Source organism: Cherax quadricarinatus, chromosome 1 (genome assembly GCF_038502225.1).
Source record: "Cherax quadricarinatus isolate ZL_2023a chromosome 1, ASM3850222v1, whole genome shotgun sequence".
NCBI classification, from domain to species: domain Eukaryota; kingdom Metazoa; phylum Arthropoda; class Malacostraca; order Decapoda; family Parastacidae; genus Cherax; species Cherax quadricarinatus.
In genome coordinates, this window is record NC_091292.1 from 45,779,402 (window position 1) to 45,851,490 (window position 72,089).

The 72,089-nt window shown below is 41.0% G+C and overlaps 1 protein-coding gene across 3 annotated transcripts; it reads right to left on the reverse strand.

The window, feature by feature from the left end:
• Positions 1–5,569: 5,569 nt before the first annotated feature.
• On the reverse strand, positions 5,570–55,644 carry LOC128687803 (zinc finger protein 271-like). 3 transcript variants are annotated; one of them, XM_070082108.1, is made up of 2 exons: positions 55,427–55,644; positions 5,570–8,739 (listed from the first exon to the last, which is right to left on the reverse strand). In XM_070082108.1, the coding sequence occupies exon 2, from the start codon at positions 6,900–6,902 to the stop codon at positions 5,715–5,717; it is 1,188 nt and encodes a 395-aa protein (XP_069938209.1). In that variant the 5' UTR covers positions 6,903–8,739; positions 55,427–55,644; the 3' UTR covers positions 5,570–5,714. The 3 variants fall into 3 exon arrangements, with proteins under 3 accessions (XP_069938209.1, XP_069938203.1, XP_053631347.1); XM_070082102.1 differs by having other exon boundaries at positions 55,126–55,644; XM_053775372.2 differs by lacking the exon at positions 55,427–55,644 and adding an exon at positions 37,958–39,044.
• Between the last annotated feature and the right edge of the window lie 16,445 nt (positions 55,645–72,089).

Genomic DNA, 72,089 nt, shown 5'->3' on the forward strand with positions numbered 1-72,089 from the left:
TATAAAACTCTGTTATGTGTGATTGTGAGACTGGTCTTGTGTTGGATGTCATTATCTACACAGGGAAAAACAGGAAAAACACACTCGACAATACCAGGTGCATGTTGGGCATTTCTGGGGATGTTGTTCACAAGATGATGCAGCCATACCTTGACAAGGGTATACAAGCCCTATGCTCGCTGATTTCCTATGTGTGAACAATACTGATATATGTGGAACAGTGAGAAGAAATAGAATACACATGCCAAGGTTCACTGGAGGAAGTGTAGTGCAAGTGTTTCATGCCAACGACATCATGGCACTGATGTGGCATGACAAACAGGACGTGACGTTGCTGTCAACCATCCACAGAATTGAGATGGTAAAAACAGACAGACTGAGCAAGCACAACAATGAGCCTATTGTTAAGCCAGCTGCTGTCATCAACTATACGAACAATATGCGACTAGTCGACAAGTGTGACATGATGATAGGGTTTGTTGAATGTGTGCATAGGAGTTGCAAATAGTATATAAAAGTGTTTTTCCACCTTGTGGGCATTGCAATGCTCAATGCCTTCAACATGCACGAAATAAAGACAGGGAAGCGACAACGATATGCAGAATTCACCCTCAATGTCATCAAGCAGATAGCGAAAAAGTACTGTGCCACACCTATACCTGTCACTCCACAGCGACCTGTCACCCCACAAGAAGAGAGGGAAGTGTCGTGTGGGGTTCAGTAAGGAGATAAGAGGGTTGAAGGTAGACACACTTGTTGGATGGTAACGATATATATTGTCAGACTGTGGTAATGGGAGATGGAGCCCAACCTGTTGTGTCCTGCCTTCTACTATGCCTATGCATCGACTGAGGCCGAGGTAGCTCGTCTCACTCGCTCGCTGCATCCCGTGATGTCATACAGTCACAGGCCTAAGGGATCTTCTACATAAACACATGGATGGTACTATAATGCTCATCTAATCTATGCATACAACACATGTAAAGGAGGATCAGCAACTATGCTGACAGCTCGGTCATGTTACGTATGTCGTCTCGACATACACTACTATGCAATAGGCTGAACAGGCAGGTGGTTCTGGACTGATTCTATACAATAACAAATTCATATATAACTTAGAACTAATGGATGGTATCATAATGGATGTTAACAAAATGAGTTTTACGTAATGCATTACAAACTATAAGAACAAATCATGGTACAATATGGATGGAATTGATCGATCGATCTGTATTCATGCACTCTACGGATTCTGAGGAAATAAATATATATATATACAAGGTGAAATTAACAGCAAAGGCATCTGGTGTGCACTCAGATCAATACTGTCAGATTCTCAGAATACGGAGGGAATGTGAACAAGAAAAAAAAAAATCTGAAAAACTAATCAGTTAATAACAAACAGTTGACAATTTCCTTCATCTTGGATAACTAGTTATACAGACTCTTTACATTTAAACCCAATTCTGCGAGGGTGAGGTTTACATATGCAGAATGGTTATCATCTCTGGGAGGATCGAGTTCCTCTGCAATGGCTAACACATGCCTTGACTGAGGGAGATCTGAACGAGTATCTACAAAAGATACTTGTGGGTTTCTCATTACTTGTCGAGTACGCAAGGAGTAACGACATTCAGGTTGAATATCTGACTGAGTATTTGAGGTAGAGGGTACAGATTCAAGAGGATTTTCAGCATCTGTCACATTAGTCTGGGTAGCAATATCATCAACATCACATACTAATTTCATATGATCTAAATGCGATTCTTTGTACTTACCAGTACTAATTTCTCTAACCTTATACTTATTGCCAGAGATATGTTCTACAACTCGATAAGGGCCAACAAACTTTTGATCGGGGTAATATTTAGTGAAGGGATTCAGGGAAACCGGTTATTTTCACATAATCGGACTTGAGTCCTGGAAATGGGAAGTACAATGCCTGCACTTTAAAGGAGGGGTTTGGGATATTGGCAGTTTGGAGGGATATGTTGTGTATCTTTATATATGTATGCTTCTAGACTGTTGTATTCTGAGCACCTCTGCAAAAACAGTGATAATGTGCGAGTGTGGTGAAAGTGTTGAATGATGATGAAAGTATTTTCTTTTTGGGGATTTTCTTTCTTTTTTGGGTCACCCTGCCTCGGTGGGAGACGGCCGACTTGTTGAAAAAAAAAAAAAAAATGAATAACAGTAAATATTCTATTTTTTGAATAAAAATTCAAAATGAAAATTATTATTATAATCAAAAAGAAGCGCTAAGCCACAAGGGCTATACAGCGCTGATTCAAAATGAAAAGCAAGCATAATATAAGAGTGGCCTGCAGACATGACTAATGAATAGAGAAAATGTTATTTTAGTGCCAGGAATGTCTGCAGTGTTTATTCTGGCCCTTATTTTGAAATTGGCCTTTCTTGAATTTTGTGTGAAATTGGCCAAATTAGTAATTTCTGATCACTTTTTGGGGAAGTTGAAATAAGTAAATTGGCAATTTCTTGTATGCAATCGATATAGTAAAAGGAGTTCTAGCAAAACAGCTATGAGTTTGGTTGAATATAACAAAGGAATTGGCACAAAATAGGGCTCAAAGTGAGCGAAATTGCTGATGAGTAAATATCACTGAGACCGCTAACTTTGTGAGAGTGTAATTCTGTATGTTTTCAATGAAATTTTAAACTTTTGGTGTAATTACCTTTTGGAAAAAGATTCTCTATCATTTCATTAGAAATTTTTTTTTTTTTTTTAAATTCTTTGACCCTATTAGCAAGTTTGCGAGCAGGGGTCTCGGCACTCTACCTTTGATATATACCTTTGAAGTTTCGAAAGTTTATCTACTCTCTAAGCCCAGCCATGGGCCAGGCTCGTCTGGTGCTTGCCTGGTCAACCAAGCTGTTGCTGCTGGAGGCCTGCTGCCCAACATATCCATCACAGCCTGGTTGATCTGGAACCTGGTGAAGATACTTGTCTAGTTTCCTCTTGAAGAATTCTACATTTGTTCCAGCCGTGTTTCTGAATCTTCTGGTAAGATGTTGAATAGTCTGGGACCCCGGATGACAATACAGTGTTCCCTTATTGTCCCCACCGCACCCCTGCTCCTCACTGGGATTATTTTACACTTCTTCCTATATCTCTCACTCCAGTATGTTGTTATGGCAGTGTACAGATTTAGGACCAGGCCCTCGAGTACTTTCTAAGTATTATCACATATCTCTCTCTCCTCTGCTCCAGTGAGTACATGTCCAAGACTTTTAGGCATTCCCAGTAGTTTATGTGCTTTACTGGCTCAATGTGAGCCATAAACACGCTCTGGTTTTGTTTCAGATCCGATATTTCTCCTGCTTTGAATAGAGCCATCAGCACTGAGCAATATTCTAAGTGAGGGAGCACTTATTTCCCTTGTTTTGAAAGGTTTCAATACCCACCCCATCATCTTCCTGGCTGTCATGATCTTTGTCTTGTTATGGTCTTAAAAAGTCAGCTGACATAATTATTCCCAGGTCTTTTACAAGTTCCTTACATTCTATTTGGTGACCCTCTTGAGTTTTGTATATAGTCTTCCTTTTGAATTCTTCATTCTTTCCATATCTAAGCAGCTGGAGCTTATCATCATTGAGCATCACGTTGCTCTCCACTGCCCACTGGAAAACCCTGTTTATGTCTTCCTGTACTCTTTCATTGTCCTCTACCATAGTGACTTTTATGCTTATTTTAGTGTCATCTGCAAATGATGATAAAAAAGTGTGCCGGGTGTTTTTATTTATGTCTGCTATGAGAATGAGAAACAGCAGAGGTGCCAGGACAGTGCCTTGGGGCACTGAGCTTATGACCTCGCTGATGCTGGATCTTGCCCTGTTTACTATTACTTTTTGTGTTGTGTGTGCTAGGAATCTGACAATCTATCTGCCTACCTTCCCCATAATGCCCATGGCCTTCAGGGTTAATATTAACCATTTCATGGTCCAGACGCCCAATTTGAAACTTGTCCACAGAGTCCACGATGTTTCAAGAAAAATTTTGTTATTTTTTCATGAAATGAACGCATATCAGACCCACGAGTTGTGTATTGGATGTGTGTCGTGATTTGTTTACTCTTGAACATAGGCAAAAATCGAACATTTTTGCTATTTTGAGCTCAATTTTAAGCTATTTAGGGTCCTCAGAACATCTCTATTTTTGTAACGCATCTTCCATTCTATCAAATTAGACCAAGAAACCGATAATACAACTATAAAAACCATACCAAAATACACCACAAATTTGCTATTTTAAATAAAAAACACTGTCGCAGTTATTTTTTCCTCATTATGCACTGTGTGCTGCAAGATTAATTTTATATGGTGCACACTTACTGCATCGACCCATTCTATCAAACAGCCTCTCCTCACTTAGTGACGTACTTGCTTGTTTACAGATGCCTCGGATTTACGACGGGTTCTGTGACCAGTATTTATATCCAAATAATGTATATTAGAGCTGATTTCCTCTATTCTGTTTATTTCAATATACAGTACATTACTGTATAAACATTTAAAAATATACCAGAAATGTTATATATGGTGCAAAGGTGACATTAAAACAATATCAAAGATGGTTGACATAAACCCACTACCATTACAGTATGCTCCTCACTTAGCAATGAATTCGTTTAACGGCATGGTCTTAGGAACAGAACTCCATCGTTAAGTGAGGAGAGGCTGTATTTAGTCCCAAATTCACCACTCACAGCTTATCTGAGTGAGCTGAGCTCATTGCATAGTACTATGTCATGGACCCCTGGCTTCAATGAAGTAGAACTACAGCACGGACCCTGAAAAGCTTAAAAGAAGGTGACTCCTTCCATGCAATAACATCCCCCATTCTCTCCTCCACCCCTTGCATCCAGTATGCCATTAGCTCTCCTCTGACAGGTAAGAGGCAGTTAAATTTTCATTTATTGTACAGTATTTCAGTTAGTTTCATTTAGTATTCAATTTTAGAGTTTTATGGAGAAGTTAGAACATTTTTTAATAAGTTACAGTAGTACCTCAGTACTCAAACAGCTCCCAAGTTGAACAATTCGGTATTCACACACTTTGTTCAGTAAAAAATCGCTCAGTAGTCAACCGTTTGCTTGGCACTAGACAAAACATACACGACCTGCCAGAACTTTGTTGTAAACCATTTCGTGTTTCTTCGCATTTTTTGGTGATTTTTTAATATTATTTATATAAACAAGTCACCATGGGGCCTAAGAAGAATGGTGATAACAGCCAACCATTACATTATTCCTTATAGGAAAAATTCATTTGGAACTTGAACAGATCGGCGCTCGAACAGCCTTCTGGAATGAATTAACTTTGAGGACCGAGGTACTACTGTAATATAGTGTCATTTTTTGGTCTGGAATGGATTAATTCTATTTCCATTACTCTTTATGGGAAAAATGACTTAAGTTGTCGTCAATTTTAGTTGTCAAATCGACATCTGGAATGAATTAATTCAACAACCAAGTTCTGGTGGTAGTGGGTAAGGAGTCACTAAAGACATGCAACAAAGTTAAGTGCACAAGACAGGTAGGAATAAATTAACTTTACTTTTAAGTGTTTTATTTCTAATAAAGAGCATCAATTTCACTTGGATTTTCCTGATAAAGTGACCAGAGTCATATGATGTTTTACAGAAAAGATTTCCTTAAAAAGTTTTTAAAATGCTTCACACTGCTACACATTCTCTCTTATATATGAGCTATCATATGATTTACTAGGTTAGTTTTATGGGAAAAACTTTCCAGACACCTTGAACACTGATATGTTTGTTCTATGCTGTGACATCTCAAGTGATTTTCCATTTCTAATTTTTGTGTAAAGTTTTGCAAGCACAGTGAGCAACTATATGGTTTCTCCCCCTCATGATTTTTTTTATGCAGTAATAAATTTTCTTGACTTGAAAAGCCTTTCTGACACTCTGAACACTTGTATGGTGTTCCTCTTGTATGACTTTTTAAATGTCTGACTAAACTTTTTTCTGCTGAGAAGCTTTTCTGGCACTTTGAACACTTGTATGGTTTATGTTCTTTATGAAGTGTCATGTGCTTAACTAAAAGAGAGTCACTTGAAAGAACTTTCTGACACTCTGGATACTCGTGTGTTTTTTCTTTCGTGTGAGTCTTCATGTGTTTCACTAGAGAACATCTTATTGAAAATTGTTTTGTACACACTGAACACTGATATGGCCTCTCTCCTGTATGAGAGCGCATGTGATTTACCAGCGCACTTCTTCCTTTAAATAACTTTGTACACACTGAGCACTGATATGGCTTCTCTCCCGTATGAGTTCTCATATGTGATTTCAGGTGATCACTTTGTATAAAGTCTTTCAGACACACTGAGCACTGATATGGCCTCTCTCCTGTATGATAACGCATATGTTTTACCAGCGCACTTCTTCCATTAAATAATTTTGTACACACTGAGCACTGATATGGCTTCTCTCCTGTATGAGTTCTCATATGTGATTTCAGGTGACCCCTTTGTCTAAAGTCTTTATGACACACTGAACACTTAAATGGCTTCTCTCCTGTATGAACTCTCTCATGTTGAATTATTGAGGTATGATCACCAAAGCTTTTCAGACACACTGAGCACTGATATGGCTTCTCTCCTGTATGAACTCTCTGATGAACTTTTAGGGAAGAATTATCAGAAAAGTCTTTTAGACACACTGAACAATGATATGGCCTCTCTCCTGAATGAATCCTCTGATGTTTTCTTAGTGTGTATTTATCACTAAAGTATTCCAGACACATTGAACAATGATATGGCTTCTCTCCTGAATGAGCACTGCTATGTCTGATCAGTTTAGAATTAGATGGAAATACTTTTTCACAAACAGGACACTGATGGAGTTTCTTTACTACCTTCATGTTGCCTTTATTTATTACAAAGTTTTTAACACTAAATAAATCACTACTTGTATGTAAAGTAAAAGGACACAAGTGCAACTAATGTGACATTTTATTGTGGCAATGTTTCACTCTCCAGGAGCTTTGTCAGGCTTTGTACTTGTGTCCTTTTACTTTACATATTGCCGGTAATTCTACCAACATTATTACACTACTTGTATGTTACACACTATTTCACATAACAGACTCAATTATACTTTACATAACAATAGACTTACTGGACTCACATTCTGTACTTTCTATTATCTTACATATAATAGTTAGTAATGAAACCTTTCTAAAAAGGAAAAAAAAAAGAAATACTGACAACTGATTGGAAATTATTTTCATGTGAACTTTTGTAACCAATACAAATTAATGTGAAAAAATAAGTCACAAAATTTGTATCCACTATTAAATACTACAATGCATTTTTTCTTAAATTTTAATGAATAATATATTAGAATTCAGTAATATGTGAGCTCTCTTCTGCTTAACTAAAAAGTTGAAAATTACTCAGTACAAAAACTGAAATAGACATTAAGAAAGTGTTTTAAAATTGTCTATTGTTCTGATAGAGGAGTTATGTTTATGTAGGTGCTGGTGTAGGTAGTATAAGTTGCTAAAGTGGGTGCTGGTGTAGGTAATGTAAGTTGCTTAAGTGGGTGCTGGTGTAGGTAGTGTAAGTTGCTTAAATAGATGCTGGTGTAGGTAGTGTAAGTTGCTTAAGTGAGTGCTAGTGTAAGTTGTTTAAATCGGCGCTAGTGTAGGATGTGTAAGTTGCTCAAGTGGGTGCTGGTGCAGGTAATGTAAGTTGTGTAAGTGGATGCTGGGGCACATTGTTTAAATGGGTGTTAGTGTAGGTTGTGTAAGTTGTTTTAAGTGGGTCTTAGCATAGGTAGTGTAAGTTGTTTAAGTGGGTGCTGGGGAAGTTCATGTAACTTTAAACATTCCATTAACAAAATACAAATCTTATTTCATCACACATTAAGTTCATTTATATACATTTACTTTTTATATCATTATACATAGAATGACTGCAATGATTAAATTTTTATAATAAATTGATAAATTTATTGTAATTGGTAAAGTTTATATCTACAAATTGTTTCTTGTTAAAGTTCTCTTTTTCATGATTATCGACATAAAAAATATTTAACTTGATTTATGAAGTGTCTTCACTTGTATTTTACTACAAAACAAATCAGACATCACAACAATATGTCAGGAATATTTGTAGGAAATAAAATAAAATAACAAATACTCAGGTTTTTGAAAGCAGTTAGTGGAAAGACTATGACTAATATTTTCACAGTAGGGGTAAGATTATGACCAATATTTTCCCAGAAGGTGTTAAACTATGACTACCATAATAGTCTCATAAAAGGAAAGAATATAAAAATAGTTACTTAAAACAGTCATGAATTAGGATTCCTTTGAATGGACTCTTACAGAATTAAACGTGAGATATAATGTGTGAATTGTACAATATTTTACCTTAATTCCATGGGAAAGTTAGAAATTAGGAGACTTTCCAAACAATACAGTCAAATACTGACAACTGGAGCACACACACAAATAGTCAATAGTATTGAAACAGTGCTGACAGTAGTTGTACTCAGTACTTCACACGGTGTAGTATTCATTCAATGTGCTGCTGACAGTAGTAGTTGTACTCAGTACTTCACACAGTGTAGGTGCTTCATCAAACTTACTGCTGAGAGTAGTAGATCTCAGAACTTTTGCCATTTTCTTCAGTGTACTGACATTGGGTGTCAGCATGATATGTTTCCTACAGTACTGACACTGTAAACACCAACTGTAAAAGAAAAGTTGAATGAGACCTTTTTGTAAATCTATTTCTGCTATCACTAATGTTAGATACATTGGGCAGGTTTATTTTACAAAGGAAACTGGTCATAGTTTATAGGGTCAATCCTTTATTGAAATACAGTAAACCCTCAATATAAGGCACCTCAATATAATGAACTTTTAAAATTACTGCAAAATTCACTGGTTAAATTGTAGTTTAACTTCATTCCAGTATACCTGTAAACTGTGTACACTACACTCCAGTTGAAAGAATGGAAGACATACTAGTGAAATACTTATGAATTTGGTCAAATGGAACAATGTATAATTGACATAAAATTGGACCCAAAGTGGGCAAAATCGCCAATGCATAAATATCGCTGGTGCAGCAAAATTCGCAAAAGTGTAATTTCATCAGTTTTCCATCAAATTTCGTACTTTCTGTTTTATTATTTTTAGAAAAAGATTCTCTACCATTTCATAAGAAAAACTAATTTTTTTTTTAATTTTCCAACCCTAAGAGCAAGTTTGAGAGCAGGTGTTCCGACCCTCAAAGGGTTATTACGAGTACATTTGTACTGCCCATGAAAGAATTCACACTGGATGAAATACCTAAATTAACTGCAAAAGTAGAAGATGCTTGTGACTTCATAATGAATGTGAATCCAAACACTGAATGAAGCATTAGACTTAGGCAGGTGTTACAAAATAATATTCAATGCTATAAAGATATGTACTTTGACAGAAAGAAAAAACTGTGCAAACTACAATGTTCAAATATTTTTCAAAATTAAAATTACCTTTATCTTTACTGTATTTATGATACACTGTTTATATACAACTGTAATAAAAGTCTAAATTACTTGAATTACTATTTTTTCATTTGTGTGATTTCTTTATTTACAAGTGTGTGCAAGAGTTTTAAGCAACTGGTTAAATATTTTTGTGATCTGATACATTTAATCATATTGTTGGAATGCCATACATTAAAACACATTATAATAATACCTTGATTAGTATGGTATTGCATAGTACAGAAAGTTTTTGACATGCATTAACCATACTATGGAAGGTATTGCTGTATGTACTATGTTATTATTTTACTTCATTTGTTTTTTATGTCTAGCTGTATTAAGCACTTAATATATGAAGGTATAAACATATTATCTGGCATTTTAGAAGCATTCAATAATGAAAAACTAAGCGCCCTTTCCTGCCCACTGGCGATTTTTTGTTTACAATACTTGGTCAGGAACCCAAGAAGCATATAAACAAGGCACTCTTGTATTCTACAATCCTACAAGTACAATTTTCAATGCAAGTTATGTCACTGTATTATTCATTCCTAAAAGTACAATAAATGCAAAACTAAAACTATATTTCTATAAAGTGATTAAAGCATATTACAGGAGGGCCCCGCTTTACAGCGTTTCACCTTACGGCATTCCGCTAATACGGCGATTTCAAATTATGACCAAAATTTGCTATATGGCGGGTGGTCTTTCAAGTATGGCGTGCCCCACCTGGTTTGCTTACATTCTCCGTGACCACATTTATTATGTCAGGAAAATTTCCAAAATTTCAATTGTTTTAAAGTTACTGCATATTTTATATGTACTCTGATAATTATACTTATGTGCACTTGTACCTAAATATACTTACACACCATGCTGGCATGTAGGCACACATTAAAATCACTAAGAGTCTCTCTTCTCATGACGCAGTAGTAGTAATACTACATAATAACAATCAATCTTGGGCACATTAAATGCCTTATTTTATGTTAATACAGACATTTTCATTAATCCATCAATGATATTTTCTTCAAAATTATATAAGAAACACGTTACATAGCATATAAACATGATACATACACCCACAGAATAAAAATTGACATAAATATGAGATTTGTTTACAAAGCGGCTTTGTAGGAGTGTCGGAGGAATTACATTTTCTCTAGTCAAACACTGGGGGATAACTGTAGAAAAAATATTCCTTTCGCATGCCTTCAATCTATATATAGCAATTCACGACCCTTGTGGGTTTAGGGCTTCTTTTTTTATGATGATGATAATAATAATATCATCATTCACTCTAAAAATGGTGAGTTGCATGAGAATGAGACCATTGTTGTTTGTTTATTCTGTACTAACTTATACAACTTTATACAATGTAAGAGTACAGTGGTCCCCCAGTTCGCGAAGTCACCGGTAACCGATAAATCCGGTATCCGAAGCGTTATATCGCAAAAAATTTGCCCCGGTTCCCGTAACAAAACCCGGTACACGACACGATTCGTACGAAACGTGTCCACATGTGGCCTGAACTGCCCCGTGTGTGCCAGTGTTTACAAGCCAGCCAGTGTGCGCGCATCTAAGGATACATTCGGTACATTCCATGTTATCCACATTATCACTGTTTCTGGTGCTTGTTTCTGCAAAATAAGTCACCATGGGCCCCAAGAAAGCTTCTAGTGCCAACCCTTCGAGACCAAGGGTGCTAATGACTATTGAAATGAAGAAAGAGATAATTGCAATGTATGAAAGTGGAGTGCCTGTGTCGGACCTGGCCAAGTTGTATAGTAAATCCCAATCAACCATCTCTACTATAGTGAGCAGGAAAACGGCAATCAAGGAAGCTGTTCTTGCAAAAGGTGCAACTGTGAATATAAAACAGCAATCACAAGTGTTAGAAAATTTTGAGAGACTGTTACTGGTGTGGATAAATGAAAAACAGATAGCAGGAGATAGCATCTCTCAAGCGATCATTTGTGAAAAGGCTAGGCAGTTGCATGAGGATTTAATTAGAAAAATGCCTGCAACTAGTGGTGATGTGAGTGAATTTAAGGCCAGCAAAGGTTGGTTTGAAATATTTAAGAATCGTAGTGGCATACATAGTGTGATTAGGCATGGTGAGGCTGCCAGTTCAGACCACAAAGCGGCTGAAAAATATGTGAAGGAATTCAAGGAGTACATAGAGGCTGAAGGATTGAAATTTGAACAAGTGTTTAATTGTGACAAAACAGGCCTGTTTTGGAAGAAATTGCCAAGCAGGACCTACATTACTCATGAGGAAAAGGCCCTCCCAGGACATAAGCCTATGAAAGACAGGCTTACTCTGTTGATGTGTGCCAATGCTAGTGGTGATTGCAAAGTGAAGCCTTTATTGGTGTATCACAAACTCCCAGAATGTTCAGGAAAAACAATGTCCTCAAGGCTAATTTGTGTGTGCTGTGGAGGGCAAACACTAAGGCATGGGTCACTAGGGACTTTTTCTATGACTGGTTACACCATGCATTTGCCCCCACTGTGAAAAATTACCTAACTGAAAAGAAATTAGACCTTAAGTGCCTCCTGGTGTTAATGCCCCTGGTCATCCTACAGACTTGTCAGAGCGACTTTGTGGGGACATGAGCTTCATTAAGGTCAAGTTTTTGCCTCCTAATACCACTCCTCTCCTGCAGCCCATGGACCAGCAGGTCATTTCCAACTTCAAGAAACTGTACACAAAAGCTATGTTTGAAAGGTGCTTTGAAGTGACCACAGAAACTCTATTGACTCTAAAGGAGTTTTGGAAGGATCACTTTAATATCCTCAATTGTGTAAACCTTATAGGTAAGGCTTGGGAGGGAGTGACTAAGAGGACCTTGAACTCTGCTTGGAAGAAATTGTGGCCAGAATGTGTAGACAAAAGGGATTTTGAACGGATTGAAGCTAACCCTATGCCAGTTGAGGATTCCATTGTGGCATTGGGAAAGTCCTTGGGGTTGGAGGTTAGTGGGGAGGATGTGGAAGAGTTGGTGGAGGAGGACAATGACAAACTAACCACTGATGAGCTGCTAGATCATCTTCAACAGCAAGAGGCCAGACCTGAGGAAACTGCTTCGGAGGAGGGGATGGAAAAAGTGAGGAAGTTGCCCACTTCAAAGATTAAGGAAATGTGTGCAAAGTGGGTTGAAGTGCAAACCTTTTTTGATGAAAATCACCCTAACACAGCTACTGCAAGCCGTGTTGGCAACCTGTACACTGACAATGTTGTGAACCACTTTAGAAAAGTCATAAAGGAACGAGAGGTACAGGTCTCTATGGACAGATATGTTGTGTGACAGAAGTCCAGTGACTCTGAAGCTGGTCCTAGTGGCATTAGAAGAAGAAGGGAAGTAACCCCAGAAAAGGACTTGCCACCTCAAGTCCTAATGGAGGGGGATTCCCCTTCTAAACATTAAAAACTTCAACACTCTCCCCTCCTCCCATCCCATCAATCATCACCAGATCTTTATTAAAGGTAAGTGTCAATTATTCTATTGTGTTTATTCTATTTTTATTATTGCTATTGTAATTATTCTATTGCATTAAACTTAATATTTCATGTGGTAAAGTTTTTTTTTTTTCATACTTTTGGGTGTCTTGCACGGATTAATTTGATTTCCATTATTTCTTATGGGGAAAATTGATTCGCTTTCCAATAATTTTGCTTTACGATGAGCTCTCAGGAACGGATTAATGACGTGAACCGGGGGTCCATTGTATTTGTATTGTGAGGTAATTATTGTAATAAAAATAAATATTGTGAGGTAATAGTTTTACAAACTCTTACTAATGTACGTGAATAAACTAAAAGTAGACACGTATTAATACACATTTATTTCGCCTGACCAAGTGGCCACCCACTACCTGTTGAGTTTGTGTTTTTACATTGTCTGAACTCTGTATCTCGTTCTCTCTCTCTCTCGTTTACTCTTTTGTTAACTAGTTGGCTCTCACTGACGAAGGCGTCTAAACTTAGCTGTGATAAAAAGAAAAGTCGTAAGCCTCTTACTTTATTTTATTCAATAAACACCCTGCCACTCACCTCTCACACGTTAACATTAATATTTTAAGGTAAGTAATGAGTGTATTCTGTGTGTATCTTACCTTTTATTGTGTTTTTAATGCCTAGTTCTATTGCTAACTTAATATAAGTTAGTGTAAACTTGTTGTCTGGCATTTATTGCTCTGTTAATAATACAGTGGACCCCTGCATAGCGAACGCCTTGCATAGCGAACAATCCGCATAGCGAACGCTTTGTTCGCTAAAATTTTGCCCCGCATAGTGGACAAAAACCCGCTCAGCGACCTTCGTCCGAGACGCGTCCAATGTGCGCCCTCAGCCAGCCTCACATGTGCCGCCCGTCCCATTGTTTACCAGCCAGCCTCCGCGGTAACATTCAAGCATACACTCGGAATATTTCGTATTATTACAGTGTTTTCGGTGCTGTTTGTGGAAAATAAGTGACCATGGGCCCCAAGAAAGCTTCTAGTGCCAACCCTACACCTCAAAGGGTAAGAATACCCATTGAAATGAAGAAAGAGATCATTGATAAGTATGAAAGTGGAGTACGTATCACCGACCTGGTCAGGTTGTACAAGAAACCAAAATCAACCATCGCTTCTATTGTGGGCAAGAAAACGGCAATCAAGGAAGCTGTTGTTGCCAAAGGTTTAACTGTGTTTTCGAAACAAAGATCGCAAGTGATGGAAGATGTTGAGAGACTCTTATTGGTGTGGATAAATGAAAAACAGCTAGCAGGAGATAGCGTCTCTCAAGCGATCATATGTGAAAAGGCTAGGAAGTTGCATGACGATTTAATTAAAAAAATGCCTGCAACTAGTGATGATGTGAGTGAATTTAAGGCCAGCAAAGGTTGGTTTGAGAGATTTAAGAAGCGTAGTGGCATCCATAGTGTGATACGGCATGGTGAGGCTGCCAGTTCGGACCACAAAGCGGCTGAAAAATATGTGCATGAATTCAAGGAGTACATAGAAACTGAAGGACTGGAACCTGAACAAGTGTTTAATTGTGATGAAACAGGCCTGTTCTGGAAGAAAATGCCAAGCAGGACCTACATTACTCAGGAGGAAAAGGCACTCCCAGGACATAAGCCTATGAAAGACAGGCTTACTTTGTTGATGTGTGCCAATGCTAGTGGTGATTGCAAAGTTAAGCCTTTATTAGTGTATCACTCTGAAACTCCCAGAGCGTTCAGGCAAAAGAATGTCCTCAAGGATAATTTGTGTGTGCTGTGGAGGGCAAACAGTAAGGCATGGGTCACTAGGGAATTTTTCTATAACTGGTTACACCATGCATTTGCCCCCAATGTGAAAGATTACCTAACTGAAAAGAAATTAGACCTTAAGTGCCTCCTGGTGTTAGACAATGCCCCTGGTCATCCTACAGACGTGGCAGAGCGACTTTATGGGGACATGAGCTTCATTAAGGTGAAGTTTTTGCCTCCTAATACCACTCCTCTCCTGCAGCCCATGGACCAGCAGGTCATTTCCAACTTCAAGAAACTGTACACAAAAGCTCTGTTTCAAAAGTGCTTTGAAGTGACCACAGACACTCGATTGACTCTAAAAGAGTTTTGGAAGGATCACTTTAATATCCTCAATTGTGTAAACCTTATAGGTAAGGCTTGGGAGGGAGTGACTAAGAGAACCTTGAACTCTGCTTGGAAGAAACTGTGGCCAGAATGTGTAGACAAAAGGGATTTTGAAGGGTTTGAGGCTAACCCTGAGAGGAGTAGTATACCAGTTGAGGAATCAATTGTGGAATTGGGGAAGTCCTTGGGGTTGGAGGTTAGTGGGGAGGATGTGGAAGAGTTGGTGGAGGAGGACAATGAAGAACTAACCACTGATGAGCTGATAGATCAACTTCAAGAGCAAGAGGCCAGACCTGGGGAAACTGGTTCAAAGGAGGGGAGAGAGAAATTGAAGGAATTGCCTACTTCAAAGATTAAGGAAATGTGTGCAAAATGGCTTGAAGTGCAAACCTTTTTTGATGAAAATCACCCTCACACAGCTATTGCAAGCCGTGCTGGTGACTGTTACAATGACACTGTTGTGAACCACTTTAGACAAATCATAAAGGAACGAGAGGTACAGGCCACTATGGACAGATATGTTGTGCGAAAGAAGTCCAGTGACTCTGAAGCTGGTCCTAGTGGCATTAAAAGAAGAAGGGAAGTAACCCCAGAAAAGGACTTGCTACCTCAAGTCCTAATGGAAGGGGATTCCCCTTCTAAACACTAACACTCTCTCTCCCCTCCTCCCATCCCATCAATCATCACCAGATCTTCAATAAAAGTAAGTGTCATGTAATTGTGCATGCCTTTTTCAGTTTGTGTGTACTAAAATTAACATTTTTTTGTGGTAAAAAAAATTTTTTTTCATACTTTTGGGTGTCTTGCACGGATTAATTTTATTTCCATTATTTCTTATGGGGAAAATTAATTCGCATAGCGAACATTTCGCATAACGACCAGCCCTCTTGCACGGATTAAGTTCGCTATGCGGGGGTCCACTGTACTTGTGTACCTGTGAGGTAGCCAGGCGGAGGGAAAACATTACGTTTTCTCTGGTCCAGCACCAGAGAAAATGTGTATGAATCTGTATTTGGCCTAGTAACTCCCCCACTCCGCTTTTGTTTACAATTCTCGGCATGAATTATTCATTACTTCTCCCTTCGTTTATGATGGCATCTAAAAGTAGTTGTTAGAAACTATTAAATTCTATGAACAAGGTATGTCGATGCTAATAATATGGCTCTGGACCGCAGTGTAGATAACCGATAAGTGTAGCCCCGGCGGGCTACACCTACCAGCTACCTACACTGACTTCCTACAAATAAATACTACTCACCTCTCATTCTACATTAAGACTACACATATTTTAAGGTAAATAATGAGTGTACTGTATGTGAATTTCATCTCTCTGGGCTCCTGTAAATATCATATATTAGGCAGTAGGTTGGTAGACAGCAGCCACCCAGGGAAGTACTACCGTCCTGCCAGATGACTGTGAAACAGAAACCTATAACTGTTTTACATGATGGTAGGATTGCTGGTGTCTTTTTCTGTCTCATAAACACGCTAGATAACAGGGATATCTTGCTACTCCTACTTACATATGGTCACACTTCACAGACATGCACATGCATATATATATACATGTACATACATCTAGGTTTTTCTCCTATTTCTAAATAGCTCTTGTTCTTCTTTATTTCTTCTACTGTCCATGGGAAAGTGGAAAAGAATCTTTCCTCCGTAAGCCATGTGTGTCGTATGAGGCGACTAAAATGCCGGGAGCAATGGGCTAGTAACCCCTTCTCCTGTAAACATTTGCTAAAAAAGAGAAGAAGAAAAACTTTATAAAACTGGGATACTTGAATGTGTGTGGATGTAGTGCAGATGACAAGAAACAGATGATTGCTGATGTTATGAATGAAAAGAAGTTGGATGTCCTGGCCCTAAGCAAAACAAAGCTGAAGGGGGTAGGGGAGTTTCAGTGAGGGGAAATAAATGGGATTAAATCTGGAGTATCTGAGAGAGTTAGAGCTGAAGAAGGGGTAGCAATAATGTTGAAGGATCAGTTATGGAAGGAGAAGAGAATATGAATGCGTAAATTCAAGGATTATGTGGATTAAAGTAAAGGTTGGATGCGAAAAGTGGGTCATAATAAGCGTGCATGCACCTGGAGAAGAGAGGAATGTAGAGGAGAAAGAGAGATTTTGGGAGATGTTAAGTGAATGTATAGGAACCTTTGAACCAAGTGAGAGAGTAATTGTGGTAGGGGACCTAAATGGTTAAGTAGGAGAAACTTTTAGAGAGGGTGTGGTAGGTAAGCTTGGGGTGCCAGGTGTAAATGATAATGGGAGCCCTTTGATTGAACTTTGTATAGAAAGGGGTTTAGTTATAGGTAATACATATTTTAAGAAAAAGAGGATAAATAAGTATACACGATATGATGTAGGGCGAAATGACAGTAGTTTGATGGATAATGTATTGGTAGATAAAAGACTGTTGAGTAGACTTCAGGATGTACATGTTTATAGAGGGGCCACAGATATACCAGATCACTTTTTAATTGTAGCTACACTGAGAGTAAAAGGTAGATGGGATACAAGGAGAATAGAAGCATCAGGGAAGAGAGAGGTGAAGGTTTATAAACTAAAAGAGGAGGCAGTTAAGGTAAGATATAAACAGCTATTGGAGGATAGATGGGCTAATGAGAGCATAGACAATGGGGTCGAAGAGGTATGGGGTAGGTTTAAAAGTGTAGTGTCAGAGTGTTCAACAGAAGTTTGTGGTTACAGAAAAGCGGGTGCAGGAGGGAAGAGGAGTGATTGGTGGAATGATGATGTAAAGAGAGTAGTAAGGGAGAAAAAGTTAGCATATGAAAAGTTTTTACAAAGTAGAAGTGATGCAAGGAGGGAAGAGTATATGGAGAAAAAGAGAGAGGTTAAGAGAGTGGTGAAGCAATGTAAAAAGAGAGCAAATGAGAGAGTGGATGAGATGTTATCAACAAATTTTGTAGAAAATAAGAAAAAGTTTTGGAGTGAGATTAACAAGTTAAGGAAGCCTAGAGAACAAATGGATTTGTCAGTTAAAAATAGGAGAGAGAGTTATTAAATGGAGAGTTAAAGGTATTGGGAAGATGGAGGGAATATTTTGAGGAATTGTTAAATGTTGATGAAGATAGATAATATCGTTGGTCGAGGGTCCACTGTATTCACTTTTAATTTTCTTCTTTTACATACCCTACCAAAGTCATCCACCAACCTCTGCAACTTCTCTTCAGAATCTCTCAAGAGCACAGTGTCATCAGCAAAGAGCAACTGTGACAACTCCCACTTTATGTGTGATTCTTTATCTTTTAACTCCACGCCTCTTGCCAAGACCCTCACATTTACTTCTCTTACAACCCCATCTATAAATATATTAAACAAACATGGTGACATCACACATCCTTGTCTAAGGCCTACTTTTACTGGGAAATAATCTCCCTCTTTCCTACATACTCTAACTGGAGCCTCACTATACTCGTAAAAACTCTTCACTGCTTTCAGTAACCTACCTCCTACACCATACACCTGCAACATCTGCCACATTGCCCCCCTATCCACCCTGTCACACGCCTTTTCCAAATCCATAAATGCCACAAAAAACTCTTTAGCCTTATCTAAATACTGTTCACTTATATGTTTCACTGTAAACACCTTGTCCACACACCCCCTACCTTTCCTAAAGCCTCCTTGTTCATCTGCTATCCTATTCTCTGTCTTACTCTTAATTCTTTCAATAATAACTCTACCATACACTTTACCAGGTATACTCAACAGACTTATCCCCCTATAATTTTTGCACTCTCTTTTATCCCCTTTGCCTTTATACAAAGGAACTATGCATGCTCTCTGCCAATCCCTAGGTACCTTACCCTCTTCCATACATTTATTAAATAATTGCACCAACCACTCCAAAACTATATCCCCACCTGCTTTTAACATTTCTATCTTTATCCCATCAATCCCGGCTGCCTTACCCCCTTTCATTTTACCTACTGCCTCACGAACTTCCCCCACACTTACAACTGGCTCTTCCTCACTCCTACAAGATGTTATTCCTCCTTGCCCTATACACGAAATAACAGCTTCCCTATCTTCATCAACATTTAACAATTCCTCAAAATATTCCCTCCATCTTCTCAATACCTCTAACTCTCCATTTAATAACTCTCCTCTCCTATTTTTAACTGACAAATCCATTTGTTCTCTAGGCTTCCTTAACTTGTTAATCTCACTCCAAAACTTTTTCTTATTTTCTACAAAATTTGTTGATAATGTTATCTAATTTGCTCTCTTTTTACATTGCTTCACCACTCTCTTAACCTCTCTCTTTTTCTCCATATACTCTTCCCTCCTTGCATCACTTCTACTTTGTAAAAACTTCTCATATGCTAACTTTTTCTCCCTTACTACTCTCTTTACATCATCATTCCACCAATCGCTCCTCTTTCCTCCCGCACCCACTTTCCTGTAACCACAAACTTCTGCTGAACACTCTAACACTACATTTTTAAACCTACCCCATACCTCTTCGACCCCATTGCCTATGGTCTCATTAGCCCATCTATCCTCCAATAGCTGTTCATATCTTACCCTAACTGCCTCCTCTTTTAGCTTATAAACCTTCACCTCTCTCTTCCCTGATGCTTCTATTCTCCTTGTATCCTATCTACCTTTTACTCTCAGTGTAGCTACAAATAAAAAGTGATCTGATATATCTGTGGCCCCTCTATAAACATGTACATCCTGAAGTCTACTCAACAGTCTTTTATCTACCAATACATAATCCAACAAACTACTGTCATTTTGCCCTACATCATATCTTGTATACTTATTTATCCTCTTTTTCTTAAAATATGTATTACCTATAACTAAACCCCTTTCCATACAAAGTTCAATCAAAGGGCTCCCATTATCATTTATAACTGGCACCCCAAACTTACCTACCACACCCTCTCTAAAAGTTTCTCCTACTTTAACATTCAGGTCCCCTACCACAATTCCTCTCAATTGGTCCAAAGGTTCCTATACATTCACTTAACATCTCCCAAAATCTCTCCTCTACATTCCTCTCTTCTCCAGGTGCATACACGCTTATTATGACCCACTTTTCGCATCCAACCTTTACTTTAATCCACATAATCCTTGAATTTACACATTCATATTCTCTTTTCTCCTTCCATAACTGATCCTTCAACATTACTGCTACCTCTTCCTTAGCTCTAACTCTCTCAGATACTCCAAATTTAATCCCATTTATTTCCCCCCACCAAAACTCCCCTACCCCGTTCAGCTTTGTTTCGCTTAGGGCCAAGACATCCAACTTCTTTTCATTCATAACATCAGCAATCATCTGTTTCTTGTCATCCGCACTACATCCACGCACATTCAAGCATCCCAGTTTTATAAAGTTTTTCTTCTTCTCTTTTTTAGTAAATGTCTACAGGAGAAGGGGTTACTAGCCCATCGCTCCCGGCATTTTAGTCGCCTCGTACGACACGCATGGTTTGCGGAGGAAAGATTCTTTTCCAGTTCCCCAAGGGCAATAGAAGAAATAAAGAAGAACAAGAGCTATTTAGAAAAAGGAGAAAAACCTAGATGTATGTATATATATATATGTATGTGCGTGTCTGTGAAGTGTGACCAAATTGTAAGTAGGAGTAACAAGGTATCCCTGTTATCTAGCGTGTTTATGAGACAGAAAAAGACACCAGCAATCCTACCATCATGCAAAACAGTTACAGGTTTCTGTTTCACAGTCATCTGGCAGGACGGTAGTACTTCCCTGGGTGGTTGCTGTCTACCAACCTACTACCTCAATCATATCCCCCCCTAATTCTACGCCTTTCTAAAGAGTGCAGATTCAGGGCCCTCAGTCTATCCTCATAGGGAAGATTTCTGATACATGGGATCAACTTTGTCATCCTCCTTTGCACGTTGTCCAGAGCATCTATATCCATTCTGTAATACGGTGACCAAAACTGTGCAGCATAATCTAAATGAGGCCTAACCAAGGATATATAGAGTTGAACAACCTGAGGACTCCTATTATTTATGCTTTTTGATATGAAGCCAAGGATTCTGTTAGCTTTACTGTGAACACTTATGCACTATTGTCTTGGTTTCAGATTACTACTAAACAGAACTCCTAAATCTTTTTAGCAATCCGTAATATTAACCCGTAAACGGTCCAAGCAGATCTACGTTCACATGCATAGTGCTCCAAAAGTAGATCTACGTTTTTTTTTACATATTTTCAAATATAACAAAAAAAAAAAAACGTAGATCAAAGTTTTTTTATACGTTTTCAAATGTAAAAAAGAAAAAAAATGTCTACTTTTTTTACATACTTTCAAATGTTGAAAAAACGTATATATACGTTTGGACCGTTTACGGGTTAAGATCTACATTATTTAGTTTATATGTAGCATGGTTATTTTCCTGTCCAACATTTAGAACTTTGCATTTATCTATATTAAACTGCATCTGCCACTTCTCCGACCACTGCATCAGTCTCTTCAAATCTTCCTGGAGTGCTCTAATGTCCTCATCAGAATGAATTCAACGGCCTATTTTGGTGTCATCAGCAAACTTGCTTATGTCGCTCTTTATGCCTTCATCAATGTCGTTTATGTAGATTGTGAACAACAGGGGGTCCAACACAGACCCCTGTGGAACACCACTCGTGACGCTTCCCCACTCTGATTTCTCCCCATTTATGCAAACTCTCTGCTGCCTATTTGTCAACCATGTCTATATCCAGGAAAAAATTACTCCTCCTATTCCATGTGCCTTAATTTTCCTCAATAGTCTCTGATGTGGGACCCTGTCAAAAGCCTTACTGAAGTCCATATACACAATATCATATTCATTACCATGATCTACCTCCTCAAATACCTTAGTGAAAAAGTTAATAAATTCGTAAGGCAGGAACGCCCCTTTGTAAAACCATGATGAGATTCGTTAATTAATTCATGCTTTTCAAGGTGGCTACGAACTGCCTCGGCAGTTATCGATTCCATAAATTTTTCCCACTATGGAGGTCAGGCTTATTGGTCTATAGTTCAAAGCTAAGGACCTGTCACCTGCTTTGAAAATAGGTATCACATTTGCTATTTTCCACTTATCTGGCACCATGCCAGTTTGCAGTGATATGTTGAAAAGATTAGCCAAAGGTTTGGTAAGCTCCTCTTTACATTCCTTTAGAACCCCTGTATACAGTTCATCAGGGCCTGGGGATTTGTTAAGTTTTAATTTATCTATTTGCCTAAGGCCATGTCACTTGTGACCCTAATCGTGCATAAGGCACCTAAACTACTGGGAACAGTTGAAGGTCCTTGATCTGTATTCCCTCGAATGCAGCCAAGAGAGATACATTAAAACATACACTTGGAAGGTCCAGGAAGGATGGGTACCAAACCTGAATATGAAAATCACTCCATATGAAAGCATAAGACTCAGCAGGAAATGCAACATTCCCCCGATGAAAAGCAGGGGCACCACGAGTACACTGAGAAACAACACAATAAGTGTCCAGGGCCAAAGATTGTTCAATTGACTTCCAGCATACATAAGGGGGATTACCAATAAACCCCTGGCTGTCTTCAAGAAGGCGCTGGACAGGCACCTAAAGTCAGTACCTGACCAACCGGGCTGTGGTTCATACGTCAGCTTGTGTGCGGCCAGCAGTAACAGCCTAGTTTATCAGACCCTGATCCACCATGAGGCCTGGTCTCAGACCGGGTGTAGGGGGCAATGACCCCCAAAACCCTCTCCAGGTAAACCCTGGTTGGTATACATAAGAAAGCAGGAACACTGCAGCAGACCTGTTGGCCCATACTAGGCAGATCCTTCACAAACTATGCCACTAACAAAATTGTATTTGCCCAACCCAATTTTCAATGCTTCTCAAGCAAGAGACTTTGATAATTCTATTCACTCATGCGCAAGTCCCAATCAAATCAAATAGTGAGTTTGGGGAAGTACCCTGTCTGGTGTGTGGGGAAGTACCCTGGCTGGTGTGTGTGTGGGGAAGTACCCTGGCTGGTGTGTGTGTGGGGAAGTACCCTGGCTGATATACATAAGAAAGCAGGAACACTGCAGCAGTCCTGTTGGCCCATACTACCACCCTCTATTACCATCACAACCACTACCACCCCCTACCACCATCACTACCACTTTAGGATTACAACTGGTAGGCTACTAACTAGAGAAATTAAAATTTAATAAATTTATTAAGTAGTAAGTTGTCTAGAGGTATATTATCAAATTAAATTAATTACAGCAATCAAAATAAAATCAATCTCTCGACTTTATAATTCTTAAGTACCGTCAGGTACATTAACATTTAATAAGATATTACAAATATGTACAAGTAAGTGTGTGTATGCGTGTAAGTGCTCTTAAGTAGTTAGCTATGTCTCAAGACTCGAATAAGACTTAAACAAGTGACTGACAAAGTCCAAATAAACTAACTTCTTGACCGACTGGCAACCTGAACAGTCTGCTTGAACAACAAAGAATGCTAAGCCCAATAGCAATGCAATCTAGGAACAAGGAGATAATATAACGACACTAAGTAGGGACCATCTGCAGATCCTCCACAAGTTACAAAATTCCCATAATACTGAATCTACGTTCAGCATAGGAAAACCCGACCACCACTTGTTCTGTGAACAAAGTCAAGAATATCTTTGAGGACACCCCCCCTATAGCAGACTTTTTACTTGAATTAAATAGTAAATAACAATATAACAGTCAAATAATAATATAAAGTCATACATTTACGATTTAGCTATTATCGCAAATATAAGCAATATAAAATTAAATGAAAAGGTAATATACAGTATATATACATAATAATCATTGTAACCCATTCAGGGGTTGCAACAATGTCCGCCTGGAGCCTTGCAGTGTCTGCAATGGAAGACATTCGGATATGAGGATGAGGAACTTAGTACTGTGCCTTGTGGATCAAACTCTCTGTGTTCTGTTAGTGAGGAAATTATAGATCCATCGACCGACTTTTCCTGTTATTCCTTTAGCGCGCATTTTGTGCGCTATTACGCCATGGTCACACTTGTCGAAGGCTTTTGCAAAGTCTGTATATATTACATCTGCATTCTTTTTGTCTTCTAGTGCATTTAGGAAGGAAGTACCCTGGCTGGTGTGTGTGTGGGGAAGTACCCTGGCTGATATACATAAGAAAGCAGGAACACTAGAAGTCTTTCTTTCTTTATCAAAAGGGCTCATGGTGGCTTATTTAGCAGTTACAAGCACTAAAAAGAATGGAATAATACAAAATGTATCATATGAATGCATGGGATCGTCCTCACTGGCTGGTAAACAATGGCATACTGGCTGTACATGGAGTGTCAGGCAGCTCAGGCCGCGAGGACATGTTCAGGACGAGTGACTTATACCGAGTTCAGTGATGTTCACCGAGTCAATATTTTGACTCGGTGAACATCACTGAACGTTACTTATTCCAAATACAGTGGACCCCGGTATTCGATATTAATCCATTCCTGAGAGCTCATCAAATACCTACTTGTTGATTTGCCGGTACTTCCGGCCCGGGTCTTCTCCAGATGGTGACCCGGCAAGAGACAAAATAAGTCTACTCTATGGAGATTTTTCCAGTTGACTAAACTGTCTGTGGTGGTCAATGACACAACCTGACCACCAGGCCAACCTATCAAATACCGAAAATATCGAAAAGCGAATCAATTTTCCCCATAAGAAATAATGTAAATCAAATTAATCTGTGCAAGATGCCCAAAAATATGAAAAAAAAAAATTTTACCACATGAAATATTAAGTCTAACCCTTAAATGGTCCAAACGTATATATACGTTTTTTCAACATTCAAAAATATGTAAAAAATGTAGATCTTCTTTCTTGTTTTACATTTAAAAATGTGCAAAAAAAACTTTTATCTACATTTTTTTTTTATTTTTGAAAATATGTAAAAAAACGTAGATCTACTTTTAGAGCACTACGAATTTGAATGTCGATTTGTTTGGACCGTTTAAGGGTTAATGCAATAGAATAATTACAATAACAACAATAACAATAGAATAATAACAATAGAATAATTGACACTTACCTTTAATGAAGATCTGGTGATGATTGATGGGATGGGAGGAGGGGAGAGTGTGGATGGTGTTAGTGTTCAGAAGGGAAATCCCCTTCCATTAGGACTTGAGGTAGCAAGTCCTTTTCCGGGGTTACTTCCCTTTTAATGCCACTAGGACCAGCTTGAGAGTCACTGGACTTCTGTCGCACAACATATCTGTCCAAAGAGGCCTGTACCTCTCGTTCTTTTATGACTTTCCTAAAGTGGTTCACAACATTGTCATTGTACAGGTTGCCAACACGGCTTGCAGTAGCTGTGTCAGGGTGATTATCAACAAAAAAGGTTTGCACTTCAAGCCACTTTGCACACATTTCCTTAATCTTTGAAGTAGGCAACTTCTTCAATTTCTCTATCCCCTCCTCTGAAGCAGTTTCCTCAGGTCTGGCCTCTTGCTGTTGAAGATGATCTAGCAGCTCATCAGTGGTTAGTTTTTCATTGTCCTCCTCAACCAACTCTTCCACATCCTCCCCACTAACCTCCAACCCCAAGGACTTCCCCAATGCCACAATGGATTCCTCCACTGGCATAGGATTCCCAGGGTTAGCCTCAAACCGTTCAAAATCCCTTTTGTCTACACATTCTGGCCACAGTTTTTTCCAAGCAGAGTTCAAGGTCCTCTTAGTCACTCCCTCCCAAGCTTTACCTATAAGGTTTATACCATTGAGGATATTAAAGTGATCCTTCCAAAACTCTTTTCGAGTCAGTTGAGTTTCTGTGGTCATTACAAAGCCCTTTTGAAACAGCTTTTGTGTACAGTTTCTTGAAGTTGGAAATGACCTGCTGGTCCATGGGCTGCAGGAGAGGAGTGGTATTAGGAGGCAAAAACTTGATCTTAATGAAGCTCATCTCCCCAGAAAATCGCTCTGCCAAGTCTGTAGGATGACCAGGGGCATCGTCTAATACCAGGAGGCACTTAAGGTCTAATTTCTTTTCAATTAGGTAATTTTTCACAGTGGGGGCAAATGCATGGTGTAACCAGTCATAGAAAAAGTCCCTAGTGACCCATGCCTTACTGTTTGCCCTCACAGCACACACAAATTAGCCTTGAGGACATTGTTTTTCCTGAACACTCTGGGAGTTTCAGTGATACACCAATAAAGGCTTCACTTTGCAATCACCACTAGCATTGGCACACATCAACAGAGTAAGCCTGTCTTTCATAGGCTTATGTCCTGGGAGTGCCTTTTCCTCATGAGTAATGTAGGTCCTGCTTGGCATTTTCTTCCAAAACAGGCCAGTTTCATTGCAATTAAACACTTGTTCAGGTTTAAATTCTTCACTGTCTATGTAATCCTTGAATTCCTTCACATATTTTTCAGCTGCTTTTTGGTCCGAACTGGCAGCCTCACCATGCCTAATCACACTATGTATGCCACTACGATTCTTAAATATTTCAAACCAACCTTTGCTGGCCTTAAATTCACTCACATCAGCACTAGTTGCAGACAATTTCTTTACCAAATCGTCATGCAACTGCCTAGCCTTTTCACAAATGATCGCTTGAGAGATGCTATCTCCTGCTATCTGTTTTTCATTTATCCCCACCAATAACAGTCTCTCAACATTTTCTAACACTTGCAGTCGCTGTTTCGTAATAACAGTTGCAACTTTTGCAAGAACAGCTTCCTTGATTGCTGTTTTTCTGGTCACTATAGTAGAGATGGTTGATTGGGGTTTACTATACAACCTGGCCAGCTCCGACACATGCACTCCACTTTCGTACTTTGCAATTATCTCTTTCTTCATTTTAATAGTCATTAGCACCTTTTTTCTCGAAGGGTTGGCAATAGAAGCTTTCTTGGGGCCCATGGTGACTTATTTTGCAGAAACAAGCACCAAAAACAGTGATAATATGGAATGTACCGAATGTAAACACTGACACACACGGGGCAGTTCAGGCAACACGTGGACACATCTCGTACAAATCGCATCGAATACTGGGTTTTCGATCGGATACCGAGGCGAAATTTTTGCATTAACCCTTTGACTGTCGCAACCCCCAATCCTGAGGTGTCTCCTGGTGTCGCAAAATTTCAAAAAAAAAAAAAATTATTTTTTCTTATGAAATGATAGAGAATCTTTTCCCGATTGTAATGACACCAAAAAAACGAAATTTGATGGAAAACTGATGGAATTATGCTCTCGCGAAGTTAGCGACCTAAGCGCTGTTTACAAATCGGCGATTTCGCCCACTTTGAGCCCTATTTTCAGCTAATTCCATTATTCCAGTCGCCCAAACTCATAGCTATTTCTTTAGAACTCTATTTTTTCTATCGATTGAGTACAAGAAACTGCCCATTTACCGATTTCAACTACCTAATAATGTGGTCAGAAATTTGCAATTTGGCCAATTTCACGAAGACTAAAAAATATGACAATTTCAAAATAAGGTCCAGAATGAACAATGCACACATTCCTGGCTCTAAAATAACATTTTCTTTGCTCATCAGTCATGTCTCCAGGCCCCTCTAATATTACTCTTGCTTTCTATTTTGAATTTTTATTCAAACATAAAATAGAAGACTTACTATTATGCAGACTACTGCAATACTGTAATAATTGTATAAATAACATCAACCCATTCATGACTGCATATTAGAATGGCTAGTTGGACATTTATTGGACAATGGCATCATTTTTTTACTGTTGAACATTGGCAAAAATCAAACATTTCCCCAACTTTGAGCTCCAGTTCTAGGTTCTTTTTATAGTAAAATCAATCAAAATCACCTCTATTTCTATAATATGTTTTCCATTCTATCAAATGAGACCAAGAAAACTAGAATACAACAATAAATACTATACGAAAATAGACCACAAAGTCAGCATTTTAATTAAAAAAAACGGTCGGAGTTTTTTTTTTCTCATTATGCCCTGCGTGCTCCAGGATTTTTTTTATATGGTGCACACTGACCACACAGACCCATTCTCTCACATGTGGGCCTACCAGCTTTCTCCTGCTTGATTTGAAGCCGCTAGAATTTATGAGTATATATACGTCAAACACGGTACCTCGTAAGACATATATATACGGCCGCGACAGTCAAAGGGTTAAAATGCATCGAATACCGGATTTATCGGATACCGATGCGATCGAATACCGGGGGTCCACTGTATTACTTATTCCGATGATGACTTAATTCGGAGGTCCACTGTATTACCATCGACATACCATGTTCACTGAGTTTAATCCTTTATTACAACTACCTTTAGATGCCATCATAAACAAAGGGAGAAGTAATGAATAATTCATCCCGGGAATTGTAAACAAAAGCATTATGTATTAAGGGGAGTAATGTAATGTTTTCCCTCCGCCCGGCTACCACACCTCCATAGCATATAACATAAAATGTTTATATGCTATGTAATGTGTTTCTTGTATAATTTTCAAGAAAATATCATAGATGGATTAATGAAAATGTCTATATTAATGTAAAATAAGATATTTAATGTGCCCAAGAGTGATTATTATTACATAATAGAGATATGTGCCCATGGAGAATGTAAACAAACTGGGTGGCACATGCCGTATTTGAAAGACCACTCGCCGTATAGAAAGTGTTGGTCATAATTTGAAATCGCCGTATTAGTGGAACGCCGTAAAGCGGGGCCCTACTGTACATATGACATTTAAAACACTCGAGAGTGATTATTTAATATTATTTTTTTTTTAACAAGTCGGCTGTCTCCCACTGAGTCAGGGTGACCCAAAAAAGAAAGAAAATCCCCAAAAACAAAATACTTTCATCATAATTCAACACTTTCACCTTACTCACACATAATCACTGTTTTTGCAGAGGTGCTCAGAACACAACAGTTTAGAAGCATATACGTATAAAGATACACAACATATCCCTCCAAACTGCTAATATCCCGAACCCCTCCTTTAAAGTGCAGGCATTGTATGTCCCATTTCCAGGACTCAAGTCCAGCTATATAAAAATAACCGGTTTCCCTGAATCCCTTCACTAAATATTATTATAAATTATTATTACCATCAACATATCTTGTTCACTGAGTTTAATATTTTCTTAAGATGCCATGAGACAGAAAGCATAGCATATGACTAAGAAAAAAAAAAAAATCAGGAAAAATCGCTCTATTCTTGCGTTATAATAAGAGTGATCTAGGAGTGTTTGCCCTGATGTAAACACCATTTTCTTCATTATAGATCAGAGTACAGACAAGAGAACGTATCTATCATATGATCTTATCCCAGAGCGACAACCCCACTCACATAATATGGCATATACAGTGGACCCCTGCCTTACGATGGCATTGCGTTACGTTAAATCCACCATACGATACACTTGAACGCAAAAATTTTGCCTCGCCTCGCGATTTGTCCAGGACGCGTCCCACGTGTGGCCTCAGAGCCAGTGTTTACAAGCCAGCCAGTGCGGTCGCATCCACACATACATTCAGTACATTTCACCTTATCCCAGTGTTTTTTGTGCTTGTAACTGGGCCCCAAGAAAGCTTCTGGTTCCAACCCTGTGGTAAAAAGGGTGAGAATTAGTATGGAAATTAAGAAAGAATTTGAAGGGTTTGGGGCAGACCCTGAGAAGCCTATGCCAGTTGTGGAATCCCTTCTAAGCAATAACAACTTCAACACTCTCCCCTCCTCCCATCCCATCAGTCATCACCAGGTCTTCAATAAAGGTAAGTGTCATGTATTCTATTCTTAGTAGAGTATTAACCCTTTCAGAGTCCAAGGCCAAAATCTGAAGTGGTGCTCCAGTGTCCAAGAAATTTTGAAAAAAAAAAAAAATTATTTTTTCTTACAGAATTAAAGAGTATATTTTTGTGAAGGTAATAAGACAAAAAAATATATCTGATCAGTACTTAGCGAGATACAGTGCCGAGAAGTTTTCCCAAAATGACCGGGTGGCGGCAACATAGACAATTTCCACATTCGCGCTTTACTTTATTTAACGTTTTTTGTAGTTTTTTCTTCTCTTTTCTTATTTTTTTCTTTTCCTACTAACATTTGGGGCCTGAGAGACCAATAGTGTACATAATGTATATACATAAACTCACTGTATTGAACTCAATAACTGGACTAAAGTTATTATCATATTATTGTTTGCCACTTTTGTTTATTACAATAAACATGCACAAATCTTGTATAATACTAATGTTCTATCATATATTTACATATTTACAATCACTGGACATGGTTTTAGAACTGCTGGAGCTCGTGGAAGTCCTTGAAACAAGGCACCATGCACGGAGGTACCTTACATTCCTCACACATAAACCGAGTGTCTTTGTTGCCGTCGTTTTGTTTGTGCACAGACAATGCATCTCTTCTCAGCAAATTTCTTATGAGTTGAAGGAAGCTGTATTATGAAATGATCACCTTCCCTCCTCAAACGCTTGGCTATATTCTGAGGAATTCGAGGACCTTGTTGTATAGCAGGTGTTGTTACCTGGTACTTCATTATGAGTTGTCTTACAACAGACAAACAAAATTCACCATACGGTGGTCTGTTGCCAGTCTTTATTTGGTACATATTACAGTGGACCCTCGCCTAACAACGGTATCGCATAACGTTAAATCCGCCTAGCGATACATTTTAACGCAAAAATTTTGCCTTGGCTAGCGCTAAAAAACTTGCTCAACGCGATTTGTTCGAGACGCGTCCACGTGCACCCTGAGCCCACCTCACTTGTTCCGTGGGTGCCAGTGTTTACAAGCCAGCCACCGCGGTCGCATCCAAGCATGCAATCGGAACATTTCATATTATCACAGCCTTTTTAGTGATTGCACCTGCAAAATAAGTCACCATGGGCCCCAAGAAAGCTTCTAGTGCCAACCCTACAGGAAAAAGGGTGAGAATTACTATGGATATGAAGAAAGAGATCACTGCTAAGTATGAAAGTGGAGTGCGTGTCTCCGAGCTGGTCAGGTTGTACACAAAACCCCAATCAACCATCACTACTATTTTTTATTATTATTATTATTTTTTTATTATCACACTGGCCGATTCCCACCAAGGCAGGGTGGCCTGAAAAAGAAAAACTTTCACCATCATTCACTCCATCACTGTCTTGCCAGAAAGGTGCTTTACACTACAGTTTTTAAACTGCAACATTAACACCCCTCCTTCAGAGTGCAGGCACTGTACTTCCCATCTCCAGGACTCAAGTCCGGCCTGCCGGTTTCCCTGAACCCCTTCATAAATGTTACTTTGCTCACACTCCAACAGCACGTCAAGTATTAAAAACCATTTGTCTCCATTCACTCCTATCAAACACGCTCACGCATGCCTGCTGGAAGTCCAAGCCCCTCGCACACAAAACCTCCTTTACCCCCTCCCTCCAACCTTTCCTAGGCCGACCCCTACCCCGCCTTCCTTCCACTACAGACTGATACACTCTTGAAGTTATTCTGTTTCGCTCCATTCTCTCCACATGTCCGAACCACCTCAACAACCCTTCCTCAGCCCTCTGGACAACAGTTTTGGTAATCCCGCACCTCCTCCTAACTTCCAAACTACGAATTCTCTGCATTATATTCACACCACACATTGCTCTCAGACATGACATTTCCACTGCTTCCAGCCTTCTCCTCGCTGCAACATTCATCACCCATGCTTCACACCCATATAAAAGCGTTGGTAAAACTATACTCTCATACATTCCCCTCTTTGCCTCCAAGGACAAAGTTCTTTGTCTCCACAGACTCCTAAGTGCACCACTCACCCTTTTCCCCTCATCAATTCTATGATTCACCTCATCTTTCATAGACCCATCCGCTGATACGTCCACTCCCAAATATCTGAATACATTCACCTCCTCCATACTCTCTCCCTCCAATCTGATATCCAATCTTTCATCACCTAATCTTTTTGTTATCCTCATAACCTTACTCTTTCCTGTATTCACTTTCAATTTTCTTCTTTTGCACACCCTACCAAATTCATCCACCAATCTCTGCAACTTCTCTTCAGAATCTCCCAAGAGCACAGTGTCATCAGCAAAGAGCAACTGTGACAACTCCCACTTTGTGTGTGATTCTTTATCTTTTAACTCCACGCCTCTTGCCAAGACCCTCGCATTTACTTCTCTTACAACCCCATCTATAAATATATTAAACAACCACGGTGACATCACACATCCTTGTCTAAGGCCTACTTTTACTGGGAAATAATTTCCCTCTTTCCTACATACTCTAACTTGAGCCTCACTATCCTCGTAAAAACTCTTCACTGCTTTCAGTAACCTACCTCCTACACCATACACCTGCAACATCTGCCACATTGCCCCCCTATCCACCCTGTCATATGCCTTTTCCAAATCCATAAATGCCACAAAGACCTCTTTAGCCTTATCTAAATACTGTTCACTTATATGTTTCACTGTAAACACCTGGTCCACACACCCCCTACCTTTCCTAAAGCCTCCTTGTTCATCTGCTATCCTATCCATCTTACTCTTAATTCTTTCAATAATAACTCTACCATACACTTTGCCAGGTATACTCAACAGACTTATCCCCCTATAATTTTTGCACTCTCTTTTATCCCCTTTGCCTTTATACAAAGGAACTATGCATGCTCTCTGCCAATCCCTAGGTACCTTACCCTCTTCCATACATTTATTAAATAATTGCACCAACCACTCCAAAACTATATCCCCACCTGCTTTTAACATTTCGATCTTTATCCCATCAATCCCGGCTGCCTTACCCCCTTTCATTTTACCTACTGCCTCACGAACTTCCCCCACACTCACAACTGGCTCTTCCTCACTCCTACAAGATGTTGTTCCTCCTTGCCCTATACACGAAATCACAGCTTCCCTATCTTCATCAACATTTAACAATTCCTCAAAATATTCCCTCCATCTTCCCAATACCTCTAACTCTCCATTTAATAACTCTCCCCTCCCATTTTTAACTGACAAATCCATTTGTTCTCTAGGCTTTCTTAACTTGTTAATCTCACTCCAAAACTTTTTCTTATTTTCAACAAAATTTGTTGATAACATCTCACCCACTCTCTCATTTGCTCTCTTTTTACATTGCTTCACCACTCTCTTAACCTCTCTCTTTTTCTCCATATACTCTTCCCTCCTTGCATCACTTCTACATTGTAAAAACTTCTCATATGCTAACTTTTTCTCCCTTACTACTCTCTTCACATCATCATTCCACCAATCGCTCCTCTTCCCTCCCGCACCCACTTTCCTGTAACCACAAACTTCTGCTGAACACTCTAACACTACATTTTTAAACCTACCCCATACCTCTTCGACCCCATTGCCTATGCTCTCATTAGCCCATCTATCCTCCAATAGCTGTTTATATCTTACCCTAACTGCCTCCTCTTTTAGTTTATAAACCTTCACCTCTCTCTTCCCTGATGCTTCTATTCTCCTTGTATCCCATCTACCTTTTACTCTCAGTGTAGCTACAACTAGAAAGTGATCTGATATATCTGTGGCCCCTCTATAAACATGTACATCCTGAAGTCTACTCAACAGTCTTTTATCTACCAATACATAATCCAACAAACTACTGTCATTTCGCCCTACATCATATCTTGTATACTTATTTATCCTCTTTTTCTTAAAATATGTATTACCTATAACTAAACCCCTTTCTATACAAAGTTCAATCAAAGGGCTCCCATTATCATTTACACCTGGCACCCCAAACTTACCTACCACACCCTCTCTAAAAGTTTCTCCTACTTTAGCATTCAGGTCCCCTACCACAATTACTCTCTCACTTGGTTCAAAGGCTCCTATACATTCACTTAACATCTCCCAAAATCTCTCTCTCTCCTCTGCATTCCTCTCTTCTCCAGGTGCATACACGCTTATTATGACCCACTTCTCGCATCCAACCTTTACTTTAATCCACATAATTCTTGAATTTACACATTCATATTCTCTTTTCTCCTTCCATAACTGATCATTCAACATTACTGCTACCCCTTCCTTTGCTCTAACTCTCTCAGATACTCCAGATTTAATCCCATTTATTTCCCCCCACCGAAACTCCCCTACCCCCTTCAGCTTTGTTTCGCTTAGGGCCAGGACATCCAACTTCTTTTCATTCATAACATCAGCAATCATCTGTTTCTTGTCATCCGCACTACATCCACGCACATTTAAGCATCCCAGTTTTATAAAGTTTTTCTTCTTCTCTTTTTTAGTAAATGTCTACAGGAGAAGGGGTTACTAGCCCATTGCTCCCGGCATTTTAGTCGCCTCATACGACACGCATGGCTTACGGAGGAAAGATTCTTTTCCACTTCCCCATGGACAATAGAAGAAATAAAGAGGAACAAGAGCTATTTAGAAAAAGGAGAAAAACCTAGATGTATGTATATATATATGTATGTGCGTGTCTGTGAAGTGTGACCAAAGTGTAAGTAGGAGTAGCAAGATATCCCTGTTATCTAGCGTGTTTATGAGACAGAAAAAGACCAAGAAAACGGCAATCAAGGAAGCTGTTCTTGCCAAAGGTGCAACTTTGTTTTCGAAACAGAGATCGCAAGTGATAGAAGATGTTGAGAGACTGTTATTGGTGTGGATAAACAAAAAACAGATAGCAGGAGATAGCATCTCTCAAGTGATCATATGTGAAAAGGCTAGGAAGTTGCATGATGATTTAATTAGAAAAATGCCTGCAACTAGTGGTGATGTGAGTGAATTTTAGGCCAGCAAAGGTTGGTTAGAGAGATTTAAGAATTACACTGACTATTACACTGACAATGTTGTGAAACACTTTATGAATGTCATAAAGGAATGGGAGGTACAGGCCTCTATGGACAGATTTGTTGTGCGACAGAGGTCCAGTGACTCTGAAGCTGGTCCTAGTGGCATTAAAAGAAGGAGGAGGATTCCCCTTCTTAACATTTACACCATTCATGCTCTCCCCTCCTCCCATCCCATCAATCATCACCAGATCTTCAATAAAGGTAAGTGTCATGTAACTGTGCATGTCTTCTTCAGTTTGTGTGTATTAAAATTAATATTTCATGTGTTTTTTTTTTTTTCATACTTTGGGGTGTCAGGAACGGATTAATTTGATTTCCATTATTTCTTATGGGAAAAGTTAATTCGCCTAACAATAATTTCGCCTAACGTTGAGCTCTCAGGAATGGATTACTATCGTTAGGCGAGGGTCCACTGTATGAGCATTGAAATGTCCATGAGATGGAAGAAAAGTTTCATGTACCACTTGTAACTCTTACGAACACAATCAACAAAGCCAATCTGCAAGTCACATTTGTCAACCAAGTGCATGTTTTGTGTATAATCAATCACTGTCACATGGCATTGGCAGTAAACACCTGCACATCATCACCACGAGCACCTGCGTTGAACCTGGGCATACATTTACGATTAGAATGCACTGTGCCACACATCTGTCTTGTTCACTCGCAAGAAATCACTGAGTAAAGGGCTTGTGTACCAGTTATCAATATATATAATGTATGCCCCTTACCAAGATAAGGTGCCATCATGCTTCTCACTACGTCACCTGAGATACCCAATAACATCCTGGTATCTTTCAATGTTTTACATCCAGTGTATACAACAATATCCAATACCAGGCCACTGTCACAGTCACAGAGTACAAACAGTTTTATACCAAAGTGTTTCCTCTTGCTCGGTACATACTGCTTGAATGACAGCCTACCTTTGAACAAAATCAGAGACTCGTCAATTACAAAATTCTTGAATGGGTAAAAGTACTACATGTTGAACTTTTGTTTGAGATACATAAAAACATTTCTAATCTTGTATAACCTGTCACTTCTGTCAGGCCTGGTTTTGTCAGAGAAGTGCAACATACGTAACAGTAAAATAAACCTGTTCACTGGGATGATTTCACTGAAGACCGGGGTAGAAATTAGCCGATCTGTGGAGCAGTATGCCTTTATATTATGCTTATAGACATGAGGCATAAGCATTATTGTTGCAAAAAGCAAATACATTTCTGCAACAGTCGTCTCTTTACACAGGTGTAGTCTTGACTGTGGTGATATGATTGTATTTGCCATAGCGTACTCAAAATACTTGTTACTTTCCCTGACAATAGTTTCCATCAAGGGCTGGTCAAAGAATATTTCAAAAAATTCCAGTTCATTGGCCGTGGTTCCAAGGGGACAAGTAGGTAGACTTCCACTTTGAGTCACAAAATTGGGGTTTTGCTGCCAATCCCAGATATGGTTTGCTGGTGGATAGTGGACATCATATGCTGGTGGATAGTGGACATCATAGGCTGGTTGTGCGGGTAGTTGTGGTGGGCTGGTGGCTGATGCTCAGCTTTGTCCTTGAACTGAGGAGTCAGCAGCATGGGTCCCAGCCTGGGCTGGTGAGTCACACATGGCTGTGGCACTACCATCACCACTACCATCATCACTACCACCATCTACTGATGCCTGTGGTCTATTCATGCCAAGTGTAGCCACATCATCCTTACTTTCACTGTCTATTCCTGGTGTAGGGCCACAGGATGTACTCCGGGATGTACTCCGTCCCCTGGGCACTGCATAGGGTACACTACCCGAGCGCATGCGGTGGCGTACATACCGACGCTTCACTGGTGAATATGATTCCTCACTATCACTACTCGAATGATTGTCAAGAGCAATAAAATCACAATCCACGTCACTATCATCATCATTACTGAAGTCAGAGGCCTGGCCACGCGAAAATAACATTTTTCCCTTGTGATGAGGCACAACTGACCGTGACTGAGGAGGGCCCACACCAGAGATAGAAGGTTGAGGACCGTCAGGGTTTTCTGTGCTATTATCGATATCCTGGTCATTCCTTTTGGTCACTAACTGATCAAAGCCAAAGAATTCGTCTTCATTTCCACTTCCATCAGTGTCAGAACTATCAGACAGGAAGAGGAGAGTCCCAATTTTCCTTGGAGTGAGAGCTGCCTTGCGACGAGGCATGGTGAACAAAGGTAACTGAGCCGGCGTTCCCACAATGCTATGTGGGTGCCTAGAATTTTTGTTTACAGTGCACACCCACCACACAAACCCATTCTCTCACATGTAGGCCTATGAGCGTTTTCACGCTAAATTTGACGCTGCTAGAATTTTGGCATAGATCTACGGTTTGGACACTGAATGTGAAGCCGTAGATCTACGGGACGGACCCTGAAAGGGTTAATTGTGCATGTCTTAAGTTTGTGTGTATTAAAATTAATATTTCATGTGGTAAATTTTTTTTTCAGACTTTTGGGTGTCTTGCACGGATTAATTTGATTTTCATTATTTCTTATGGGGAAAATTAATTTGCCTTATGATAATTTCGGCTCACGATGAGCTCTCAAGAATGGATTAATACCGTAAGGCGGGGGTCCACTGTATTATTCATTTCGGCATCTTTATTATGGTTCTAAGGTATTTATCGTGTTACTGATGTCAATTTGGAATAAATGTGATAGATAACCTTTATTACTAATATTAGCATAATTACACAACATTTTATTAGCACTACGATGGTAATAATAATAATAATAATAATAATAATAATAATAATAATAATAATAATAATAATAATAATAATAATAATAATAATAATAATAACAATAATAATAATATATTAATTTATAATAATAACAATCACTCTGGAGTGGTTTAAATGTCAGCTACCAAACCTGTACAAAATACGTATGACATGATTATTATTATTATTATTTTTATTATTACCATCAACGTACCTTGTTCACTGAGTTTAATCATTCAGGTTCTCCTACAAGTCTGTATTTTATGCTATATAAGACTTGGGTTATGGAAGCAGGCAGTGCGGCGTCTCAGCATCAAGAATCTCAGTCTCCTTCCTACAACCGCTAAGTACACTAGCTTTCACTGTCTCCAAGACTACATATTTGTACAAATTTGTACTTTACTGTGCATCCCATAGTACAAGATGTCGGCAAAAAGGAAGATCTTGACTTCACCTAAAAGAAGCGCCAAGAAACAAAGGAAGACTCTCAATCTTGAGGTGAAAATGAGGATTATAAATGAGTATGAAGCTGGTAAGAAAGTGCAAGTGATAGCTGATGACTTGAAGCTGGTGCATTCTGCCATTCCCACTATCTTGAGAGATAAAGATAAAGAGGTAGCGAAAGCACTGACAGGATTTCAAGCCATAATAACTAGGCAGTGGAAAGGCCTTGTTCATGAAATGGAGAAATTACTGGCAATCTGGTTTGACAATCAGATACAAAAAAGAATGCTGATGAGCCTTTTAATTATTCAAGCCAAGGCTTGAAGGATGGGTGGAGCTATACGAGAGGGAGAAGGTGTGATGGTCTCTCAATAACTCTATGTTCACCAGGGCGTGTGGAGATGTGACTCATGGCACTATAAAATATTGTATAATTATACTATTACTTCAATAAAGGTTATCTATAAATCATATTTATTCCAGAATTTTTTTTTGATTAACACATCAGCTGATTCCCACCAAGGCAGGGTGGTCTGAAAAAGAAAAACCTTCATCATCATTCACTCCATCACTGTCTTGCTAGAGGGGTACTTTACACTATAGTTATAAAACTGAAACAGTAACACCTCTCCTTCAGAGTGCAGACACTGTACTTCCCATCTCCAGGACTCAAGTCCGGCCTGCTGGTTTCCCTGAATCCCTTCATGTATGTTATTTTGCTCACACTCCAATAGCACGTCAAGTATTAAAAATCATTTGTCTCCATTCACTCCTATCAAATACGCTCATGTATGCTTGCTGGAAGTCCAAGCCCCTCACACACAAAACCTCCTTTAACCCCTCCCTTAAACCTTTCTTCGACTGACCCTTACCCCGCCTTCCCTCCACTACAGATTTATACACTCTCTAAGTCATTCTGTTTCGTTCCATTCTCTCTACATGTCCGAACCACCTCAGCAACCCTTCCTCAACCCTCTGGATAATAATTTTGGTAATCCCGCACCTCCTCCTAATTCACATCACACATTGCCCTCAGACGTGACATCTCCACTGCCTCCAACCTTCTCCTCACTGCAACATTCACCACCTATGCTTCACACCCATATGAGAGTGTTGGTATAACTATACTCTCATACATTAACCTCTTTGTCTCCACAGACTCCCAAGTGCACCACTCACCCCTTTTTCCCTCATCAATTCTATGATTCACTTCATCCTTCATAGACTTATCTGCTGACACGTCCACTCCTAAATACAGTGGGCTCTCAGTTAACGATGCTATCGGATAGCGATAAAATCGGATACTGATGTGTTTTTGCGTCAAAATATTGGCTCGGCTAACAATGAAAAACTCAGTTAAGGACATTCATCCCGAACGTGTCCATGGGGCATGAGCCCATGTGCAAGGTAGTGTGCCATTGTTTACAAGCCAGGAAGGATGATTTCACGCATACATGCGATATATTTTGTATTTTCCATTGTTTTTAGTGCTTGTAACTGCTAAATAAGCCACCATGGACCCAAAGAAAGCTTTTAGTGCCAGCCCTGTGATAAAGAAACACAATAAATTTCAAGAAAAAACTCATAGCAAAGTACCCAAGTGGAGGAAGAAGAGAGAGGGGAGAATGTGCCTTCTGCAGTGATTCAGTGATTCTATGATATGTACGATACTAAAGCAGCAGGTATCGATAAAGGCTATAGTGCCAGCCAGCGATAAAGTGTAGAATTAACAGTGTAGCAAGTAAGTTAAGCGAGTAAGTGATAGAAAATCGACACGAAAGTAACTCTCCAATGTTGTTGCATGTGTATCGGGCCAATGAACATACACCGGCTTGCTACGTATCTTCCACCGACCTAAACCTATGCCAGCATCTCCTCCATCAAACTAACTAATTAAACTAACATGTCCTCCAAGGTAAGTGTAAATATAAAAGTGTAAGTATAGAAGTAAATATAAGTGTAAATATAAAAGGACCCCAATGGAAATAAGTCACTATGACTTTTTTTGGTTATCCTAGGTACTTTACACATATGCTGCTATGTATGATAATCTATGTACGTAACTGTATTCGTGTATACCTGAATAAACTTACCTACTTATTTATAAATTAAAATTTAAATATTTCTCATTTATAAATTAACCCTTTCAGGGTCCACAGGACCTCTCAGAGACTTGTTCTCAGGGTCCCCCAAATTTCAAAAAAAAAAAAAAAAAAAGATAGAGAATCTTTTCCCGATCATAATGACACAAAAAGTATGAAATTTGATGGAAAACTTACGGAATTATGCTCTCGCAAAGTTAGCTGTCTCGATGATGTTTGCGCATTGGCGATTTTTGCCTACTTTGAGCCCTATTTTTGGCCAATTCCAATGTACTAGTCAACAAAAATCACAACTATTTTGCTAAAACTGCATTTTTTTTATCGAATGAGTACACGAAACCACCAATTTATCGATTTTAACTATCCAATACAGTGGTCAGAATTTAGCAATTTTGCCAATTTCACACAAATTTCAAAAGATGCCAATTTCCAAATAGAGTCCAGAATAAACAAGAAAGACATTCCTGGCACTAAAATAACATTTCCTCTGTTCATTAGTCATGTCCCCACGCCCCTCTTAGATTCTTTTGCTTTCCATTTTGAATTTTTATTCTCACAAAAAAATAGAAGATTTATTGTTATGCAGACCACTGCATTAGTGTAGATATGGTATAAATAATATCGGCACACTTGTGAAAGAATATTAGACTCACCAGTTGATGTATATTGGACGTTAACCATGATTGGTTTACTTTTGAACTTTGGTAAAAATCGAACATTTCTGCGACTTTGAGCTCAATTTCAAGGTACTTTTCATTGTCAAACCAGTCAAAATCATCTCAATTTCTGTAATATGTCTTCCATTCTATACAATGAGACCAGGAAAACTAGAATACAACAATAAACACCATAGGAAAATACAGTGCAAAGTCGCTGTTTTAATCCAAAAACACAAAGTTTTTTTTTCTCATTACGCACTGTGTGCTGCAGGATTTTTTTATACTGCACACACTGACCACATAGACCCATTCTTTCATATGTAGGCCTACCAGCTTTCTCTCGCTAGATTTGAAGGTGCTTGAATTTATGCATACTAGTACGGCATCAACCCTGGCGTGCAAGCCGTACTATTACGGCACCAACCCTGAAAGGGTTAAAATGTTAATATTTCTTATTTATAAATTAAAGTGTAATTTTTATTATTAATACACTGGCTGATTCCCACCAAGGCAGGGTGGCCTGAAAAAGAAAAACTTTCACCACCATTCACTCCATCACTGTCTTGCCAGAAGGGAGCTTTACACTACAGTTTTTAAACTGCAACATTAACACCCCTCCTTCAAAGTGCAGGCACTGTACTTCCCATCTCCAGGACTCAAGTCCGGCATGACGGTTTCCCTGAACCCCTTCATAAATGTTACTTTGCTCACACTCCAACAGCACGTCGAGTATTAAAAAACATTTGTCTTCATTCACTCCTAACAAACACGCTCATGCATGCCCGCTGGAAGTCCAAGCCCCTTGCACACAAAACCTCCTTTACTGCCCCCCTCCAACCTTTCCTAGGCCGACCCCTACCCCACCTTCCTTCCAGTACAGACTGATGCACTCTTGAAGTTATTCTATTTCACTCCATTCTCTGTACATGTCTGAACCACCTCAACAACCCTTCCTCAGCCCTCTGGACAACAGTTTTGGCAATCCCGCACCTCCTCCTAACTTCCAAACTACAAATTCTCTGCATTATATTCACACCACACATTGCCCTCAGACATGACATCTCCACTGCCTCCAACCTTCTCCTCGCTGCAACATTCATCACCCATGCTTCACACCCATATAAGAGCATTGGTAAAACTATACTCTCATACATTTCCCTCTTTGCTTGCAAGGACAAAGTTCTTTGTCTCCATAGACTCCTAAGTGTACCGCTCACCCTTTTCCCCTCATCAATTCTGCGATTCACCTCATCTTTCATAGACCCATATGCTGACATGTCCACTCCCAAATATCTGAATACATTCACCTCCTCCATACTCTCTCCCTCCAATCTGATATCCAGTCTTTCATCACCTAATCTTTTTATCCTCATAACCTTACTCTTTCCTGTATTCACTTTCAATTTTCTTCTTTTACATACCCTACCAAATTCATCCACCAACCTCTGCAACTTCTCTTCAGAATCTCCCAAGAGCACAGTGTCATCAGCAAAGAGCAACTGTGACAACTCCCACTTTATGTGTGATTCTTTATCTTTTAACTCCACGTCTCTTGCCAAGACCCTCACATTTACTTCTCTTAAAACCCCATCTATAAATATATGGAACAACCACGGTGACATCACACATCCTTGTCTAAGGCCTACTTTTACTGGGAAATAATCTCCCTCTTTCCTACATACTCTAACTTGAGCCTCACTATCCTCATAAAAACTCTTCACTGCTTTCAGTAACCTACCTCCTACACCATACACCTGCAACATCTGCCACATTGCCCCCCTATCCACCCTGTCATACGCCTTTTCCAAATCCATAAATGCCACAAAAAACTCTTTAGCCTTATCTAAATACTGTTCATTTATATGTTTCATTGTAAACACCTGGTCCACACACCCCCTACCTTTCCTAAAGCCTCCTTGTTCATCTGTTATCCTATTCTCCATCTTACTCTTAATTCTTTCAATAATAACTCTACCATACATTTTACCAGGTATACTCAACACACTTATCCCCATATAATTTTTGCACTCTCTTTTTTCCCCTTTGCCTTTATACAAAGGAACTATGCATACTCTCTGCCAATCCCTAGGTACCTTACCCTCTTCCCTGCATTTATTAAATAATAGCACCAACCACTCCAAAGCTATATCCCCACCTGCTTTAAACATTTCTATCTTTATCCCATCAATCCCGGCTGCCTTACCCCCTTTCATTTTACCTACTGCCTCATGAACTTCCCCCACATTCTCAACTGGCTCTTCCTCATTCCTACAAGATGTTATTCCTCCTTGCCCTATACACAAAATCACAGCTTCCCTATCTTCATCAACATTTAACAATTCCTCAAAATATTCCCTCCATCTTCCCAATACCTCTAACACTCCATTTAATAACTCTCCTCTCCTATTTTTAACTGACAAATCCATTTGTTCTCTAGGCTTCCTTAACTTGTTAATCTCACTCCAAAACTTTTTCTTATTTTCAACAAAGTTTGTTGATAACATCTCATCCACTCTCTCATTTTCTCTCTTTTTACATTGCTTTGCCACTCTCTTAACCTCTCTCTTTTTCTCCATATACTCTTCCCTCCTTGCATTACTTCTACTTTGTAAAAACTTCTCATATGCTAACTCTTTTTCCCTTACTACTCTCTTTACATCATCATTCCACCAATTGCTCCTCTTCCCTCCCGCACCCACTTTCCTGTAACCACAAACTTCTGCTGAACACTCTAACACTACATTTTTAAACCTATCCCATGCATCTTCGACCCCATTGCCTATGCTCTCATGAGCCCATCTATCCTCCAATAGTTGTTTATATCTTACCCTAACTGCCTCCTCTTTTAATTTATAAACCTTCACCTCTCTCTTACCTGATGCTTCTATTTTCCTTGTATCCCATCTACCTTTTACTCTCAGTGTAGCTACATCTAAAAAGTGATCTGATATATCTGTGGCCCCTCTATAAACATGTACATCCTGAAGTCTACTCAACAGTCTTTTATCTACCAATACATAATCCAACAAACTAGTGTCATTTCGTCCTACATCATATCTTGTATACTTACTTATCCTCTTATTCTTAAAATATGTATTATCTATAACTAAACCCCTTTCCATACAAAGTTCAATCAAAGGGCTTCCATTATCATTTACACCTGGCACCCCAAACTTACCTACCACACCCTCTCTAAAAGTTTCTCCTACTTTAGCATTCAGGTCCCCTACCACAATTACTCTCTCACTTGGTTCAAAGGTTCCTATACATTCACTTAACATTTCCCAAAATCTCTCTCTCCTCTACATTCCTCTCTTCTCCAGGTGCATACACGCTTATTATGACCCACTTATCGCATCCAACCTTTACTTTAATCCACATAATCCTTGAATTTATACATTCATATTCTCTTTTCTCCTTCCATAAGTAGTGTCATCTGCAAATAAAATGGGTTTAAGGAGATTAGATGCATTTGGGAGGTCACTGATGTAAATGAGAAAGAGAAGTGGGCCAAGGATACTCCCGGGTGGAACTCCAACAAGAACAGGTTGTATAGTGTAAAGTAAAAGGACATATATGCAACTAATGTGACATTTTATTGTGGCAGCATTTCACTCTCCAGGAGCTTTATCAAGCCATTGTTACAAACAATACATGGACACACACACAACTTCCTACAAGACTGCCTGGCCAAGAAGGTGGTCCCTAGAGCTACTCCTATGCAACTCTCCAACTCCAAACACCCTTGCTCTGCAGCTACTCAAGCTTACTTAACTGAATGTGCCAAAGAACTTTCTAACATCGCTAAGGAAACCTTTGAAACTGCAAGGAATATGAGCGCCAGTCTTCAGATTGACCAACACACTGCTGAGCATATTCTCAGCACTGTCACTACAACCAACCTCCAACAGAAGATCAAACTCAATCGCAAACTTCAGTACCTCTGCTCTAACAGTCGATGGAAGGAACTGGGACAAGAATCCCTGATAAACAACCTATCATCATGCACCTTAACTGACTACGAGAATCAAGTGCTGAGTCTGGGTCTAAAATTTACCACTAACATATGAAAACTGCTCAACCTAGTTACCAGAAACCACAGACAAAGTGACAGTAACTTCCAGAAGGGTTATATACAGGGCATTCTCCCTGTAGCTTTATGTGAACCTTCTACTAATCTTCCAAGATGATATATCAATGTCCTTAAGGACCTTGCCAATGATCCAAATATTATCGTCACCATCACCGTCAAAGGAGGTGGAGTCGTCATACTCAACACCAGTGACTACAACACCAAAATGATGGGCCTTTTGAATGATCAGTCTACATATGAACCCATCAGCACACAACAGTGGGAGACACTCACCATGGACTTTGTATACAAAAGCAGACAAATACTCAAATGCACTAAAGAAGGGAAGAAACTTCTGTACTTGATACCTAGCAACCCTAAACCAGCACACATGTATGGTTTACCCAAGACCCATAAACATAATATTCTTCTCAGACCTATTACATCAGGTATAGGCAGTGCACCACACAAACTAGCCGGAGTTCTTGCCAAACATCTTTCCTGCCGTCTAAGGACCATAATCCCTGTTCATCTTAAGCATTCAGGCAACCTTCTCAACCGCATCAGAAACCTCTCCATCCAAAACAAGAAACTTAGTAGTCTGGACGTAACTTCCCTCTTCACTAAAGTACCCACCACACAAGCCATTGACGTTCTACGACATAAAGTCAGTCAGGACCTTAACCTTCCTCTACCTCCCAAAGATTTTGTCGACTTGATTGAACTCTGCATTAATTTCAATTGCTTTTCTTTCAATAACAGGCTCTACATACAAATCTATGGCATGGGAATGGGGTCCCCTGTCAGTGCCGTCTTAGCCAACTTGTACATTGAACACCTGGAAGCTAAACACCAGAGGTGTCATTAGGGGGGCAGGGGGGGGCACCCCGGGTGACACCATTTAGGGGGTGACACCAAAGAGCCTCTAAAGAAGGTGACACTAAGAACATAAGAAAGAAGGAATACTGCAGCAGGCCTGTTGGCCCATACTAGGCAGTGCTGCAGTTACATTAGAGAAAAATCCTTTGTTTCTATATAGCCTATTATATGATTACAGAGTACAAATAGGCCTATATAGGGAAAATCAATGACGCTATATGATAAACTACGATAAATCAATAATTTTATTCATGATTTTTGGAAAAACCCTTAATCGCCCTGGCATCACTATGATCAGTCATCAGTGACGTAACATACTGTGTCTGCTGCACCGCCTACGAGTGAATTTGGTCCAGGTGGTGTATATGTGTCTGCTGCACCGCCCACCAGTAAGTTTGGTCCAGGTGGTGTATATGCGGCTGGGTTAAGCAGACAAAGGGTCAGGTAATTATCATATTTTGAGCTTTACTTTTGCTTGAATATCAAAATGGTATACAATACCGACAGGTTGGTAGGTAAGACACATAGGCAACTTTATTCCGAAATAAAGTTGCCTAAATGTTGCCTTTACTTTTGCTTATTGGTGATATCAGTCATGTTCATGAATCAAGATATATGAACGGGTGAGAACTGACATTCATGAAATGTTGAAATAACCGTGGTATGTAAGAACATAAGAATGGAGGAACACTGCAGAAGGCCTACTGGACCATACAAGGCAGGTCCTTATCAAAACTACCTCTACCCAAAGCTTTCCCACCACATGTATAAGAACATAAGAATAACTACAACTACTACTACCTCTACTTGTACTACACCTCACTCAAAGCCTATATATACCCTCTGTGTCCATGTATTGTTTGTATCAGCTTGACAAAGTTCCTGGAAAGTGAAACGTTGCCCCTCTCTACTTTGTATTGGACTGAACAAGCCATTGTGTGGCAAAACGTTTCCTTAATAAAGATTCCCATATGTTGCATAAGTGTCTCAATCTTCAACTTGTCAGTTTTCAAACCATTTATCACAATAGTGAATGTATATGCCACTGTACATAGGCTTGTGCTACATGGAAAAACCAAAACCTGTATCTGAGAGGTGGATATTAACATCAAGGAAAGGAAGCAAGGAATTAGATTCCCACTGAAGATTGAGACACTTATACAACATAAGAACATAAGAAAAAAGGAACACTGCAGCAGGCCTGTTGGCCCACTTTGTATTGTACTGATGAAGCCACACAGTGGCTAGAGTCATGAGGCCAAAGAGCAAAGATGTCATCTACATACACAACTTTCCTTGTATGAGTGAATATCAAAATGGTATACAATACCGACAGGCTGGTAGGTAAGACACATAGGCAACAGTTAGGCAACTTTATTCCGAAACATTTTGCCTACACAGTAGGCTTCCTCAGTTCTTCAGTCGAGTACAGAAATTAGGCAGGAGCAGTAGAGATGTGAAGACGATGTAATCAATCCATCACCCTTGAAGTTGTTGATTTGAGGTTGTCAGTCCCTCAGCCTGGAGATGTTCTGTTCCATAGTCTGGAACTATCTGTTGCCTATGTGTCTTACCTACCTTTCTTTGTATGAATCTTAGTCCTGGCTTTGCCTATGTAGATGCCTTCCTTTCCCATTACATTGTAAAATGCTCCAAACTTCAGAACACCCGTGACTTAACCTGATTCTTTTTTCCCCCTTCTCCTTTCCTCTTTCTCCTTTGGGTTTTCTTTCTGCTGCCTTGGGTATTTGGTCCATTATTATTATTTCCCCCACTCCGTGTTTTTGTTCCTGCCTTTGGTGGGCCCCTAGCTCCCTTGCAGTGCTCCTCTTTCTTAGTATTTGACTCGCTCCACTATACTACTACTACCTCTATGACTACCTCTCTTCCTCCTTTCCTACTACCTCTCTTGTCCCGTCCCTGTCTGTTGGCCTATATATACTGCCTCCTCCTCTGCTTTCTGTTAATGTTTATTCGTTCGTGCTTTCTGTTAGTGTGACTAAATGTAAATGGTCTAACTCGGACTGAAACGTCATCGTGAGCTCCTCTCTCCTGTGTGCGGGTTATGTGTGTATTGCTCCAGTCATGGTATTGTGCCTTTTTGTTATTTATTGATATCCATTTTAACCATGCATTGTTGTTACCAATCCTTGTGGAGTAAAGCGTATAGGGCCAGGAGGCTTACCAAATAATATGGTACACATAAGTATTACATCCATAATGACCATTATGATTATTTTTTCCAATTCATTGGAAAGTAGGCTTAATTTTTTCTGCTTTGCTCTCATTCTGGTTAGAGTCTGAGTTAAATATCCAAATTAGGTTCTATTGAAAAAATTAATGCAATCATGAAACAACAGTTAATAATAGTTAGTCTTAATTTCATCTGAACTTAACCCACTCATTTCATTTCCTAACTTCATTTCATCCTCAGTAGGATAATAGAATTGGCACCATTTATTTCTTTGTCACCATTAAAAATTACCGAATATTCAGTAGAACCAAAATGGTGAACCTGGCATTCTTTTTTCAGATACAGTGGTCCCTCGATAATCGTAGGGCTCGAGAGTCATAAATTTTGAAAATCATAGCGATATTTTCGTAAAAACATGGGCTCGCTAATCATAGATTGACTCACGAATAGTAGTTCGTTCGGGATGCGTATGCACGCTGTGAGCCGGGGTGGCCTCCCTACCCAGCCAGTGTGGCATTGTTTACCAGTGAGCGAAGGTCCCCTCACTTGCTCCTACGAAATATTTCATAATATTCCATTCATTTTAGTGCTTGCAAGTACTAAATAAGCTACCATGGCTCCAAAGAAAGCTCCTAGTGCCAAGCCTTTGGTAAAGAAGGTGAGAAATACGATTGAATTTAAGAAAAACATCATTGAACAATATGAAAGTGGTGTAAGTGTGGCCGAACTGGCCAGGATGTATAACAAACCCTATACAACCATATGTTCCATCGTGGCCAAGAAAAAGGAAATCAAGGATGCTGTTGTTGCAAAGGGGGTAAATATGCTGACAAAAATGAGATCACCAGTACTCGAAGAGGTTGAGAAGTTATTATTGGTGTGGTTAAACGAGAAACAATTAGCAGGAGAAAGTATTATGATGTTGATTATTTGTGAAAAGGCTAGGCAGTTGCACGAAGATCTGGTAAAGAAATTGCCTGCAAATAGTGGTGATGTGAGTGAATTTAAGACCAGCAAAGGTTGGTTTGAGAGATTTAAGAACCGTAGTGGCATACACAGTGTGGTAAGGCATGGTAAGGCTGCCAGTTCGGACCACAAAGCGGCTGAAAAATATGTGCATGAATTCAAGGAGTACATAGAGGCTGAAGGACTAAAACCTGAACAAGTGTTCAATTGTGACAAAACAGGCATCTTTTGGAAGAAAATGCCAAAGAGGACCTACATTACACAGGAGGAAAAGGCACTGCCAGGACACAAGCCTATGAAAGACAGGCTGACGCTCATGTTCTGTGCTAATGCTAGTGGGGATTTCAAAGTGAAGCCGTTACTAGTGTACCATTCTGAAAATCCCAGAGTGTTCAGGAAAAACAATCTTGTGAAGAGTAAATTGTGTGTGTTTTGGAGATCTAATAATAAGGCATGGGTCACGAGGGACATTTTCGTTGAGTGGTTCAATGAAGTGTTTGGCCCTAGTGTGAAGAATTACCTCCTGGAAAAGAAATTGGATCTCAAGTGCCTCCTAGTAATGGACAATGCACCTGCTCATCCTCCAAACTTGGATGACCTAATTTTCGAGGAGTTTGGGTTCATCACAGTAAAGTTCTTGCCCCCAATACCACTCCTCTCCTCCAGCCCATGGACCAGCAGGTCATTGCAAACTTTAAAAAATTCTACACCAAAGCCATGTTTCAAAGCTGCTTGAATGTGGCCTCAGACACTCACTTGACCTTAAGAGATTTTTGGAGAGAACATTTCAGCATCCTCCATTGCATAACCCTTATAGGTATGGCTTGGGAGGGAGTGACTACCAGGACTTTGAACTCTGCTTGGAGAAAATTGTGGCCAGATTGTGTCGACAAGAGGGATTTTGAAGGGTTTGGGGCTGACCCTGATGAGCCTATGTCTGTTGTTAAATCTATTGTGGCACTGGGGAGTTCCATGGGGGTTGGATGTGAGTTTGGAGGATGTGGAAGACCACAACGAAGAGCTCACCACCGAGGAGCTGCAAGCCAACATATGTTGGCAACATGTACAGTGACAAAGTCTTGGCCCATTTTAGGGAAGTGTTAAAGAGACGCCAGAAACAGAGCTCTCTGGACAGTTATTTTGCGAGACAGGACTCCAGTGCCTCTCAAGCTGGTCCTAGTGGCATTAAGAAACAGAGAAGAGAAGTATCCCCAGAAAAGCAATTGGTACCTGAGGTGTTGATGGAAGGGGATTCCCCTTCCAAACTGTAAATAATCCAATCTCTCCTCCTCCAGTTTTCCATACACTACGAAGAATCGCCAATAAAGGTAAGTGCTGTTAATGTTTCATTCATCATGACCCATTGTATTGTTTATGTACAACATCTATATTTCATGTAAAAAAATTTTTGTTTTAATACTTCTGGGTGTCAGGAACGGATTAATTGTATTTACATTATTTCTTATGGGGAAAATTGATTCGAAAATCGTAGATTTCAACAATAGTAACACCTCTAGGAACAGATTAATTACGATAAACGAGGGACCACTGTAATTTATATAATATCATGCCTCATGGAGTGCATAACTCAAAGAGGCCTGGTGGATGTCAACAAAGGAAGGCAAAAAATTAAAAAGTTTAGCTAATGCGAAAAATGGCTGGGTCTATGGTTCAGTATCTCAGTGTTATGTTACTGATAACACTGATGTCGATTCTGACTCCGACAATGGTAATATAAGCGAGAGGAATGAAGGGAATGAGAGTCTGCGAGAGTTAGCATCGATGTGTGACGTTTCTTCTTGGAAAATTGCAGTTTAAGACCATTCCAGGATTGAAATCAACAAAAGAGGTAGTTATGTTTATCAGAACAAGGATGGCCCTTTTGGTGTTACAAAGAGAAAAAATGCAAAAGGTGATGAGCGTCAGCTTTCTAAAGAATGGTTCTACAAACAGATGCAGAATTGTGACAAAGTTTTGCGATCATAGATAGTATACTCACCAGTCAGTGGGAAATTATACTGTTACTGCTGTAGATTGTTTACCTCTAGTGTTACAAGTATAACATCAAAGTTTGTGACTGGGTTTCAAATATGGTGGAAGCTGAACCCAAAAGTACACAATCGTGAAACTTCTGATGAACACCTACGTTGCCTCGAGAATTGGAAAACCATGGCAACCGGTTTAAGGGTGAACAAAACCACAGATGCAGAAATAATTGTTTCAATGGAAATCCAGAAGAAAAGGTGGAAGGAAATATTGTACAGGTTGCTCCACATTACACTGTTTCTGGCTAAACAGAACTTAGCATTTCGCGGCCACAGGGAGGACGAATTCTCATCAAATAGAGGAAACTTTCTTGAGATGGTTGAATTAATAGCTAAGTATGATCCTTTGCTAAAAGAGCACCTAATGAGACTGAAGTGCAGCTCAAGTGAACACAGGTCATCAGTTTCGTATCTCTCACCAACTCAAAATGAGTTTTTAAGTGTTCTGGCAAATCGAGTCAAAGAGAGACTTGTTACTGATATCAAGAGAGCTGTATACTACAGCGCTATGTTTGACAGTACACCAGATGTGTCACACACTGACTAAATGTCAGAAGTTATCAGGTACGTGCAAATGGAGGATGGAAGAGTTCAAGTGAAGGAAGTTTTCTTGTTTTTTTCCCTTTGAAGGGCAAAAAAGCTGCTGATATCAGTTCTGATATCCTGAAAAAGCTGGAAAGTGATGGACTGGACTTAATGCTGTGACGTACTCAAGGATATGACAATGCTGCCACCATGGCCGGGGTCCATGGAGGTGTACAAGCCATTCTTAAAGAAAAGAACAAGAAGGCAATTTTCAGTGGTTGTGTGGACCATTCATTGAACTTGTGTGGTCAGCATTCTTTTGCCGAGAATTCATCATGTGTAAAATTTTTTGGCAGTCTTGAGTCAGCGTATACATTCTTTGCCTCCTCCACCCATCGATGGGATGTATTAATGGACCGTACTGCAGTCTCTTTGAAAAGATTATCAACAAGATGGAGTTCTCATTACAATGCAGTGAAACCAGTAGCAGAATCTTTCGAGAAATTTGTGGCAGGGATTGAAGCTCTTTGCGATCCACGGGAAAATTTGGATACAAGAGAAGCAGCATAAGGTCTTCTCCCTGCTGTGTGCGATTTCACATTTCTGTGTTATCTGTATTTCTGGTGTGACATACTTCGGGAGGTTGAGCTTGCACAGCAGTACTCGCAGACTAAGGATTTAACTCTTGACAAAGTGGTGGTGAAGCTAGAGGCACTGCAATTATTTTTTAATGAAGGGCGAGATCACATAGTGGAAAATTCAATACAACAGGCACTTATGAAATGTGAGAAGTATGGATTTCCAACAGAGAGAAGAATCAGGTTAAAGAAAAGGATGGCAGGGGAGCAGGCAAGATATTCTGGACTCACTCTACAGGAAGAAAACAAGATGGTGATGTTGGAGTACGTTGATCGTTTTCATAATGAACTCGAGATACCATCAAAAGCAATAAACGATGTGGCAGCCATGTTTGTGGTCATTCAAACAAAGAATCTTGTACAAGCTACTGAAGAAGAATTGGAGGTGATGGATTCAAGACTCACAGTCTTCTATAATGAAATATGCAAGAATGAGCTCATACTAGAAATACCAAGACTAAGGCAGCACCTATAAGCTGCTGATGTTGATCTTGAAAAAGTTAAGCACTGGACTACACTGGATGTACTAACATTCATAGTTGAATGGGATTTCACTGAATCTCTTCCAACTCTGACATTCTGCCTGAGGTTGTTTCTTACTATATGTGTTTCTGTGGCTTCTTGTGAAAGGAGTTTCTCCAAATTGAAGCTGATTAAAAACTATTTCCGGTCCACAATGAGTCGATCCAGAATTTCTGACATAGCAATGTTATCCATAGAAAATGGGTCAGTTGACAGCATTGATTTTGATGAGGTGATAGATGATTTTGCAGGATTGAAGGCAAGGAAATGTATGATCTGATTCACTGAGATGTTACCTGTACTCAAGGTCAGATCGGAACTAGTGTTTCTCTGATATTGCAATGTTTTTCTGTATTTTTTAAGTTTTTTTTTTTTTGGCACTGTTGAAGAATAATAAATGTAGGATGTGTTAGCTGTGCTCAAAGTGATATTTGAGTTTATGTTTCCTCAATATTACTACGATTATTTATTTTATCATTAATAAAGTCACTGGTCATGCAGTAGTGACGTAACTGGAGTTTACTCCTCCCCATCCCCCCGCCCTTGGATTTCATGGGGGTGACACCAAAGATGCCGCCCCGGGTGACACCAACCCTAGCAACGCCTCTGCTGAACACTTCACCAACATCATCCCTTCCAGGGTCACTTTATTATGTTATGTGGATGACGTCCTCATAATAACTCCTAAACGTTTTGATGTGCAGAATCTTCAGGCAAAGCTCAACGCAGTTGAACCGGCTATCCAGTTTACTCTAGAAGAATAATCCAATGACAAGCTACCCTTTCTAGATGTCCTCATTCACAAAGTTGATAGCAATCTAAGATTTCAAGTTTACCACAAACCTACCAACAAAAATAATCTCACCCACTTCTATTCCAGTCAAGATACTAAAACCAAAAGAGGCATAATCATCAGATTTTTCCGAAGAGCATACCGAATTTGTAGTCCTGAGTTTCTTGATGAAGAATGTACTTACATACACCAAACCTTCACTGATCTACATTTTCCTTCCTTTTTCATCAAAGACTGCAAGAAAAGACCACTTCAGATCAAAAATTCTCCACACATCAACACCACTCCTAACAAATTTATAATCCTTCCCAACAGCCAGGATGCACTAAACGTTTCCAAGGTACTCGCACCAACACTAAACGTTTCCAAGGTACTCGCACCAACTAACACTAGCGTCGCCATCGCATCCAGCACTTCCATAACGGATCTAATCAGGAAAAAATTGTACCACCATGAATCAGTCGATGCAGGAGTTTACACTATACCTTGTGGAGGCTGTGACAAGATATACGTAGATGAAACAGCTAGGAACCTTGAAACACACCTCAATGTACACATTAACACATGTAGGAATGATAACTTGAAAAACACCTGCGTACAACACCGGAATTCCACCAAACACCTCAGACGTAAATGCCTTGAATCATCATTAATCACCATTTCTAAAACAATCAAGCAAAATAAAGGCAGCTTCATCATTTCTCAAGTATTAGCAAAAATCCTCTTCAATCAAGTAAACCCTGCCACCACAAAGTCTCTGCTACACAAGAACACAACAGAGAAGAAACACTGAAACAGACCTTCTCATATATTTGTCTAACCTATTTTTATGTTACTCAAGTAATAGCTTTTACAACCTTTTACTCATGTGCAAGTTTATTGTTCTACCATATTGTATTACTACTACTATTACAACTTATGTTACTACTACCACTAGTATTGCACCTCACTCTGAGCCTATACATACCCTCTGTGTCCATATACTGGAGAGCGAAACGTTGCCACAATAAAATATCACATTAGTTGCATTTGTGTCCTTTTACTTTACACATTGTCGGTAATTCTACTAACATTAATACAGGTCGTGTATACATACTGGGTTCTAGTGCTAAGATTTTAGGTAATCAAAAGAGTGTCCTGTAATGTTTGAGTTTTAGGTGCAATAGGTCATGGTCAACTGTATCAAAAGCTTTTTATTAGTCTATGAAAAGTCACAGGGAAAATTAATTTTTTCAACTGCTGAATTTATTAGTTAAAGCATATGTATAATAGCATTATTAGTACTTTTTTTCAGTCTGAATCCAAACTGGCAGTGTTGTGGGATACTAAGTAGGAGTAGACTTGTTTGTGAATTAATTTCTCGAAGATTTTAGATAGTAGAGGCAAGTCTGATATAGGCCTATAGCTGTTCAATTTAGCTGGATCAGTTAAGCTAGATATTGTTGTATAGTTATTTACATCAGTTGTGTCACCAGCTGACTTTATAACTCTTACTTTGTGGATTGTGGTAACTCTTTACTCTCAATATATGTATCAAGCTCACCTATGTATCAGTGAGAAGCATAAACCCGTAGGGGTGACACAGCTTGTGGGAGAGTCAGATGCAAGATAAGTGGTGATAAGTGTAGCTCCTTGGATCAGGATCCCTCAGGGTGATCCAGCTTGATGGATGGTATGTATCTCAAGCGGCGGTAAATCCGCAGGGGCGAGACACAACAAATGAGACAAAATAAGAATCACTCTTTATTTATGGATTCAAAATAAGACAGGATAACTCCAGTTCCTGGGATCAAAATCCGTTACGGGCATAAACGCACCTCAATGGATCACCACCACGTACGTACCACAAGCGGTAAACCCGCGGGGGCGAGAGACAGAGAGACAAACCAAACTTTTCACTGTTTACATGTGTGGTGATGCTGGCTGCACTGTGTTCCAACACTTGCACTTAATTATACAAATATTATATACAACTTCTATGATGTATTATATACATTACTTATAATATACCTCAATCTTGTATGCACTAGTGCGATTTTGTCACATGCTAGGATATGCCTTCAACACTAGTGCAGGGATTTAATAAAAAAAAATTTTAATTTAAGGAAGAGTTTCAGAGGAAGTGTTGACTGGCGACTCCAGCTGTGAATCCGGATTTATTTTGACCCTTCAAGAACCTTATTCATTAATATTTATTATTATTATTATTATTATTATTATTATTATTACTTTTATTGTTATTATTATTATTATTATTATTATTATTATTTTATTAACACATCGGCCGTTTCCCACCAAGGCAGCATGGGCCGATAAAGAAAAACTTTCATCATCATTCACTCCATCACTGTCTTGCCAGAGGCATGCCCACACTACAGTTATAAAACCAACATTAACACCCCTCCTTCAGAGTGTAGACACTGTACTTCCCATCTCCAGGACTCAAGTCCGGCCTGCCGGTTTCCCTGAACCCCTTCACAAATGTTACCTTGCTTACACAACAACAGCACGTCAAGTCCTAAAAACCATTTGTCTCCATTCGCTCCTGTCTAACATGCTCACGCACACTAACTGGAAGTCCAAGCCCCTCGCACACAAAACCTCCTTTACCCCCTCCCTCCAACCTTCCCAAGGCCGATTCCTACCCCGCCTTCCCTTCACTACAGATTTGTATATTCTCGAAGTCATTCTATTTTGTTTCAATCTCTCTTCATGTCTAAACCATCTCAATAACCCCTCCTCAGCCCTCTGGATAATAATTTTGGTATTCCCACACCTCCTAATCTCCAAACTACGGATTCTCTGCATTATATTCACACCACACATTGCCCTCAGACATGACATCTCCACTGCCTCCAGCCTTCTCCTTGTTGCAACATTCACAACCCATGCCTCACACTCATACAAGAGCATCAGTAAACTATACTCTCATACATTCCCCTCTTTGTTTTCATGGCTGTGAAGGCTTACTCAGCCCTGTAACAACTTTAGACAGTATTACCAAGGCTGGCTCCTCCTCAGGAAAATTAATGAATAGAAAACGAAATAATTCACAAAGATAAACACTTTATTATTTATTAAAGCAAACATAAAACAGTGAAACATGAAAGGTATATCCTATTTGAAAAAATGAAAAATGAAATGAAAAAATGACATTTGAACTCAACGCTAATATATATATTGATAATGGGGTGTCTGGTGGAGGTTGACACCATCTTGTAGAAATCGTAGCCGTTGTTGATGCTGTGTGTGGGGGGGTTGCAGGTGTTGGTGACAACCCAACGGCTCGTTCTTCACAGAGTATAGCCGTGAATAATCAGTCCAGATGACAGGAAAGCAGGTTCTTTACCGCTGCAATGATGAGGGGTTACGTCCTGCAATGGCATACATGTACACAGGTAAGTAGATACAACATGGGACGTCTCTGGACATTAGTCCGTCTCCTTCAATTCTTCTCTTTGGTTGGCAGGTGTCCCAATCTGTCATTCCAAGAGTAGTGCTGGGAGTTGTGAGTCGAGTGATTACTGTTTGGCCGGAGCCCCCACACGTCACCTTTCGGGGTGGGGGGGAGAAGGAGGGGAAGGGATAGTGGGAGCTAGACTGACCCTACCTTAACAAGCAGCCGGCAATCAAATTATCACTTTCGGGGTGGGGGGAAAAAAGGGGGGGAATAGCGGGAGCTAGACTTACCCTACCTTAACAAGTAGCCGGCAATCAAACTATTGTTACTATATACTCCCTCGCTACTCCTATCTATTGAAGTTTTCCCTCACAATGGCTGAAGTTCTTTATATCAGACTCCTCAGTGCACCACTCACCTTTTTTCCCTCGTCAATTCTGTGATTCACCTCATCCTTCATAGACCCATCTACAGACACGTCCACTCCCAAATATCTAAACACATTCATCTCCTCCATATTCTCTCCCTCCAATCTGATATCCAATCTCCAGTACCTATTTTTTTTTGTTATCCTCATCACCTTACTCTTTCCTATACTTACTTTTAACTTCCTTCTTTTACATACCCTCCCAAATTCATCAACCAACCTCTGAAACTTCTCTTCAGAATCTCCCAAAAAGCACAGTGTCATCAACAAAGAGCAACTGTGATAACTCCCACTTTGTGTTAGATTCTTTATCTTTTAACCCCACACCTCTTGCCAACACCCGAGCATTCACTTCTCTTACTACTCCATCTATAAATATATGGAACAACCATGGTGACATCACACATCCCAGTCTAAGGCCTACTTTTACTGGGAAATAATCCCCCTCTCTCCTACATACTCTAACCTGAGCCTCATTATCCTCATATAAACTTTTCACCGGTTTCAATAACCTACCTCCTATTCCAACATCTGCCACAATGAATCCTATCCACCCTATCATATGCCTTTTCCAAATCCATAAATGCCACCAAAACCTCTTTATCCTTATCTAAGTACTGTTCACTTATTTGTTTCACTGCAAACACTTGGTCTACGCACCCCTTACCTTTCCTAAAGCCTCCTTGTTCATTGCTATCCTGCTCTCCGTCTTACTCATAATTATAGCTCATAATTTACTCACAATTATAGCTCTACCACACATTTTACCAGGCATATTCAACAGATTTAGTCCCCTATAATTTTTACGCTTTCTTTTGTCCCCTTTGCCTTTATACAAAGTAACTATACAGATGCGACAGAGTGAACAGGCAAAAGGGGGTGGGATGTTGGCCTGTATATCGCAGAGTCACTTATTTGCTCAGAAATGCTAGATGCCTCAAATGATGTAGTTGAAGTTTTAGCAGTAAAGATCGAGAACCAAAATCTGGTCATTGTAGTAGTCTACAAGCCTCCGAATGCAACGTCCCAACAATTCCAGGAGCAGCTGTTGAAAATTGACCACTGTCTGGAAAACCTTCCAGCTCCTGCTCCCAACATCTTGCTCCTGGGGGATTTCAACTTAAGGCACCTAAAATGGAGGAATATAGCCAATAATGTTGTTGCAGTGATAACACCAGGAGGCAGCTCTGACGAGAACTCACACACACACGAGCTTTTAAATCTCTGCACAAAATTCACCTTAAACCAGAAAATAATAGAGCCTACTAGATTGGAGAATACACTGGACTTCATCTTCACTAACAATGATGATCTGATACGAAATGTCACCATATCAAAAACAATATACTCAGATCACAACATAATCGAAGTTCAGACATGTATGCACGGAGCCCCAGATTGACAAAATGTGATCAGTCACGAGGGAGCCTTCACCAAATTCGACTTTAATTACAAGAACATAAAGTGGGACCAAGTAAACCAAGTCCTAAATGATATATGCTGGGAAGATAGACTAAGCAACACAGACCCCAACTTATGCCTAGAACAGATTAACTCTGTGGCACTCGATTTATGCTCAAGGCTTATTCCTTTAAGAAAAAGGAGGAGTAGATGTAAAATAGAAAGAGATAGGCGCTCCCTTTACAGGCGACGAAAAAGAATAACAGAGCGGCTAAAAGAGGCCAATATATCTGCAATGCGTAGGGAGACACTGGTCAGAGAAATAGCAAACATCGAACTTAAGCTAAAGGAATCTTGTAGGAGTTTACCTGGAGAGAGTTCCGGGGTCAACGCCCCCGCGGCCCGGTCTGTGACCAGGCCTCATGGTGGATCAGGGCCTGATCAACCAGAGTGTTACTGCTGGCTGCACGCAATCCAACGTACGAGCCACAGCCCGGCTGGTCAGGTACCGACTTTAGGTGTTTGTCCAGTGCCTGCTTGAAGACAGCCAGGGGTCTATTGGTAATCCCCGTTATGTATGCTGGGAGGCAGTTGAACAGTCTCGGGCCCCTGACACTTATTGTATTGTCTCTTAACGTGCTAGTGACACCCCTGCTTTTCATTGGGGAGATGTTGCATCGTCTGCTGAGTCTTTTGCTTTCGTTGTGAGTGATTTTCGTGTGCAAGTTCGGTACTAGTCCCTCTAGGATTTTCCAGGTGTATATAATCATGTATGTCTCCCGCCTGCGTTCCAGGGAGTACAGGTTCAGGAAATTCTAGCGCTCCCAGTAATTGAGGTGTTTTATCTCTGTTATGCGTGCCATGAAGGTTCTCTGTATATTTTCTAGGTCAGCAGTTTCACCTGCCTTGAAAGGTGCTGCTAGTGTGCAGCAATATTCCAGCCTAGATAGAACAAGCGACCTGAAGAGTGTCATCATGGGCTTGGCATCCCTAGTTTTGAAGGTTCTCATTATCTATCCTGTCATTTTTCTAGCAGATGCGATTGATACAATGTTATGGTTCTTGAAGGTGAGATCCTCCGACATGATCACTCCCAGGTCTTTAACGCTGGTTTTTCGCTCTATTTTGTGGAAGGAATTTGTTTTGTACTCTGATGACGTTTTAATTTCCTCATGTTTACCATATCGGAGTAATTGAAATTTCTCATCGTTGAACTTCATAATGTTTTCTGCAGCTCACTGAAAGATTTGGTTGATGTTCGCCTGGAGCCTTGCAGTCAGGAATCGTGGGAAGAAATAAAAGCCATAAATGAAATCGAGAGAAACCTAAAGTATTTCTTTTCTTATGCCAAATCAAAGTCAAGAACAACATCCAGTATTGGGCCCCTACTTAAACAAGATGGGTCCTACACAGATGACAGCAAGGAAATTAGTGAGCTACTCAAGTCCCAGTATGACTCAGTTTTAAGCAAGCAGCATACCCGGGTGAGTCATGCATGGCAGCGTGTGTGGATTGTCTGGGATAGCCCGGGTGAGTCAGACCAGATGACTACTTCCACTCTTATTTTTACCGAGATTATTGCATTTTTACCGTGAACAAGCTTACTCCTGCATAATGTTCAGTTTCATGAATACTTTCTTTCTTGAGTAATTCAGTTACCTTTAAACTGTGTTAAGCAAGAGTTAGCCTGTTAGCATCTATGTTCCTTGATAGACTGAGGACCCTGAATCTGCACTCTCTAGAAAGGCGTAGAATTAGGGAAGGCATGATTAAGGTGTATAAATGGAAAACGGGAATAAATAAAGAGGATGCAAATAGCGTGCTGAAAATATCCAACCAAGACAGGACTCGCAGCAATGGCTTCAAGTTGGAAAAGTTCAGATTCAGGAAGGATATAGGAAAGCACTGGTTTGGTAATAGAGTTGTGGAGGAGTGGAACAAACTCCCGAGTACCGTCATAGACAGTAAGACGTTGTGTAGTTTTAAAAATAGGTTGGATAAATACATGAGTGTGTGTGGGTGGGTGTGAGTTAGACCTGACTAGCTTGGTCTACTAGGTCTGGTGCTGTATAGTCCTTGTGGCTTAGCGCTTCTTTTTGATTATAATAATAATACTAGGTCTGGTGCCGCGCTCCTTCCTTAATTGGAAGTTACCTGACGCCAGCCTACCTCATTACTGATAGTGTATGACAATGACTAGAGATTAATTATTCACATGTTTGCCCATTATTCTTCTGACTTAGTTATTAAAATCTTTGATTAATGTCAGATGTGTGTCATACAAAAGTAGGGTGAGGACAATGTTATCCCTAAACACTTTCAATCCTATTTTTAGCAAAGTTAAGATTGGAATCTTCTATACCTGTTCTATTTGATTTGACGGTATGGATCCTGGCCCGGGTCTCTCCCAATTTGATGACCCGACATTGACTCCCTGGGAAGGGAAGTGTCGTTATTCTTTGCTCGTATATGCGTGGCAGTCCTTTGGTGGGAAGGGGGGGTTTCTCTCTGGTTCTATGGACAAATGTCCAAAAAGTTAGTTTGCTCTAACGGCGGTTGGCGTGGGGTGCAATGGAGGTGTAAGGTTTCCAAGTCTCTGATGGCTTAAGTACACAAGATTTGCTGCCTCATCCTCCTGGGCCTGCCTCACTGGGGTCAGTGGGAAGTGTCTACGGCGAAAGGGCATCGTAGCTGGGCAGTCTAACAGGAAGTGCACCAGGGGTTTCGGAACCATCCGGTCACAAAGGGCACAGAGTTCCTCTCGTGCCCGTTCAACAATCTGCGCAGTGGTGGGATACCCTAAGCGTAGGCAGTGGATATGCACCCTCAGTTCTCTGGTCTGCGTCCGAATACTTGGAGGGGGCGCCCTGTGGGTCGCCCCGTCATACCAGCGGCGGCTCCCTGAATTCCCAGGGTCAGGGAGTGGGCGCCTGGCCGCACTGGCATCCCACAGCATAATCTGGCTGTGGCTGATGGAGATTGCAGCACACGGCTGTGCCTCGAGTGTTGCAGTCTTCGCAGCCTCATCTGCGGCATCATTGCCGGGGATACCCACATGGCTCGGGATCCAGTTGATGGTGGCTCTGCAAACTTGGGTCATGAGCGTCTGCAGGTCGCCCCAGATGGATGTGATTAAGTGTATGTTGTCCATTGCCTCTCTGTGCATAATTGCCTGGATCTCTGCCTTGGAATCAACATGGATGACGGGGGATGCTGATGGTCTGCAATTGCATGCTGCAGAGCTTGTTGGATGGCAATGAGTTCAGCCTTGAGTATGGTACAATGGTCCGGGATAGAATCTTCTTTCTCTTGGATCAACTCATAAATTTATAAGGATATCTTCTTTCCTCTTTCAGTGGTAACCATCTGTGACATGAGAGGTAACTCCACCTGCCTTGGCATGCTTATATCAATCATGTTTGGTATTTACCACTTGTGGCTTAGCGCTTCATTTTGATTATAATAATAATAATAAGTATTTACCGTACTTTCAATATTATACATAGTCATTCCTTTCTTAAAATACTTAGAGGCAGCAAACACTCTAAACACAAATGTTTTCCTCTACTACTTTCAAACTGAAAATGTATTTTAATCATTTTAATTTCTTAGGATATGTCACAACTTCCCACTCGTCCTTCATATTCCATCCTGAATAATTCTTCTTTCTACAAAGCCAATATCTGTTACAGAAAGTGTTTAGCATAACATATCAATAATACCAACAATATAGAGAGGTGTATTTTCAGTGATGGATTGAGGGAACTACTGCTGTACACTGCTGCAATCTCATTCAGTAAAAAATCCTTAAAATTACATAAATACTCCACTGTCCTTAACATGAGATCCAAAACCATTGTAATTTTTTCACATATGGCCCCAAAATTTCTTCAGACTGATCCAAAAACAGTAGTTTAGAAGTCACACTATAACACGATTGTATGAAAGGATAGAGAAAGGGGAAATGTCCAGAAACTGCTTGGAGAGCAGAATCCTTCTGACTAAAGGACCCCAATGGAAATAAGTCTCTCTGTCTGACTTTTTTGGGTTATCCTAGGTTCTCTACACATATGCTGCTATGTATGATAATTCTATGTAGCTGTATTTGTGTATACCTGAATAAACTTACTTACTTACTTACTTACTAAGTTGAATGCATTGGCAAAGTCTAATCTGCTCAGGGCTTTTTCATCTGATATGTTATTGATGCATACTCGTGCTGCATGGGCAGCTGCTTTACAGCCTTGTTGAACACCAAAACAGAGCTGTGTTGGTTTCAACATTGCAGCAGCCTCTTGACTCGCCATTCTCACTACAGTCTAGGCGACAAGGCGTCGAAGGGTGTTGCCAACTGCAATGGGCTTCATTACTTCATCCTTTTTCCAAAGGGCACATAGTGAGGCACCAAAGAAGAGAGGTGAAGGTTTATAAACTAAAGGAGGAGGCAGTTAGTGTACGTTATAAACAACTGATGGAGAACAGATGGGCTAGTGTGAGTAAAGGCAATGGGATAGAAGATGTATGGGGTAAATTTAAGAATATAGTGTTAGAGTGTGCAGCAGAAGTTTGTGGTTACATGAAAGTGGGTGCGGGAGGGGAGAAGAGCGATTGGTGGAATGATGATATAAAGAGAGTAGTAAGGGAGAAAAAGTTAGCATATGAGAGGTTTTTACAAAGTAGAAGCGATGCAAGAAGGGAGGAGTATATGGAGAGAAAAAGAGAGCTTAAGAGAGTCGTGAAGCAATGCAAAAAGTGAGCAAATGAGAGAGTGGATGAGATGTTTTCAACAAATTTTGATGAGAATAAGAAAAAGTTTTGGAGTGAGATTAATAAGTTGAGAAAACCTAAGGAACGAATGGATTTGTTAGTAGAAAATAGGAGAGGAGAGTTATTGAAAGGAGAGATAGAAGTATCAGGAAGATGGAGGGAATATTATGAGGAATTGTTAAATGCTGATGATGTAAATTTTGATATCCAATGTAATGTGTCTTGGTGTTATTGTGAACACCGATGATTATATATTTATTTAAGGATTCCTTCATGTTTTGTAAGGATGCATGTAAGCATGTTAGTATATAAACATTTTGATTGTATCATAGGGTATTTAGTGGTAGGGTGTGGATGGTGTGGTACGGGAGGAATAGAGCCTTTATGATTGGAACTGAGTCTTGCTAGTAGAGATTTTGTAACCTGTAACCATACGTGTCTACCTATATATGTAGTTGTGCATAATTTAAAATGATCAGTGTAACTTGTCATAATAATGAGGCATTCTTGCCTGTTTTTTAACTAGTGGCACGTTTTGGTATTGTATATATAATGTAAGATCTTGCCTGGGGTGTCATTGCTTATATGTTGTTACAGATGTTTTTTACAAGTTCATTATATATGATTAAGTGAATGAGTTTTTTTGATCTTGTGTATAGCCAGGTGAAGCTGGACAGTTTCACTTGGGGGGGGAGGGGGAAGGAGTGTAAGCAATCTCTGCAATAGCACCCCTCAAGGAAGGTTCCTTGATGTTGGTGAGGGGCTCTTGATTTAGGGAATTGGATCTGTGCTCCAGTTCCCCGAATTAAGCCTGAATGCCTTCCACATCCCCCCCCCCAGGCGCTGTATAATCCTCCGGGTTTAGCGCTTCCCCCTTGATTATAATAATAATAATCTGCAATAGCAGGTCATGCGAAACACATGTCATAATTATTTGAGATATCTTATGTTAGGTTAGGTTAGGTAAGGTTCGTCAGGAAACAGGACAAATGTTTCCTGACGCGGGTCTTAGTCAGATGATGACCCGCCTTTGGAGCTTTTGGTCATCTGACCGAGGCCTTCCACTGGCTTACCGGTCCACCCCTTTAAAAATTATGGTCATTTATAACCAGTCTGTCTATATATTATCTTATGTTGTCTATTCTCTGTAGGATGTGATGTATAGATTATCTCCGGCAGTGTAAATAATCTGTCTACAGGAGGGAACAATGTGTAAATTTATTTATTTTGGTAGGTTTATGTATATAGCGTGTTTTTAGGGTGATATATATTATAAGACGCTAATTACCATCAATGACTGTTGGTGGTTATGAGTGGTGACGGCACAGTTACTAGGCATGTGGGGGGGGGTGTTGAAGTGTCAGCGGTAGAGTATTAAATCCACCACCGTGCACGATATTGATTATTACCATAGGGTATATGAGGGTTAGGGTGTGGATTGTGTTCTATGGTGGTAATGTGCCATCATGTTCAGACATTCCTTGTATTATAGTGTCAGCCGTTTAGCTGGCTGGAATGTGTTTATGTATTTTGTTACTGAAGTTCTTATTAATGCTCTTATAAATGTATAAGAGATTTGTCACTGAGTATACTAAGGTGAAAGTGGCACGTTTTCATGGGGGAGGGGGGGAGTGTAAGCATTAATGGGTAGGTATCTATCGTTTTTTATATGACCATTTTTTCACGTGAAGCACAGTACGTATAAGCAGTGTTTGATTTGAGCGCAGCCAGTTCTGATGTCATTATATATGTGCTTGATAAATTAGACACATGTGCAACTCTTGGGTATCTTTATTGAGGAAACGTTTCGCCACACAGTGGCTTCATCAGTCCATACGTAGGAGAAACTTGAAGAACAAATGTGACGCGACCTATGACTTCTGCACCTCTCCTGCCATACGGTTTATAAGCTGCTTCTCCGCTGATATGCTGTATTCTATTCAAGATTGATGGACTGAACACATCGACTCAAGGTTGAGGGACTGATTACCTCATTCTCCTCCTGTTCTTCAAGTTTCTCCTGCGTATGGACTGATGAAGCCACTGTGTGGCGAAACGTTTCCTCAATAAAGATACCCAAGAGTTGCACATGTGTCTAATTTATCAACATGTCGGTTCTCTGAACCATTCATCTACAAATATATGTGCTTCTTCAGTATTTGTGTAGTCAGTTGATCATTGTTCACTGCCTGTATCTTGTTACATATTGATTATGTACCCATATATTTTGTACCTGAGTTTTAAATAAAGTATAAAAAAAAAATGCTGATGAAGATAAGGAAGCTGTGATTTCGTGTATAGGGCAAGGAGGAATAACATCCTATAGGAGTGAGGAAGAACCAGATGTGAGTGTGGGGGAAGTGCATGGGGCAGTGGGTAAAATGAAAGGGGGTAAAGCAGCTGGCATTGATGGGATAAAGAGACAAAAGTTAAAAGCAGTTGGGGATATATGTAGTTTTGGAGTGGTTAGAGTTTTTATTTAATAAATGTATGGAAGAGGGTAAGGTACCTAGGAATTGGCGTGCATAGTTCCTTTGTATAAAGGTAAAGGGGACAAAGGAGAATGTAAAAATTATAAGGAAACAAGTCTGTTGAGTGTACCTGGTAAAATGTATGGTAGAGTTATAACTGAAAGAATTAAGAGCAAGACGGAGAGCAGGATAGCAAATGAAGAAGGAGGCTTTAGGAAGGGTAAGGGGTGTGTAGACCAAGTGTTTGCAGTGAAACATAGGTGAACATTATTTGGATTAGGATAAACAAGGTTTTGTGGCATTTATGGATTTAGAAAAGATGTATGATAGGGTGGATAGGGAGCAATGTGGCAGATGTTGCAAATATATGGGACAGGGGATAGGATATTGAAAGCAGTGAAGAGTCTTTACAAGGATAGTGAGGCTCAGGTTAGAGGATGTAGGCGAGAGGGAGATTATTTCCATTAAAGGATGTGTGATGTTACCGTGGTTGTTCAATATATTTATAGATGGAGTTATAAGAGAAGTGAATGCTCGGGTGTTGGCAAGAGGTGCGGGGTTAAAAGATGAAGAATCAAACACAAAGTGGGAGCTGTCACAGTTGCTTTTTCCTGATGACACTGTGCTTTTGAGAGATTCTCAAGAGATATTGCAGAGGTTGGTTGATGAGTTTGGTAGGGTATATAAAATAAGGGAATTAAAAGTGAATGTAGGAAAAAGTAAGGTGATGAGGATAAAAAAAATTAGGTAACAGAAGATTGGATATCAGATTAGAGGTAGAGAGAATGGAGGAGGTGAATGTATTCAGATATTTGGGAGTGGACTTGTCAGAAGATGGGTCTGTGAAAGATGAGATGAATTGCAGAATTGAAGAGTCAGAAAAGGGTGAGGGGTGCAATGAGGAGTCTGTGGAGATAAAGAACTTTATCCATGAAAGGAAAGAGGGGAATGTATGAAAGTATAGTTATTCCAACACTCTTGTATGGGTGTGAGGCATGGATGTTGGATATTGCAACAAGGAAAAGGCTGGAGGCAGTGGAGATGTCATGTCTGAGGGCAAAGTGTGGTGTGAATATAATGTTGAGAATCCGTAGTAACTGAAATTTCTCTTCATTAAACTTAATGTTGTTTTCCGTGGTCAATTTAAAGATATCGTTGATGCGGTGGAGACCTTGGTCAGTGGGTAGTGGTGGAGACCTTGGTCAGTGGGTAGTGGTGGAGACCTTGGTCAGTGAGTAGTGGTGGAGACCTTGGTCAGTGGGTAGTGGTGGAGACCTTGGTCAGTGGGTAGTGGTGGAGACCTTGGTCAGTGAGTAGTGGTGGAGACCTTGGTCAGTGGGTAGTGGTGCAGACCTTGGTCAGTGGGTAGTGGTGGAGACCTTGGTCAGTGAGTAGTGGTGGAGACCTTGGTCAGTGGGTAGTGGTGGAGACCTTGGTCAGTAGGTAGTGGTGGAGACCTTGGTCAGTGGGTAGTGGTGGAGACCTTGGTCAGTGGGTAGTGGTGGAGACCTTGGTCAGTGGGTAGTGGTGGAGACCTTGGTCAGTGGGTAGTGGTGGAGACCTTGGTCAGTGGGTAGTGGTGGAGACCTTGGTCAGTGGGTAGTGGTGGAGACCTTGGTCAGTGGGTAGTGGTGGAGACCTTGGTCAGTGGGTAGTGGTGGAGACCTTGGTCAGTGGGTAGTGGTGCAGACCTTGGTCAGTGGGTAGTGGTGGAGACCTTGGTCAGTGGGTAGTGGTGGAGACCTTGGTCAGTGGGTAGTGGTGGAGACCTTGGTCAGTGGGTAGTGGTGGAGACATTGGTCAGTGGGTAGTGGTGGAGACCTTGGTCAGTGGGTAGTGGTGGAGACCTTGGTCAGTGGGTAGTGGTGGAGACCTTGGTCAGTGGGTAGTGGTGCAGACCTTGGTCAGTGGGTAGTGGTGGAGACATTGGTCAGTGGGTAGTGGTGGAGACCTTGGTCAGTGGGTAGTGGTGGAGACCTTGGACAGTGGGTAGTGGTGGAGACCTTGGTCAGTGGGTAGTGGTGGAGACCTTGGTCAGTGGGTAGTGGTGGAGACCTTGGTCAGTGGGTAGTGGTGGAGACCTTGGTCAGTGGGTAGTGGTGGAGACCTTGGTCAGTGGGTAGTGGTGGAGACCTTGGTCAGTGGGTAGTGGTGGAGACCTTGGTCAGTGGGTAGTGGTGGAGACCTTGGTCAGTGGGTAGTGGTGGAGACCTTGGTCAGTGGGTAGTGGTGGAGACCTTGGTCAGTGGGTAGTGGTGGAGACCTTGGTCAGTGAGTAGTGGTGGAGACCTTGGTCAGTGGGTAGTGGTGGAGACCTTGGTCAGTGGGTAGTGGTGGAGACCTTGGTCAGTGGGTAGTGGTGGAGACCTTGGTCAGTGGGTAGTGGTGGAGACCTTGGTCAGTGGGTAGTCGTGGAGACCTTGGTCAGTGAGTAGTGGTGGAGACCTTGGTCAGTGGGTAGTGGTGGAGACCTTGGTCAGTGGGTAGTGGTGGAGGCATTGGTCAGTGGGTAGTGGTGCAGGCCTTGGTCAGTGGGTATTGGTGGAGACCTTGGTCAGTGGGTAGTGGTGGAGACCTTGGCTTGGTCAGTGGGTATTGGTGGAGACCTTGGTCAGTGGGTAGTGGCGGAGACCTTGGTCAGTGGGTAGTGGTGGAGACCTTGGCTTGGTCAGTGGGTATTGGTGGAGACCTTGGTCAGTGGGTAGTGGTGGAGACCTTGGTCAGTGGGTAGTGGCGGAGACCTTGGTCAGTGGGTAGTGGTGGAGACCTTGGTCAGTGAGTAGTGGTGGAGACCTTGGTCAGTGGGTAGTGGTGGAGACCTTGGTCAGTGGGTAGTGGTGGAGACCTTGGTCAGTGGGTAGTGGTGGAGACCTTGGTCAGTGGGTAGTGGTGGAGACCTTGGTCAGTGGGTAGTGGTGGAGACCTTGGTCAGTGGGTAGTGGTGGAGACCTTGGTCAGTGGGTAGTGGTGGAGACCTTGGTCAGTGGGTAGTGGTGGAGACCTTGGTCAGTGGGTAGTGGTGGAGACCTTGGTCAGTGGGTAGTGGTGGAGACCTTGGTCAGTGGGTAGTGGTGGAGACCTTGGTCAGTGAGTAGTGGTGGAGACCTTGGTCAGTGAGTAGTGGTGGAGACCTTGGTCAGTGGGTAGTGGTGGAGACCTTGGTCAGTGGGTAGTGGTGGAGACCTTGGTCAGTGGGTAGTGGTGGAGACCTTGGTCAGTGGGTAGTGGTGGAGACCTTGGTCAGTGGGTAGTGGTGGAGACCTTGGTCAGTGGGTAGTGGTGGAGACCTTGGTCAGTGGGTAGTGGTGGAGACCTTGGTCAGTGGGTAGTGGTGGAGACCTTGGTCAGTGGGTAGTGGTGGAGACCTTGGTCAGTGGGTAGTGGTGGAGACCTTGGTCAGTGGGTAGTGGTGGAGACCTTGGTCAGTGGGTAGTGGTGGAGACCTTGGTCAGTGGGTAGTGGTGGAGACCTTGGTCAGTGGGTAGTGGTGGAGACCTTGGTCAGTGGGTAGTGGTGGAGACCTTGGTCAGTGGGTAGTGGTGGAGACCTTGGTCAGTGGGTAGTGGTGGAGACCTTGGTCAGTGGGTAGTGGTGGAGACCTTGGTCAGTGGGTCGTGGTGGAGACCTTGGTCAGTGGGTAGTGGTGGAGACCTTGGTCAGTGGGTAGTGGTGGAGACCTTGGTCAGTGGGTAGTGGTGGAGACCTTGGTCAGTGGGTAGTGGTGGAGACCTTGGTCAGTGGGTAGTGGTGGAGACCTTGGTCAGTGGGTAGTGGTGGAGACCTTGGTCAGTGGGTAGTGGTGGAGACCTTGGTCAGTGGGTAGTGGTTGAGACCTTGGTCAGTGGGTAGTGGTGGAGACCTTGGTCAGTGGGTAGTGGTGGAAACCTTGGTCAGTGGGTAGTGGTGGAGACCTTGGTCAGTGGGTAGTGGTGGAGACCTTGGTCAGTGGGTAGTGGTGGAGACCTTGGTCAGTGGGTAGTGGTGGAGACCTTGGTCAGTGGGTAGTGGTGGAGACATTGGTCAGTGGGTAGTGGTGGAGACCTTGGTCAGTGGGTAGTGGTGGATACCTTGGTCAGTGGGTAGTGGTGGAGACCTTGGTCAGTGGGTAGTGGTGGAGACCTTGGTCAGTGGGTAGTGGTGGAGAACTTGGTCAGTGGGTAGTGGTGGAGACCTTGGTCAGTGGGTAGTGGTGGAGACCTTGGTCAGTGGGTAGTGGTGGAGACCTTCGTCAGTGAGTAGTGGTGGAGACCTTGGTCAGTGGGTAGTGGTGGAGACCTTGGTCAGTGGGTAGTGGTGGAGACCTTGGTCAGTGGGTAGTGGTGGAGACCTTGGTCAGTGGGTAGTGGTGGAGACCTTGGTCACTGGGTAGTGGTGGAGAACTTGGTCAGTGGGTAGTGGTGGAGACCTTGGTCAGTGGGTAGTGGTGGAGACCTTGGTCAGTGGGTAGTGGTGGAGACCTTGGTCAGTGGGTAGTGGTGGAGACCTTGGTCACTGGGTAGTGGTGGAGAACTTGGTCAGTGGGTAGTGGTGGAGACCTTGGTCAGTGAGTAGTGGTGGAGACCTTGATCAGTGGGTAGTGGTGGAGACCTTGGTCAGTGGGTAGTGGTGGAGACCTTGGTCAGTGGGTAGTGGTGGAGACCTTGGTCAGTGGGTAGTGGTGGAGACCTTGGTCAGTGGGTAGTGGTGGAGACCTTGGTCAGTGGGTAGTGGTGGAGACCTTGGTCAGTGGGTAGTGGTGGAGACCTTGGTCAGTGGGTAGTGGTGGAGACCTTGGTCAGTGGGTAGTGGTGGAGACCTTGGTCAGTGGGTAGTGGTGGAGACCTTGGTCAGTGGGTAGTGGTGGAGACCTTGGTCAGTGGGTAGTGGTGGAGACCTTGGTCAGTGGGTAGTGGTGGAGACCTTGGTCAGTGGGTAGTGGTGGAGACCTTGGTCAGTGGGTAGTGGTGGAGACCTTGGTCAGTGGGTAGTGGTGGAGACCTTGGTCAGTGGGTAGTGGTGGAGACCTTGGTCAGTGGGTAGTGGTGGAGACCTTGGTCAGTGGGTAGTGGTGGAGACCTTGGTCAGTGGGTAGTGGTGGAGACCTTGGTCAGTGGGTAGTGGTGGAGACCTTGGTCAGTGGGTAGTGGTGGAGACCTTGGTCAGTGGGTAGTGGTGGAGACCTTGGTCAGTGGGTAGTGGTGGAGACCTTGGTCAGTGGGTAGTGGTGGAGACCTTGGTCAGTGGGTAGTGGTGGAGACCTTGGTCAGTGGGTAGTGGTGGAGACCTTGGTCAGTGGGTAGTGGTGGAGACCTTGGTCAGTGGGTAGTGGTGGAGACCTTGGTCAGTGGGTAGTGGTGGAGACCTTGGTCAGTGGGTAGCGGTGGAGACCTTGGTCAGTGGGTAGTGGTGGAGACCTTGGTCAGTGGGTAGTGGTGGAGACCTTGGTCAGTGGGTAGTGGTGGAGACCTTGGTCAGTGGGTAGTGGTGGAGACCTTGGTCAGTGGGTAGTGGTGGAGACCTTGGTCAGTGGGTAGTGGTGGAGACCTTGGTCAGTGGGTAGTGGTGGAGACCTTGGTCAGTGGGTAGTGGTGGAGACCTTGGTCAGTGGGTAGTGGTGGAGACCTTGGGCAGTGGGTAGTGGTGGAGACCTTGGTCAGTGGGTAGTGGTGGAGACCTTGGTCAGTGGGTAATGGTGGAGACCTTGGACAGTGGGTAATGGTGGAGACCTTGGTCAGTAGGTAGTGGTGGAGACCTTGGTCAGTGGGTAGTGGTGGAGACCTTAGTCAGTGGGTAGTGGTGGAGACCTTGGTCAGTGGGTAGTGGTGGAGACCTTGGTCAGTGAGTAGTGGTGGAGACCTTGGTCAGTGAGTAGTGGTGGAGACCTTGGTCAGTGGGTAGTGGTGGAGACCTTGGTCAGGGTAGTGGTGGAGACCTTGGTCAGTGGGTAGTGGTGGAGTCCTTGGTCAGTGGGTAGTGGTGGAGACCTTGGTCAGTGAGTAGTGGTGGAGACCTTGGTCAGTGGGTAGTGGTGGAGACCTTGGTCAGTGGGTAGTGGTGGAGAC

Bases quoted from the DNA above. Each gene is read 5' to 3' on its own strand.
- LOC128687803 (XM_070082108.1), bottom strand. From the start codon at position 6,902: ATGAAGGTAGTAAAGAAACTCCATCAGTGTCCTGTTTGTGAAAAAGTA.